Below are 72,089 nucleotides of genomic sequence, written 5' to 3' on the forward strand. Positions count from 1 at the left end.
GAAGGGTGAGAGATGGAGGAGGAACTGACTAGTGTCACGAAGAGTTTTAGGAGTTTGTTACATCGCAGTAAAAGACCTGGGGCATAATTACTCAAGGCAGCTGGTTATTCCACACGCAGTTTGGATTTTTCCTTGTTCTTTCTACTTCGTCATCCCGTGCTCTTTTATGTTCATGTTTTAGTACTGCCTGGTACCCAGGTCTCTTGCTATGATCTGACTTTACTGTTTCAGACATTAGTTCAACTCACTCTTATCAAAACCAAACCTACTCTGTGCCCAAGTCTCTCAGGACTGATACTAACTTTGTTCTTTGATCATGAGTAAACACTTTCCCTTTTCATCAGAAAATTTGCACTTTAACCAAAAGGTTAAAGCGCACATGTTAGTCTTGACTCTCATTGTCTTTGGTTTCAAAGTCACAGTCATCGACAGCCAACATAACAACTGATCAAGGGAGGGATGCTTCAACGGGTAGGAAGACATGGGGACAGTTCCTGGATAGATGAGTGCCATTTTTCACAATATATTTTAAAAGTACTGCTTGTTTCTTAATTCCCATATAGGTACAAGTCGGAAAAATTCTGCTGTATCTCCTTACTATTAACTAAGATCACTCCAATTTCATCTACTGAGCAGAGACAAATTTTTCGTAGTGAGGAATGTCAATACTTATTGACAGAGATAACTATTATCAGAAAGGAATCAGGGATCAAATTTTTACCTCAAAAAATATTTTCTTGATACTCATCAATCATAAAGTTGCTGTTGGAACATTTTATGAACTTTCCAATTGTTGAACTATTTTAATATGTATATTAATATTTATTAATATTATATTAATTAATTAATATGTACATCACTTATTTATTACTTATATACATATAAATGTATTATATACATATTAATGTTATTAATATGTATAATAATATTTAATATAATATTAATATGTATATGTACATTTTCCATTTTGTCCCTACATGTCATATTTGAAGAAGTTATTTCTTTTTTTTTCTTTTTAAAGACTGGCACCTGGGCTAACAACTGTTGCCAATCTTTTTCTTTTTTTTTCTGCTTTATTTCCCCAAACCCCTCCTGTACATAGTTGTATATCTTAGTTGCAGGTCCTTCTAGTTGTGGCATGTGGGACACCGCCTCAACGTGGCCTGACAAGTTGTGTCACGTCCATGCCCAGGATCCGAACCCCGGGCCGCCGCTGTGAAGCGCGCGAACTTAACCACTCGGCCACGGAGCCAACACAGAAGAAGTTATTTCTAAAACTGCTATTTAAGTATGCCTGGGAACTGGTTCGTAAAATGTGCTCTGCTCCTTAATAAACCATGGAGCAAGAGGGTTTTTGTTTGTTTGTTATCATATTATCTCATCAGAAGAAAATATTTTTTGCTCTTTTCAGCTGTAGGCGTAAACACGCAGACACCTATATCTACAATCTGATGTTAACTCTTCTCCAGATCATAATGCCATTGACTTTGGAAGAGCCCTTCCTCTATTGTTATAAGATTTTCCTGGCCATCTGAAGCAGGGACCCTTTCTTTGTGATCAAATTGGGGCTTAGTTAAAGATCTCAAATGCCTTTCTGTTGAAATTAGTGAAATTTAACTAGACTCCTACTGAGAGAAGTCCCACAGTAAACAAGATACCAACCAAACACAACATCTAAACCAGAACATTTAATTATGTTTAAATGCTAGTTTTTGAACTTAATTGACAAGCAGTCTATTTTTCTGTCAAATACCTAATAACATTCCAATGACTAATTTTCCAAAGAATGCAGGCACTTTAGGAAACATTGGCATAATGTTTATATAGCACACTCAGGCAACGGTCACTCAAAGAAGAATCCACAACCCAAAGATCAGGGCAGAGAAAGTAGAAGTTTTTCTTCCGTAGGGTAGTTGAATTATCTGTTTATAATGAAGCAAGAAAAAAATCATGTAAATAAAATTGTCCTTAAGTACAAACTAAGCATTGTTGGCATTTAAATAACCATAAACACACTATTTTTTATTTTCTATTTTGGGGTAGCCATGTTGAATTAGCCTACGTTATAACATTTAATGCAAACTCATTCTAATGATACTCTAATGGTTTGAAAATTTTTATTTGCCCTCCCTTAAGAATATTATACTCCCAAAGAACAACATAAACAGCCGAGATGCTATATTATTGTGTTTTATTGATTTCTACTGTATTTTTTTTCCCAGCAGCATGAGTATATTTAAATAATTGAAAAATTCAGGATTTACTTTAATTCACTTGGCACCAAAAACATTTCCCAGTTTATTGCAATATGAAAGAAGACTATAAGACCAGTAGACTTTCTGCAATACTGTCAAATGCCTATGGATTGAAAAGGAAGCTGACTCCATGAGCTAATTAAATAAAATGGACTAGTGGACACTCTGTAATTCTAAGCTAAGAAGATTTCAATGAATTGTAAGGGTGTATATACAAGTAAAACAGGAAAAAGTGTTTAAGAATCTGAAGTCTGCTTTCCTCCAATGTGTTGTGCTCCTATTTGCTCCTGAAAATAAATGATAACATTTCACATGTTCCTACCACACAGAAAGTACTTAATAAATATTAAATATTACCTTTATCATTATTATCAGACATTGTTGCACTTTTTGTAACAAGAGATGGAATCTCGATGATTAAAGAAAAATTGAATGTAACTTTGATCTGAATGTTAAACTGATGGAACCTCGTAGCTCTCCTGTGGGTGCCACATAACATTAATTAAATTAAATTTGTTTAGCACTGGTCCTGTGCTTTGGGAAAGTAGCTGCCATTGGTCTCTTCTGTGTTTCTTAAGATCTTTTAACATGTTGCCCAGAACTGACCTGTTAATGTACAAAACTTGTTCTCTGTGTATAAAAACCTTGCTCAGAATACCCAGGAATGTTGCACACCAATTACACATGACATGAATCCTTTGCTTACAGCTTCATCCTATCATTTCATATGTGATTACTTCACATCCATGAACCTTAGTTTACTTTTGATAAAGTAAACTAGCAATCAATATTGATACAAAATAGTCTCACAACGTAATGACTGTTTGTTATGAAAGTCAATCAAGGGAACAGGAACTTAGAAGGTACCCCCTGAGTGACAAGGCATTCTGACAGAGGATATTTCAGTATTTAAAAATCCGTCTCTGCCTCATTCAGGAAGCTGATCTCTCTGCTGAAGGTGTTGCTGAAATATCAAGTGAAAAACTGTGCAAAGGAGGGATGGCGCCTCCCGATAGTACGAAGTTCAGAGACACAGGATCAGACATCTGTGGTGAAATGACCGAAATGTGTTCTCTACCACTCTGTCTTATATAAATGTCCCCCCTCCGAAACCATTTTACAACTAAGAATGAAATTGCTCATAGATTCTTCTAGAATATCTGAACCTAACTTTTTGAAAAAAATCTCATGAAAGGAAATGGGAAAACAGCATTCCAATATCAATATATGAGCCCTAAGAGGACAATTCAGATATAAGAAATATTGTGTGGGAGAGTTAAATAGCCTTATTTTTTTTTATTAAAAACTGCTTGAATTCAGAAACAGATACTAAGATAAACAAGGTAGATTAAGAAGAACATTAACTTTTATATTAAAAAAAATAAAGCAAAGAACCCAAATCAGGATTATTTTACTATGTCCAATATTTTGTCATTTGCACTGTTCTTCATAACATAAAAAGTTTAAAACGAATTATTTTCTGGGATTGTAATAAATTCTTCTGCAATATGTTTAATGTTTGCTATAGACTACTCTGAAAAAAAATGAATCTCACCAAAATCTCAAGTCAGGATAAAAATGGACTGCTTAAAAAAATTACCTCTGGGGAAGTGTAAGAGGTAATTTATTTTATAAATGATAGGAAGACACGAGGTCTGGATGATTTTTTTTTTTCACTGAGTGAAATAGCTTTTTTACATATATTTGTGAAAATTCCTAGGCAGCTTCGGGGAGAAATATTCCCCTTCTATTGAAGTAAGAATATAGAGTAATGGCATGCTCTTTTATTAAACTAGTTTTCACACATTTTTTTCCCACATTTCCCCCACTCCATCACTAACTCACACAAATGTCTCGGTTAAAAGTCTTATCTTTGTACGTAAGATTTATCGAACAAAGAGAGAACCATGAATATAAGTATGATCGTCAACATGCTCAGAGGCTAGAAGAATTCAGAGTGAGATTTTTCTGAAGTTCTAAAAAAGCTATAGGTTAAATCAAAACGGGATATCTTGAGCTGAATCCAGTGGCCCTTTTGGGAAACATAACTTTAGCACCGGCCCCCCTAAATTTGACCTTATCTGTTAACCCCTCGAATCTCTTTTCCTCTTTTCTTCTCCAAGAACAACTGTTAGAGCTGGTTTTCTCTGCAAAAGGGATCTATGCTGTTCACTCCCTTTTTTTAATGAAGCTTTGGAAAACATCCTTCCTATTCAGCTCGCTGGTTAAACACGTACTCGAGGCCAAAGCACCTGCCGACAGATTTCTCTGATTCACATTATAGAATTCGAAACAATTCTGCAGCCTTCCTGCTTGTCCTTAAATTCGTGTTCCAGGTTATTTGCTCTGACTCTGTTCTCTCAGCATGCTTAATAGGACGCGCACAGATGCTGTCAAGGCCTTATTTAATCCTTTGCTGTGCAATTCCAAAAAAATAAAAAGTAGTGTAAACAACTTGCAAACAAATTAAATTTGCCCTCCTGTTTGTGAAGGCCCTGAAGATTCTGAGGTGGAAAGTTGGAGCAAAATGGAGTGCCTTGATTTTTATGTCATCTGTTATAAGCTATTAGAGGCAGGTAAGTTAGGGCTCTCCATATTCTAGTCTTTGCAGAACTGGTAGGAGAAAATTCTATTTCTGATTCAGGATCCATTTTCTCCATTCCTTTGCCACTTGACTTCTCCAAGCACTTCTGGAGAAGAGAAATGAATAAGAAATGCTGGCAGTCTGATCCCTTATATGTGGCCCTGAGTCATTTTCTGAGCATGAGCTGCTGTTCGTTCATTCCTCAGAGAAGCGGCCAGTGAGGTATGGAACGGCTCGCTCTTCTTGTCAGGAAGATGGCTTTCTTGCACTATCATCCCTGACAAAAATAGGCACCTCTAGCTGATTCTAATCACAGAAAAGTTGAAAAAAACAGAAACACCTATATATCCTTGACCTAGATTTACCTATTAACATTTTGCCAATTTGTTCTCTCTCTATATAAGTATAATGTAATAAATATATTTACACACACAATTTTTTCTGAATTATCTGAACAAGTTATGAACACCGTGAACTTCACTTACCCAAGGACACTTCAGTATGTGTCACCTAAAAACACGGACATTCTTACATATAAGCACACGCTCTTGCATCCCCCAAATTTTAAATAGACACAATAATATTATTTAATATACACATTCCATATTCAAATTTCCCCAGCTGTCCCCGTTTTTTTTCTGATTCAGGATCCATTCAAGGATTATGGACCGCATTTGATTGCCATATTTTCATCTCCCAACTTTTGTGAAGCTGAAAATTTTCAAGAATCTTGGCAAGTTGGCAGGTAAAACAACTTACAATCTGTCCAATTCCTTCCTCAGGATTAAATATTTTAAAAATTTAATATTTAATATTTTTAAGATTAAATATTTTTCCACGAATACTGCATAAATAATGTTGTGTATTTCCCATTACAGCATCTTAGGGAGCACATGCTGCCAGTGATCCCATTATTGACGATGCTCACTTTGGTCACTTGGTTGAGGCCATGTCTACCAGACCTTTCCACTGTAAAAGAATCTTTCTTTGTAATTAGTAGGTGATCTGTGGGGTGATACTATGAGACCATGAGAATATTGTTTCCTAGCAAAAATGTGCTCAATGGTTTTACTATCCACTGATGATTGCCTTAATTGTTAAGATAGTTATTTTCCAATTCTGCCATTTCTCCTACATTCATAAGCTGATACTCTTCTGTAAAAAAATTCTTTTCCTTCTCTTTTCTTCTCCTTTTTCTTGAGAAGCACTATGGATGCAGGAATCTTTCTTTATTCAACAGATTATAACATTGAGTGTATATAAAATATTTATGACTACGTAATAAAATGATTTTTATATATTAAAATCATCAATTCTGAAACCCACGGTTGGGTTCTTTTTTTATTCTTTTAAAATCAGTGGTAACAACTGACACAGAACTCCTGAAATATTTATTTCATTCTTGCTTAGTTGCAAGGTTTGCAAAACAGACACAAAGAGAAATGGGGTCTTTGTTTCTTGGAACTCAATATACTAATCAGATGGCCAGTTGGTTGTGGGAATTTTCACTTATGGAGAAAACAGAACTAAGCAGAGAATTTGGCAATTTGGACCATGAAAGTTCCCTGCATTTTCAGGAAAACAAAAGTCTTCCATATTGAGAAGTTAAGTTCTCTGGGAAGATAAAAATAACAAACTGATTAACTGAAATGAAGACAGAAAAAAAATCCAAAGAATCAGCCAACACACTAATAAAAGAAACCCAGAAGCAATCAAAATACATAATTTGACTTGTATAGGCTTATAAGAGTGCTGATGGTGAGCGGTGCATTTTTAATAAGAAAACCAGATGTGACATACATATTATCCAAGTCCTTCTTTTCTTTCTTGGCCTGCTGCAGTTGCTTAGTTCCAAAACCAAACGGCTATATCAAGATGGCAGTCTTCTTCCACACAATTTTAGGTAGCTCCTGCAGGAGTGAGAAAGCAAAAGGCATAGTTTTTCTTAATTATAGAATTTAGAATTTTTTCACAGAAAAGTTCGTCTCTTTTTACAGTCCAAATCATTTCCAAAAGAATATTTATCTTTTGAAAACATTACAAAAGTTCAAAAGTAATGTCCTTAGTTGTTTTTTGCCTCCACTTTCATTTACTAGAAACTGTGCTATCATTTTCTTACTGTGAAATTGTATATGAACCACATTATAAAAACTTGTTGTAAAAAGTAATGACAAAAAAAAACAAAAGAAAGAAAAAAGGAAAGAAGAAAAGAAAGGATAGAAGAAAGGAAGGAAAAAAAAGAATAAAAAAAACATTTTCTGCCTTAAGGTATCTACAAAGTCAAGTTAAAATGACAAAATCAAGCAACTTAGTGTGGGGTTCCATCACTGCAGTGGGATGCAATGCAGGTGTATTTTCAGAGATAGAATCTGAGTTCCCTGGGTGTGTGATTGCTTCCACACTGGGGAGATGGTATAAATGGTTTATGAAACTTGCAGAGAGGGAAGGGGTCAAAGTAAGCAAGAAAGCTTAAGTATGTAAAGCGCAGGCAGAGATGGAAGAGTTCTAGAGTCATAAATGAGTAGAGTTGAGAGAACAAACTGAGATGAGGAGCTATGAAAGAAAAGAAGGGGACGTGATTCTGAATCACTAGGAATTGAAAGAACAATTCGAAGCAATAATAACGAAAGATATAATTTATTGGGTCCTCGCCGTCTGCCAGAATTTCACGTAGTTCTCTCAGTTAATCCTCACAGCAGTTCTGCAAAATAGGTTTTATCATCTCCATTTTACAAATTAGGAAACTGAGGTGCATAGAGATTCTCTTATTTGTAAGTTTCCAGATGAGGAGTCTGTGGCTCATGGAAAATACTTCTCCCACTGAGGAACATTCCTCTGGCGAATGATGGAGCTGGGGGTCTGATTCTGGCACATCCCCTTGTCCAGGCCCAGCTGCATCAACCGAGCTGACAGTATGGGTGCATGGCTGATTAGTGAGGTTCAACCTAGAGATGAGGCTAAGAAGGAGGAATTTCACAGTGTCCACAATCAAGCTGCACAGAGAGCCGGACAAGCATTGCTTGGCTACTAGTGTATTTAGCTGGCTTCCTGAGAGAAAGCAGGTCACTATGTCCAAAATGAGGCCCCAACACACAATCTTTAAAAATTGCTTAATATAGGGATACTACCTTATAAATACGTAAAATGACGCAATGTAAGGCAGTTCAAATTTAATGAACACAAATCATGTAGGATCAGGTCCTCTTTTGAAAGATGCTTTGACATTACACATTCTGATTACCAGTTCCTTTCCTAGGCTATAACTGCAGTGTCCTTGTTTAAACAAATAGCAATGAATGCCATGCATTCAAGGAAATGTTTGCAGTGAATTAGGGTTTAGGATTGTTCTTTGCATTGGTCCCATTCCAGGAAGCAACTAACTCGTTTCATTATGGAACCGTCCTAAAAGGATAAATCAGGGTGACCCACTTGGAGGCTTTCTAAAACAATGGCTACATCTGCATTTCTAAAAAGAAAACAACTCGGAACATCCCAAATCAGAACCATGCCCAGAAACAAAAATATCCGCCTCAGAGAAAAGGGTGAGTCCTGGGGGGCATTTTAGTAGTCTGTCACGTCAAGCTGATGACAACTGGTTTTAACTGACACTCCCACCCAAGCCATATCATTCATTACCTTGTCAGAATAAATCTACCTGCTGGGTCACAGGTTCGATTAAGACGCGCTTTACCTTGTTGTAATAGTATCTTAATCTGAATTTGTGTACACTCCTTCATATGAAATGGATGCTTTCAGATTACATATTGCTGGGACGGGCTGTCCTTATTGTAAACAGAAGTCTTAAGGAACTTAGGCTAGCATTAGGATTTATCTTTTTTCCTGCAGAGATGTCTACAAACGAATCCCAGGGGGGTTAGTATTATGGCCCATCAGAGAGATAAGTTACTTGGGAGCCCTGGCACAGCGATTCTTGTTTTTGTCATACTCTAGATTTTTAAAAATTTAATTATTTTTTCCCCTTCGGCTTTTTAAGACTTCAGGACGTGTCATGTCAAGGCTTCAGTATGCTTTGCTCCACATGGCAAGAAAAGTGTTTACTGAGTTTGAGTTGTTTGTGCCCATAAAATGCAGTGGAAATGTGAACTCTGTCTCATTTCCAGAGCATGGCTACCAACTGGCCTCTACAGGAGCCCATGTGGTTGGAAACAAACACTGAAGTTATTTGGACTTGAAAGCTCCTGGAAACGGTTTTAACTACTCCAGAGGGTGAGTGGTTTGTTTGGCAGATAAGGCCACTGGATAAGAGGCTCTCTGATGAAACTCTGTCTGCACCAAGAGGTGGGAAGAGAACTCACAGTTAGCGAGGGCGCAGCCTCTGCCAGGCACTGACCATAATGGTTATTAAAGACAACTACCACCCTCTGACACACGCTGGGTGCCGCGTGCTTTACAGTCATTGAATATATTCCTGCTACTGCGGCAGGGCCAATTCATCCCATTGTTTCCAGGGAGGTAACTGAAGCTAAGAGGGTTAGGTAAGTTATCTAAGACCACAATCCTGGTAAATTGGAAAAGGCTTTCAAATCCAGTTCTATCTAAATGTAAATGTCCTTTGAAATATACTAAGCTGCCACCTGATTGAGTCTTTTTTTATGATCCTTCTGTACTCAGAAGGGAGCTGAGGAGGGGAAGGTGAGGCTAGTGGAGATAAGAGCTTTTGAGACCTAAGTGGCTTACAGCAGCAGTACATGGAGTTGTCACAGAAGCCCTCTGCAACAGGGGGCTGGCTTGGACATTTTCCTGGAGGCAATAAGTCATCACAGGCATGTTTTAAGCCGGCCTGGTCAGACGCAGAATGGAAATGGATCTGAGTATGAATGAACTGGGCACTTTGTGACCAGTTGGTCAAACAGAACGAGAGCCCCAGTAAAAAAGTCCTAGTAGAGGTGGCAGGAGGGCAGAATTGAGAAACATTTGACATGAAGTTGGATGGTGGCACAGCACCTAAACTATGAACCCTGCCTTAACCTGTGAATATTCTGGTCAAATGTTTGCATAAAAAAGGAACTAGTTACAAGAAGGGAAGGGGGGAGGGAGGAGGGCCAAAGGGGTGATTAGGCACGTGTGTGTGATGATGGATTGTAATTAGTCTTTGGGTGGTGAACACGATGTAATCTACACAGAAATTGAAATATAACGATGTACACCTGAAACCTATATAATGTTATAAACCAATGTCACCACAATTAAAAAATAAATTAGTTTTAAAAAAAAGGACCCAGAGAAAATTTAGTCTTTTAGTTTGAGATTTTCATAAGGATGCTAGTTCTTATATTTTAGACGGAATCATTCTTCAACAAATGACATAGGCCTGAAAGCTACTTTTCAAATTAGTGGGAACCTTTTTGGAATAAAAGTTAACTGTCTCCAGCCAGTCAACAAGAATAGCCTATTTATCTCATAAAGAATGATGGACCGATGGTTCCACCTTGGAGCAAATGAGAACAATTTGAACAACCAAGGCTTTCATTCAAAGTCATACTTATTTTAGGATTCATGATTCTTTAGACATCTTGTGAACTTTATTTCCCTCATTTTACTAAGCATCATGATTGAGCACCAATATAGAGAATTTTTCTATATTGATTTGTTGGTTTATATTGTGAAAGTTCCATATGAAAATGCTTTACCATCACTTATCACAATAAATATTGGGTTTATTAACTTAGAAAGATACTATTTTGGTTAAAACTGTGACACATACTAATCATTTCAAGTTACAAAGCAACAGCCAAAAAAAATGAATAAACTTCAGATGAGTATACAAATAATTTTCCTAAGTGGAACATAAATTTTTTGATTCAAAAATACTTTTTGAGCACTTGCTATATGTCAAACCCAACACAAGGTACTGGGAACCCAGCAGTAAACAAACCCTCATGGAGATGCCTGCTAGAGTGGGAGACAGATGGTGAAGACATAAAAAAACAACTCTAATTGTAGGCTCTGAAGAAAAATAGACTAGAATAAGGGGATAGAGGCTGATGCTAGTCACTATTTTAGTTGGATTTGTTGAGAGAGGATTCTTTAAAGAAGACACCTAAATGAAGTAAGGGTACCAGCTTTGCAGGCATCTGGGGAAGGGGAATTCCAGGAGATGAAGAATAAGTGCAAAGGCCCTGGGGTAAGTGTGATTTTCTAGGAAATGACATGAGGAAGGAGAAGAGTGGTAGAAAATAAGGGCAGAGGGTACTCAAGAGATGGATATCGCAAGAGTAAAGCTTTAGATCTTGTTCTTGATGGGGTGGGCAGCTGTAGATGCGTTTTGAGCTAGGGAGTGACATGATCCAAATTATGTTTCAGAAGCATTCCTTTGGCTGCTCTGTAGACAATAGATATTAGTGACACCACAGTTGGTACATCCATTGGGAGACTATCGCAGTGGTATGGGGGAAAGGCAGTGGGGCAGTGATAGGAGTGGTAAAAAGTGATCAGATTGTGATGCATTCTGAGAGTGGACCTGAGATAAAAGCTTTTTCCTCCCATAACTTTTATGAATGCCTTCATGTCAAAGGAGAAGAAAATAGAAAGGAGAGAAAGAAAACATCGCCTAGAAGGCTAAAAGTTATTTACTTTTCAAGCAGTAATTCTTTTCTTATAGGACAATACCTTGTAATGAGGAAAATCAAATTAATTTTTGACATTTCTGTGAGGTCAACACTCCACTGATTACATCTGGGACTAATGTGATACACTTATTTTTTAATCTAAAAAAATTTACTTGAATAAGAGTTAATAACGGTAACTCTAAATTACATGCATTGAGCACTTACTGTGAATTGGGTTGCATGTTAATAGCTTTCCAGATTTTATTCTCTCTTCACAATAACCCAAAGAGATGGCTACTATTATTTCTAATATATCCATATTATAGATGAATAAACTGAGGCCCAAAGAGGTTAAATATTTGCCAAGACCACGCAGCTAAGAAAGACATAGCCAGGAATCGAAGCCAGGTTTGCTTGCCACCAAATCCAGCTCTGAACAATTAAGCTATTGTGTACAGAAATGTACTAAAACACACAACAAAAACAACAAGAAAATCCTGATCTGGTCAGGTATTCCAGAGGACATTGTTAACTGACAGACACAATTTTCTTTTGACCATTTGATAGCATGTAAACACAATCATCTTTGGTTTTACTGAATTGTACTCATTAGGTATAATAGAGGCTATTGATTTTCCATAGGAAAGAAGTTAACTCCTAAGATGTGAAGAATGCTGAATTTTTCCCACTTGATTATGATCAGCATTCTATGGATTTGATTTTTCTTCATTAATAAAATAATAATAAAGTGAGTGGTGAATGAACCTTTGAAATGCATTGGCTTCTTTTGTTAAACACACATAGGAAGAGAGAAGCTATCTTTTGAACTTTTACAGCTGGCGACAGGAAGCAAAAATGATATACCTTGCTCAAGCATCATTCAAAACTTTCTTAAAATTGAGTTTTCCATTAGTCTCTTTCAAATGAAATTCCAGGGAAATGCATTAAATGAAGAGTTTAATTTGTTGTTAAGGGCACTAGATAGTTCTTGTATTCAGTTTTAATAATTTTAAAAAACCCTGTAATTAGAGAGGGCCCATTCTCCAAGGGAAGTTAACAAGGTAAGGGCAATAGATTAAAGAGGTTGGCACATTAGTACTCCGTTCCCTCCCTGCCAGGTAGACACTTGGCAGTGTCTGCTCTCCCAGCCCTCCCGTAGTCACAGCTCTCTCTGAGCTTAGGGAACTCTGCTCCCTTTCCTTGTTCTTCATACTAAAGAATGGTGAAGATTTATCACTCTTGCTAGTAGTTGGACATGTTATTATTCTTGCTGGTTTCCTTAAAGCTGCCTCCACCAGTGATGAAGGAAATTGTACCTTCATTAAACTCCCTTTAATTCAGCCATCTGAGTGAGCTATTTCTTTCCTGACTCGTATGCTTGTCTACTGACTCATATGTCAGCCTTGTCTCCCATAAACCCAACCCGATGTTGTCAAGGTTTAGCCACATCTACTTTGCACTGTCCTTTGAGTGCATCATCCCTTCCATTACCTTGTGTATCCATGTGTGCTCTTTCTTCATCCCAGATTGCTGTTTACTCCTGTTTCTACCAGTTAAGCTCCTAGTCATCCTATAAGAGTTATTCAAATATCATTATCTCTATAAAACCTTTCAGAATCCCTCACAATCAAACAATTGTTATTCTCTCAGAGGATGTTGTTTATATTTCTATCACAATGTTCCACAAACTTCAGCCGTTCCAATGCCACTTTCACAATTTTTATATGTTCTTCTTCGACCATGTATGGATTCGTCAGCACAAACCACTTTGTGCTGCAGTAACAAAAATGTGAGAGCTCAGTGGTTTAATAAAACCAGACTTTATTTTTGCTCAACAAAGTTTTTTATGGATCCTGACAGCTCTGCAGGGAAGAACAGAAGGCAGAGGGAAGAGAATGCGGGAGGGTCTCACCTTGGCAATTAGATGCATCACGTGGGGCATGCCACCAGGTCACTTTTACTCACAACCCATACACCGGAATTAGTTCCATGACCCTGCCTTACTGTATGCAGTAGAGAAGTGAAGTCCTCCCAGGTGGCAGGAAGGAGAAGAGACCTGGATAGAAGTGAGCATAGGAATCTCTACTACTTATCTTCACTAGACTTTGCAAAGCCTTTTTTTTTTCATGAAATCAACTCACTACTTTTTTGACTTAAATAAATGTAGTTAGAAAGGAAACTGTGCATCTGTTCATGAAAAGCTTCCATTATATCATACACTAATTCTATTTCTTTTTAACCATAGTGAAGTAAAACATAATAATTCTAAGACTAATAGTGTACATATATGACTTAAACAACCTCTCATGTACCATCCTGTGGGAAGCCCAGTCCTAATGGTAAAATAGCTAATATCACTGAGCACCCGGCCCATGTCAGCAAGTGTTCTAAGCATTTCACATGTATTGATCCATTTGATTCTCCTAACAACCCTCAAGTAGTAGGTGTTCTTTATGATCCCCATTATACAGACAAAGCATGAGAGGCCCAGTAATTTTCCCAAGGTCACCTTGGTAGAATTGGCAGAGCCTAACGTAAAGCCTGGCAATCTGGTTCCAGGGAATTCATTTCCACTTAGTCTCCATAATTTGTGTGGGCAACAGTGGGGCAGTTGCCCTCTTTGTCTTCCCATCACTGACTACACTCCCTGGTTTGTACTATGAGCTAAATTCATTTTTGCTTGTTTTCTGAGTGGATCAAGAATTTGAATGTTAAGATAGTGGTACAGCAAAAGCACTGGTTATTTTTTGAAAAGGGCGAGGAGGCACTGTATGTAATCTTCAAAATTTTTAAGTAAAAATACAAGATTACTTAAATCCCAAAATGGTCCTCCTTTCAGGGCACTATGTCATCGAAAGAGCTTGTTCATGTCTATCAACATACGTCTTAGCGAACCAGCTCTAGCTGCCATGTGGCCTGACACTAGTCCTCACATTCTCAGCATCCCAGGTCATAATGCCCCCTGCCCAGGAGGGGACTTAGGCCTGTGACATTCACTGCTGTTGCCGTTGACATTTTCATTCCACAGCTGTGAGCCTTAGCTGCTTCTTAAGAAAGTTACATAGACTCTGTCAAACACGACAAGTAGTATAAGAAGACCATGCTACTGGGGCTGGCCCCGTGGCCGAGTGGTTAAGTTTGTGCGTTCTGCTGCAGGCAGCCCAGTGTTTTGTTGGTTTGAATCCTGGGCGCGGACATGGCACTGCTCATCAAACCACGCTGAGGCGGCATCCCACATTCCACAACTAGAACGACCCACAACGAAGAATATACAACTATGTACCGGCGGACTTTGGGAAGAAAAAGAAAAAAAATAAAATCTTTAAAAAAAAAAAGAAGACCATGCTACTACTTGCTTTGTCTGGGCAATGCCAATGGCTAATCTGATGATCTTTGTAGTTTGTACAAATGGAGAATAAACAGAAGCAAATATTTGATCTGTTAGCTTTTTATTAGTCTGATGAGGGCAGGAATTAAGTTATTTGACACCAATGTGGGTTTTCTCCTCTTGAGTTGACAAAGAAAAATATCTTTAATAGACTTTTGGAGGACGAGAGGTCAAGTTGGGGAATAAAAGGCATTTAATAATATGCTAGGAGCCTTAACTGTTATCTCAGATAATCTCTTCAGCTACTCTGAGAAACAGATCGTATTACACCTATTTTAACAAAGAGGAAATTGAGTCTCAGAGAGGTTAAGTGACTTGTTCAAAGTCACACAGCTACCAAGATCAGAGTTCAGTTTTATAGATTTTCTACTCTCATCTAGTTTCTGAAGAAAATACACTACTGTTTTGGTTTTTACTGCAAGCAGCAAGGAGGAACTAAAAAAAGTAAAAATAAGATTAAATAAAACAAAGGGAAAGTGACAAAGTTTCTAACTTCAAAAGTTCTCACCAAAAGTGATTTCACTAGCAGTGAACTATAAATATTGTCTTGATTTCTTCCTAATTCTACCATCATGTCTTCTATTTAAGAGCCCTGGAAGACCTCTCTATTTACTTATTATTTTTTTATTTTTTTATTTTTTATTTTTGCTGAGGAGAATTGGCCCTAAGCTAACATCTGTGTCAATCTTCCTCCATTTTGTATGCAGGACACAGCAACATCACGGCTTGATGAGTGGTGAGTAGGTCCATACCTAGAATCCAAACCTGTAGCAGCCAAAGCGGAGTGCATGAACTTAACCACTATACCACCAGCTGGCCCCCTCACTACGTACTTTTAATACAAGGCCAAAGTCATCTACTGTATTCCCTTGAAGTCGTTTTTCTTTTTTTTCTTCACTTAAGAATTTTAGAGAAAGGCAAAGGACATGAAGAAATAATAATAAAAATAATGGATACCATTTATTAAGTGCTTACTATGTGCCACAGAATTGGTCGTTTAAGTCTGTAGTTAGATAAATAAAACTTATTGACATTTCAAATAAAAGTTATCTCCCTGCTCCTCCCCCACCAAAAAAGGGTATCATGAAGCATTTCATCTGAAAAAACTAGGATAATGCAGAGAAATGAGATGGAAAGTAGGCAGGAATGTCGCCCATTGCTTGGACTGGCAGCCATAAGAAAGAATATTATTCGATGGCTGTTGTAGAGCTGGGAGCTATGGATGATTTATCTTGACTACAGGATAAGGGGAGAAGTGAGGTAGGAATGGGACATAAAGAGGACCTGGGGTTTTAATCAGAAAGGGGTCAGCTGGAGGGATAACGGGAAGGAAACTCCAAGATCTAAAATGTGTATGTTAAGGAATTCTCTAAATTGAGTAACGTTTAAAAGAGTCTCAGGGTAGCCATGAGCAAGTGAGTGACACAAAATAAACCTTTGTTTTATCTTAGATAGTAGGATTTGATTCTGCATACATTTTTACCACTTCTGATAAGAAAGATTATGTTTTTGTGTAAGCATGCCATAAAGAATTTAAAATGCTCAGTTTTTAACAAGATGCTCAAAAGCTGAAAGCTAGAATTTTAATGGGTGTTTTGCAAGTAATATACTGCAACCGCATACCAGAGGGTTGAAGATTGCACATGAAAAGAACAAGTTCATGGGTGGGAAGCTCAGGAAGCTTGTCTTCAGAAAAACTAGCCAGTGATTGACAACAGGGCACATTCTTTAGCAGACTTAGAATGTTTTAATAAATTAAAGAATAGAGAGCCAGTTGCATGGTTGAGTGATTAAGTTCACATGCTTTGTCTCGGCGGCCCGGGGCTTTGCCAGTTCAGATCGTGGGTGCGGACCTAGCCCTGCTCATCAGGCCATGCTGAGGTGCTGTCCCACATTGCACAGCCAGAAGGACCTACAACTAGAATGTATAACTATGTACTGGGGGGCTTTGAGGAGAAGAAGAAAAAAATAATAAAAAGAAGATTGGCAACAGATGTTAGCTCAGGTGCCAATCTCTAAAAAAATAAATAAATTTAAGAATTGAAAGCCTCAAGTTACAAAATCATGTTCAGTAAAATTAAATCCTTTGAGAACTAAGTTATGTTGTGACTCACATAGCACTAAGAAAACAGTTTTCTTGGGGGATCAGTCTGGTGTGGGAGATGGCCGTTCATTTAAAGTATTTGATAAAGCTCATCTTTAAGCCCTACATTAAAACCTCTTGGAATAACGTAATTAAAATTGTGTTTAAAATCATTGAAACTACTTGCAAAGTATACAATAACTGATATGGCATTTCTCAGGTTAAAAAAAATGGCTAAAATGAAAGACTTTTAAAATTAAAACAAAAACACAAAGAAAACATTAAAGCTCAGAGAATTTCCAAATCAAAAACATTATCACAATTATCTACACACAAAAAAGTCCAGAAGTATTTTGAAGGGACAAAGTGTAGTCATGGGAAGCCAGCCAAATCAAATTCCTGGAGAGAGCTGGAGACCCTCTGCTCTGGGGACTTTATTCCAGGTTCAAAAAGTGTTGGAAGTATGGTTGTTTCCTAGCAGTAGATGGTATGAAGGAATTAAGTGTTGTAAAGCAGCTATTTATGATAGATGGCACTAAAATTTTGTTCTTTCATAATTTATTCATGGTACCTGGATGGGAAATCACTGCTTCAACAGAGAAACTCCATTCTCCAGAATTTTGGGATCTACTCAAGAAATCAGAATTCCGTCCTGTGGATCTTTAGAAGGAAGCCAATGCATGGAACTTATCACAGGGCTGGAAGAGTTTGCAAATATGGATCACTGAGGCCATCTGAGATGAGCAAAAAGAGGAAGCAGCTGTGAGGGGACTAAAGGTCCCAGGAGGCTATGGTATAACCAAAGCCAGAAGTCAGGCTGCCTGGTCCAAGCTAGGACCTTGAAGGATAAGTCACCACAGCTAGAGATGCTGCGTAATGAGGAAAAAGGGTGACAATGTCCTTTTTTTGCCCCTCCTTCAACTCTCTTGTCTCCCACCAGTGATTTCCTTTGACAAAACCCAACCAAAATCAGTTGTGAAGGGAGCCAGGGAAATACAGTTTTTAAAGGTCAGATCCTGTGACAGAAAACAAGTCAAAGAAAGGCAAATGGGCTATGCCAGACATATCCTCTTCTCCAAAGTGTGTTTTCATTGCTGCCTATATTCTGACTATCCCCAAAATGTTTTTTTGGCTTTTTGATGAGAAAGATTTGTTTTTTTTGGTGAGCTAACATCTGTGCCAATCTTCCTCTATTTTGTATGTGGGACACCACCACAGCATGGCTTGATGAATGGTGCATAGGTACACACCCAGGATCCAAACCCGCAAACCCCAGGCCGCCAAAGTGGAGCACATGAACTTCACCACCACGCTACTGGGCTGACACCCCCAAAAGGTTTTTTAAACCAAAATTTTGGTGACAGTGGCTTTATGTTGAGACGACCTCAATATTGACATGCATAAAACATGGGATTTCTACTGGAAAATGCCAAAACTCAAATGGGAACCATAAAATACCTTCAAAATTTTCTCTCACTAAACGTGGAGGAAATCAAGTAATATTCTAATGAAAAAGACTTGCTGAGGATTAGGGCTGAATGGAGAAGATTAATAGCATTTACGTTCCCAAGGATTTTGGGGGCTTTTCTCTTCCATTGTTTTCTGGGAGCTGGAGTGGATGTGTGAAAAGGAGACTCTTGTAATATGCTTTTAAAAACTCACCATTGTTTTAAAAGAACGAGCCCTTACAATAAGTCAGGCACATAACACAAGTTTGTAAACATAAGTTCATTTACTATCTACACTAAATTTGGTGAAAAATCATTCACAGGCAACTTTACAGATGGTAAAACTGAGTCGTAGAGCTCTAAGCATCTCACCCAAGGTCATACATTGGTAAATACTAATGCCAGAGCACAAATCCAAGTCACAAACACTCTACAAAGTCTATATGCTCAACGCTTAGCTCTAGCACTAATGTATACGCAAAAAATTGGTAAAGTATTATTGGATAAAAATGATTTTTAAAAAGTGGATGTAACCTGTGTGAACAGAGGTTCATGCATATTTTTCACACTCTACAACAGTCTCGGGTTCCTTATCTTTTCATGAAGACATTGCCTTTTCTAGTCACAGACGTAGGAGTTTGTTGGAGGACCCTCCAATTTTACATTTAAGATTATATAGAAAAATCATTTTTTACTCTTAGCAACTAGAACTATGTTGAAAATAGCCAACAGTCTTCTTGCTTGGATCCATATTACCCATTTGAGACCCTAGGTGTGCAAATCAATGGTAGTATTTGAGTACATGCAATTAGATTGTGTCCATAGCTTTCACAGAAAAAAAAAAGTGCCTTCTTATTTAATACTTAATGAAGGCTAGTACAGTATAGGCTCTATAGATTTAGTAAAAATAACTACTTCACTAAAAAAACAATTTGCCTAACAACTAGAAAAAAAATGAAGCATTATTTTTTTCATACACTGTATTTATTTAAACAACATTCTCAAATACTTCGGGGAAATGGGTCTGAATATTGTAAGTTCTAAAGGTAAAACTATATTTCCCAATGGTTGTGTTTCTTCAAGTAGTTCCTTTCTTTTTAGTGATGGTCTTCAATTGAGTATATTGCAAAATACTTTAATGCCCCAAATGATATCCATACTAAAAATGATATATAAAGCCGACTTCCTGTCTCTGTTAAAATTTCCCTTAACAACCAAGTATTTGAAATGTCTGAAAAACTGACTCTTCTCTGGCTGTTCAGTTTCTATTATCATCTTTCCTTTATTCTCTAACAAGTTTTCCATTATGTTTGTAACATTCTCCACTGTGACATAATAATAGAAAAACAATCCCTCTTTCATTTTGTTCTTCCCGCCTTTCTTACCATGGTTTTATGATCACATAATAATTTTAGCCATCATTGACTCATGTTTTCAATGTACAAGCTGATCTTTCGCTTACTCTTTCCCTAGGGTTGTTCTATATCAGACATCTAAATACTTTTAAAACAAGCCTAATAAATCCTTAAAGAAATCAAATTGGAACCAAAGGAGACAAATCACTAGGAAAATTATGTAGGTGTGGTTTGTGTCTAACCTACAGTCATTATGTTAAATCACGGTGTCTGGGGCAGCTGGTTGAATTTATGTATTAAACATAAATTTTCTAAGTGACACTTTTTCTAATACACTGTGATTTTACTTTTCTGAACTTCAAGTCTTATTTCATTAGGGTGACTCAAATAACTACACTAGAAACTCACAAAAATTTTCATCAAATTTAAGGTTTATGGAACATGTCACCTAAAAGACGTAAAAGCTGTATTGTTCTCATTTCTTTTTTTGTGCGTGCTATTTAAACTCAAAAGACTTATACGTGATAGAAACGGAGAGTAAAGGACTGAATGTGAACATATTAGAAATCCAAATATGAACAAAAATTACTTTGTATTCCACTCAAATGACTAGATCATTTTTTATTAAACTATTGAGTGAGATCAATTTATTTCAGGATGTGAACAATCTTTCTGTGAATATAGAATATATATTTTCTCTTTGAATTAATGGTAATTCAGAGGTTAGATTACCTGTGTTATTTTCCATATAGTACTTTGGCAAGTGATTGAAATTCAATAGGAAAATGCGATATTGAAGTTGGGAAGCAAGGTAATGTAGATGAGTGGGGTGGGAGCTGTGGGAAGCATGGAAATATGTGAAACAGAATGGTCGTTGTTATTACCATTGGTCTTATTATTTTACATATTATTATTATGCTTTTTGTTATTCCAACTGCCTTCTAAGGATGATGCTTTAAATGAAGGACACATTAAGCTAAGCACCTTAATATGTTTGGCTCTGCAATCCTAAAGCTAGGAGATAGAAGATATAAATTTGTCTGCCTAGTACAGGAAAAAAGAGGTAAAGAGAAGAAGAGAATGACCTACTTAGGGTAAAATGTGATTGCTTCTTATGACTCCAAATCTGCTGTAAATTCTACTAAACTTATGAAAAGCTTCATAGGAGCGAACATTGCAGAAACTTCGGAAAGAGCTGAGTTTTGTGTCTGGGCTGGATGTAGGATATAGAGGCAGAGGGAGCCATGAAAATGTAATCCCCTAGAAATGAGAAGAATCATGAGAAGTGTCATGGAATATCAAGGCTTTAAAAATCAAATCTTATCTAGAGTCCTTAAAAGAAGGGGACCATAGCTAATATCTTGGTAGTTTCCCAGAGGTCTGGAACATCGCCTTGTCAGCATAGCATCTTTTGTGCCTCCTGCATAGTAAGTATTGAACATGTATTTGTTAAATGAATATTTCTCTTTCAGCTCAAACTCGATACTGACAGTAATAAATTTCAAAAGTAACCAGTAACCATTTCTTACTTTCCCTTCTCTTCATTTCTATACTTGTCAATCTTTGGCATTTCTTTTCTTGTCTTAAGCATGTAAAGACATCAGGTTAAATTATCTGGATGAAAAATAAAAAGTTTAGTCGACCGTAGATTTACTATATTATAAATTAAAATAATAAGAATGCAGTGGTTCGAAAAGTATAATGTAGTTATTGTCATGAATCAATCTTCTACATAGTTCTGTATACAATGAAACCAATTTTTAATAATTTGCCTCTCAGTGCTTTTCCAGTCCTTTTCTCCTCTCCTGACGTCAATACTGAAAGGATCAGTCAGGCTATTCAAATCAGTGGAGATTTAAAGCAATGTAGAAGAAACCATGAAAAGGAAACTAAAAACTCCACACCCGCCCACCTGTGTTTCAGCTGCAAAGCTTCCAAGAAGAAAATCAACAGAGAAAAAGAGACCAAAGAGAAATGGAAAAAAAACAAAGGCTATTGAATTGTTCCTTGCATCAGAAATGGAATATTCCCTCAACTCTTTGTCAAAGTTCTGCTGCAAAATCATATTGTTCCCTGGTGCTGTCTGCTTTAATGAATCAGACTGCATAATCCTAAATGAAACCACACTGGGAAAAATCAAAGATTTAAAAACTTGATCATCTCGCTAGAAAACCACTGACTATCAAGATCGAGCCAGTGGTAACTTCCACCAAGATAAAGATTGTTTTACACATCATCTCTGTCAAATCAGTGGACTTTCTAGTCTGTTAGACCATACACCTCTTCAAAATGAATTATGATGAAACAAGACCAAGAGAAAGAATATTAACGTTTCAGCAATGCAATTTCTTCGTCCAGATGGGAAACCACTTGAGCTTAAAATGTAATGAATAAGGAAAAAAAGATGTAAAACTGTGCATTTTATTCAATTCATAACCCAAATTTCCTGATGTGTGCTTCTTTAGAATGATTCCACGTCTCAGGGTTTGCTTGAAAGATATATTAGTAGAATTATGTGCATGTCCATTAATCCATATGCAAATATACAAGTGGAAGAACTATGTGAAATTATTTCTTAAATCCTCTATGTGAAGAAACAGAATGTGCACTGTGCTCTTATTTGTCCTATGGAACAAAGCCTCTCCAACTCAGCTGATTATCCAGCTTGTCCTTCAAGTTCTTCAAGGATGTTGATTTCACAATTTCTTGATCACTTATCCAATGTTCATTTTGCCTTGCTGTCTAGAATCCTTTCCTTATACATTTTAAGTGATCATAGTTTAGATTGGGCTATTACCCTGAACCCATTCCTTAGGTGGCTGGCAGCCCAGAAGAATCCATTCCTAGATTTATAAATTACCTGCTCATATCCATATCTGTTTTTTCCAAGTTAACATTAACTTAAAAAAATTTTTTTTGGAGATAATGAGATCATTTTAGACTTACAAAAGGTTGCCAAAATAGTATGAAAAGTTCCCATATATCCTTCCACCCAGCTACCCCTTGTGTTAATATCTTCTATAACCATAAAATATTAATAAGAACTGAGAAATTAACCTTGATCAACTATAGTAACTAAAGTACAGAATTTATTTGGATTTCACCAGTTTTTCCACTCATTTTTTTTTCTATTCTAGAGTCCAATTCAAGATTCCACATACATTTAATTGTCATGTCTGCTTATGCACCTCCATTCTGTGACATAATTTTAGTCCTGTCTTTCATAATCTTGACACATTTGATGGGTGTTGGTTGGGTATTTGGCAGAATGCCCCTCAGCTTGGGTTGGTCTGGGTTGGTTTGTCTGATTACATTGCACTTACATTCAGGGCATCCTATCAGAGGGTACAGGAAGTTCCTATCTGTAACTGATGATGTTAACCTTGATCACTTTAAAGCGCTTTCATCCACAATTCCCTACTGTAAAGTTACCATTTCCCCTTTTCCATTACTCAGTGCTTTGGGGTAGATAATTTGAGACTCTGCAAATGTCCAGTTTCTGCCTAAATTTTAGCTCACTAATTTTAGCATTCATCAATGGACCTTGCCTGCAGCAATTATTATTGGGGCATTTTAATAGTGATTTTCTATTTCCCTCATTCTTTCCATCTCATTAATTCAAATTCTTCTGAAAGAAAGTATAGCCCTTTCTTCTTTCTTTCTTTCTTTATTTCAGTATGGACTCTGTTTTATTCTTTGTTATAAACTAATATTATCTTAATTTATGCTTTTGTTAAAATTGTTCTTTTTCTATTGGAAGCTCTCTCAGGTTGGCTTCTGTGCCCTTTTGACATGCTTCCATCCTTTTGTTCCTTCCTTCCTTGCTCTCCTTCCCTTCCATTACCTTTCACTTCCTTCTTCTCCTCTCCGCTACCTTACCCGACTCCCTTCCTTCCTTCTTTCCTTAGTTTTTTCTTTTTTCTTTTTGTATTTCCAAATTTTATGGCACCAGGCTTACTTTATTTTCCCTAACCCAAGTCTGAAATGAAGCAGTTTTCTAAGGAGCCCTGATTCCTTTTATTGGAGAATGTTATTTGCAAACCAAGAGTTGGATATTACGTATAGCTCACTATTCCTGAGGTGTCATTATTTCCAGTCCCTCTCAGTGGAGAGAGCTAGGATAATATATATTATTACTATTATTAACCCAAACTATTAAAACAAATCTGTGACTCCATATTGCTACCTCCAATTCCAATCCAGAAACACAGGGATCATTGGAACCTTGATCCTTTCTTTATGTAACTCTGTCGGAGGAAGTCATCGAGAGGATGTGACTACTGGTTGACCCTCAAGCTGGACCTGGAGGTTCCTTACCCGCCTCTCTCCTGTCCTCTGAATGTATATTCTGCCCATTAGGAGCCACTTTAAGGATACAGCCTGGAAAGAGCAACACATTCTTGAGACCATCTGGACTGTATACTGACTGACACCTGTTTAGGCCTCTATATAAACTCTTAAGATCCTAGTGGGTGGGTGCAGAGGTCTACTTGCTTTGAGGCCACCCAAGACAAGCCTCTTATGTAAGTTCTCTTGCTTATTAAAACTGCCACCTACCAATCTGGAATAGTCCACCTCTTTTCTTCAGTCTCTTCTTGCCCTCGGGTACAGAGGTCAGTTTCAGATTCTACCCAGGAAGCTCCTGAGTTTGGGAACTGACAAACTTCACTCTCCAAGAGCGAGTAATCTGGTTTTTATTATCAAGAATATATTTACTACTCATTAAACCCTAGCAGACATATAAAATAATTTCAGAATTGCTAGTCCATATCTCTATGAGGAACAAATTTACCAACTATAGTATAGAATTTTGTACGGTCCTTTCGGTCTTCAGCCTTATATTACCTAATCAAAATGCTCTTTTCCAAAGTAACTTTGGTCAGCCTTATTCTTCCTCATCTTCAGCACAGTTACGAATTCATTTTTAATACAGTTAGGTTCATTTGTCAGAGTCTGTGTTCATCTTTCTGCCTATACCTATAAATTAACCTATATATGGCTAGTTTTTGTATTCACATAAAGTAGAATTCCTTCTTTGTAGGAGAGAATTACATGGTTCTATGGGCATAATTTTGTCCCGGCCAAATTTACATGTTGCAATCCTAACACACAGTACCTCAGAATGTGACTGTATTTGGAGGAGGGACATTTTAAGTTAAAATGAGGTCATTAGAGTGGGGCCTAATCCAATATGACTGGCAACCTTATAAGAAGAGGAAGTTAGAACACACAGAGAGACACCAGGGGTGTGTTCACACAGGGGAAAGACCATGCAAGGACACAGGAAGAAGGCTACCATCTGTGAGCCAAGGAGAGAAGCCTCAGAAGAAAGCAACCCTGCAAACACCTTGATCTTGGACTTCTAGCCTCCAGAACCAGGAGAAATACATTTCTGTTGTTAAAACCACCCATCCTGTGGTATTCTGTTATGGCATCCGGATACGTATGTGTTTTGACAAATGCATAGAGTAATGTAGCCAATACCACAATTCCACAAAAAACAGTTCCACGACCTCAAATTTCCCTCATGCTGACTCTTTATAGTTAAATTCTCCCTGTACCTCCAAACCTGGCAACAACCAATCTGTTTTCCATGCCCATAATGTCTCTTGTTCCAAAGTGTCATATAAGTGGAATCACATATTATATAGCCTTCTGCGTCTGGCTTCTTTCACCTATCAAAATACATTTAACATTCATCCACGTTCTCATACAATTCAATAGTTTCTCCCTTTTTATTGCTGAGTAGTGCTCCATTTTACAAATGTACTATCTTTTTTTTTTTTTTTAATCCATTCACTAGTTGAAGGACATCTTGACTATTTGGACTATAAATGAAGCCACTATACACATTCACATATGAATTTTTGGGTGAACATGTCTTCATTGCCCTTAAGTAGAAACCTAGCAGTGGAATTGCTGGGTTATATGGTATATGAATATCTAACTTTAAAAAAAAATGCCAAATTATTTTGTAAAGTGCCTGTGCTGTTTTGTATTCACACCAGTAATGTGTGAACACACCACTTGCTCCACGTCCCTGTCAGCACTTATTGTTGACAGGTTGTTTTATTTCCTTTTCTTTTTGCCATTCTATTAGAGTTATTTGTAATATTCTTTAATATCCCTTTAATAACTGAGTTGATGTCCCCTCTTTTGGTCCTGATATTCGTGATTTGTGTCTTGTCCCTTTTTTCTTGGTCAGTCTGGCTGAAGGTTTTTAAATTTTATTGATTGTTTCAAAGAATCAGCTTCTGGTTTCACTCATTTTTTTACTATTATTAGTCTGTTTTAATTTCATTGATTTCTGCTCTTATCTATATCACTTCCTTCTGCTTGCTTTGGGTTTAGTTTGCTCTTCTTTTTCAAAAGTCTTAAGGTGGAAGCTTACATTAATGATTTGAGATCTTTCTTCTCTAATATAAGTGGTTAATGTAAATTTCCTTCTAAGCACTGTTTTAGCTACACCCTACAAATGACAGTTTGTGCTTTCATTTTCATTTAGTTCAATATATATGTATTTTAAATTAATACTTTTTTTCTTTCTTTTCCCGAAGATTGGTACCAGAGCGAACATCTGTTGCCAATCTTCTGGGTTTTCTTTTCTTATTCTCCCCAAAGCCCCCCAGTACATAGTTGTATATTCTAGTTGTAGGTCTTTCTGGTTGTGCTATGTGGGATGCCGCCTCAGCATGGCCTGATGAGTGGTGCCATGTCTGTGCCCAGGATCCGACCCAGTGAAACCCTGGGCGGCTCAAGTGGAGTGCACAAACTTAACCACTCGGCCACGGGGCCGGCCCCTAGTTCAATATATATTTTTAATTTCCTTTGAGACCTCTTTGACTCATGAGTTATTTAAAAGTGTGCTGTTTAATTTCCAAATATTTTGGGATTTACCAAGTATCTTTCTGTCTAGTTAAAGTTCATTATGATCCAAAAACATATGTCTTAAGTTTTCTCTTCTTTACTTTTTTGATGTTTATTTGATGGCCCAGAAAATACCCTCTCTTGGTAAATGTTCCATTTGTAACAGAGAAGAATCTGAATGATGCTTTTCTTGGGTGCAGTGTTCTATAAACATCAGTTAGGTTTGGTTGGTTTGTAGTTTTATCCAGGTCTTCGAGACTCCTATTGATTTATTGTCCACTTGTTCTATTGATTACCAAGATGAGAGAGTCGAAATCTCCATGTATTATTGTGGAGTTCTCTATTTCTCCTTTCAGTTCTATGAATTTTTGCCTCATGTATTTGATGTTCTGTTTTTTCTGCGTATACATTGAAGATGTTATGTATTATTGGAGAATTGACCTGTTTTCATTATGTAACATCTACCCTTATCTGTGATAACATTCCTTCTTCTAAAGACTACACTGTCTCATATTAACATATCTACTCCAACTTTCTTTTGTTTATTGTTTTTATGGTATATCTTTCTTCATCCTTTTAATTCAGTCTGTCTATGTCTTTATACTTTAGTAGGTCTCTTGTAGACAAAATGTAGTTGGCTGTTGTTTTCCCATCCACTCTGACAATCTCTGTCTTTCAATTGATGTTTTTAGGCTATTTATGTTTTGTGTGATTATAGACATGCTTGGAATTTGTTTCATCCATTCATTGTTTTTGCCCTACTTTTTGGGCAATTGACTTTTTGGTCAATTGAGCATGTTTTTATGATTCCATTTTTTCCCTTCTATGAACTCACTATTTAAATCTAAAAGAGATTTTAAAATACTAAAATTTATTTAATTTTAAAATAGTAAAAATTATTTCAGTGGTTTTCCTAGGATTTATTATCAATACCTTTAATAAATCAGAATCTAACTTTGAATAATATTATATTGCTTTATGTACAATGTATGACCTATGACAAAATATTTCTAATTCTTCTCTCCAATTCTTTGTGTATTATTGTCATACAATTAAAACTGTGTATGCATAAATCAAATTGTTTTGGTGCTATTTTTGCTTTAGATAGTCACTTAGATATCTTTTATAGCAATTAAAATTAAAAAAAATAAATTCTATTTTACCTTCATTTATTTCTCTTCTAGCATTCTCTGTTTCATCATTTAGATCTGAGTTTAAGTCTGATATAATTTTCTTTCAGCCTACAAAAGTTCCTTCCACATTTTCTGGAGGGTAGGTCTGCTTGCAATGAATTTCCTTGGATTTTGTTTGCCTGAGAAAATATTTATTTGTCCTTCCTTTTCGAAAGATAATTTTTTCCAGATATGAAATTCTGATTTGATAGTTTATTTTTTCTTTCAACACTTTAAGTTCATCATTCAACTGTCTTCTGACCTGGTCTGCCCTAATTCTTATCTCTCCACATGTTTTGTTTCTTTTTGCTGTCCGCCTTCAAGATTTTCTCTTTGCTTTTTGTTCTTAACAGTTTGCACATGATTTGCCTGGGGATTTTTTTTTCTTCTTGTTATTTTTGGATGTGTGAGTTTGTTGTCTGTAATTAATTTTTGGAAATTCTCTGATATTATTTCTTTCTATATTTCTTCTGCTTCATTCTCTTTCCCTTCTTCTGAGATTCCAGTTACATATATGTTAGAACATTTGATGTGGTGAAACTGCCTTTAGATGTTCTGGGGGTTTTTTTCTCTTCCTCCCACTTGTTTTTCCTTTTTCATTTCACTTTGAGTCATTTCTATGGACCAATCTTCAAGTTCACTTTTTTCTTTCCTTAGATTGTCCTGAATCTAAAATGAATCTATAGAAGGCATTCTTCATTAGTTACTATATTTTTTCCTTTGTTTTCCTTTTTAACATTGCCATTTCATTCATTTTTATAGTTTTCATTTCTCTGCTGAAATTATCCACCTTGTTGTCCACCTGTTACATTAGAGACTTCTTTAACCTTTTATTCATAGCTATTTTAAATCCCCTGCCAGATATTTCTAATGAACGTGTCATATCTAAATTTGATTCTGATCTGCTTTGTTTCTTGGGTGTGTGCTTTTTTCTTGTCTTTTTGTATACTTGTAATTGTTTGTTGAACGTTGTTCATCTTGTAAAGGACATTAGAGAATTAGGTGGATAGATATTATTCCTGAAAATGGGGACACTTTTGCTTGTTCAAAGTCTTTAGTGTATGAGTTGGGTTAATCTGTTGTCACTAGAGTTACTCTCATTGCACCTCAGACTTCAAATTCCTGTAGTGATGTTATAGTTTACGGTGAGGGTTGTTTGCCGCATAATGTCTATACCGGCTCCTGCTTTACGTCTTCCCTTTGCGTGCTTTTGTTGCTCTCCTTTTCCTCTCCCAGTAGTGCTCTGCAGTTACTTGATATTCTAAGTTGGTTAGTTTGGTGTTACAGAGTAGAGATGGGGAAAGAAGGAAACAGTCTCTGTTTTTCTGATTAAATTTCAGCCTTAGTCGGGCACCGTGTCTCAGTTTCAAGTTATAGTCTTCTCAGTGTTTGTCCCCCAGATCCACATAGTTCTGAGCTCAGCATTTATTCCTGTCCCTCCAGGTGGTTTTCTCTGTTCCCTTTCCCATCTGGACTGGGTTTTTACCAGTTCCCCAAGGGTGAGGTTTTTCATTACTCTTCTACCTGAAGAGTATGCATTTTATTTCATAAGTGAGATAGGAAAGAAGAGTTTGATGGAGTTTCTTGTTTTCCCTGCATGACAGCTGTTCTCCTGCCCCACTTCTACACCACAATAAAAACTTTTTTAGTTCTTGCTTGATATTTACTGTGAGCATCCTGTGGGATCATGGAGAAAGAGCCTCCAAGAAGATATGACTACCTATTTCAGAAGCACCCACAGGTTTCACACTGTTTAGTCAGCGCACATTCAGCCTCTATCAAATATTCAATTGTATCTGTTCCAGAAGAATATGCACAAGGGCTTGTCTTTGCTCAGATTTTGTTCTAGTTGCTGGTTTGCCACCTCAGGTCTCTGATGGGATCAAAAAGAGTGGTGGATTTGAAGTTAATCTGGCTCTAACTCATTGTAAATTTGGAAGTGACACTGTTCCAGTTTATTACATCCTGGAACAGAAGTGCTCTTTTCATTAAGTGATCACACGTTAATACACTTCTTCTAATTAATTTTTCTTAAATTAGAAAAATCACTTTCATTTACTTTGAAATTAAAAATGTACATATTGACATTTGAAAAAAGGAAAGAAAAACAATTTCAGATGCTAAAGCTCAGTAATTCTGCACATGTGAGAGAAAAGAATCAATTTATTTTGGATTAATCTGGGCTTAACTGTCATTTAAGAATAAGGAAGAGTGAGGGGAATGCTTGTAATGCAGAACTGGAGCTGAGAATGAGATAGGCTGATTTTATATCTTTTTTTTAATTTTAATTTTTAATTTTTATTTATTCATTTTTTGAGGACGATTAGCCCTGAGCTAACATCTGCTGCCAGTCCTCCTCTTTTTGCTGAGGACGACTGGCCCTGAGCTCACATCCATGCCCATCATCCTCTACTTTATATGCGGGACGCCCACCACAGCGTGGCTTACCAAACAGTGCCATGTCCGCACCTGGGATCTGAATTGGTGAACCCCAGCCTGCCGATGTGCGCACTTAACTGCTGCACCACCGGGTTGGCCCCAAGATAGGCTGAGTTTAGAATGAGGGTGAGAGGGTACTACTCCATCACATGAGACTAACACTGAACTCCTATAGCTTCTCAGTCTCCACTATGTTGTCCTTAGTAACATACAATGGCTGGGGATAGGTAAGAAATTCTATTATTCCCAAATATCTCCTCTTTTCTCTCATGAGAGTAAACATTTTCCAGACCATGTATTCATTTATTTTTTCAAATAACACTTGTTTTCTATCTAATAGCATGCACTATGTTTAGTGTTGGGAACACATAGAGAATAGAACTTCTTAAACAGCTCAGAGAATTGTATTAAAGGGAACACAAGTGTCAGTTATGGGACAAATAATATAAGAGAGTGTGAACAACAAGATTTAATATGGCAAAGAGAAGTGACAAAGAGAGTGGATGCTGGAGTTAGCTCAGTAGGTTTGATTTTTGACTCTATCACTTACTAATTGTATGCCCTTGAGCAAGTTAATCAACCTCCTCATTGTCCTCCTTCTAAATGGAAATAATAGTAGCATCACCTCACAGAGATTTTGTGAAAACTCAATGTGATAATATTAGATTGAGTCATATAAATTGTCAAGAATCCAGTTTTTGATCTACAAAAATGGCAATTTCATGTGGTTCAACCTCATGCATTGTAGATACTCAGAATAATGCTAAAAGGTGATGTAGTATGTTTAATCATGTCCTCCCCAAGTATACATACACTCAAGTCCTGACCCCTGGTACCTAAGGATGAGAAATTATTTGGAAATAGGGTCTTTGCAAATGTAATCAAGTTCAGACGGGGTTATACTGGATTAGCATGGTCCCTAAATGCAATGATTGGTATCTTTATAAGAGAAAGAAGAGGGAGATATGGTGCTGAGATGCAGAGGAGACACACAGGGAGGCAGTCCATGTGAAAATGGAGGCAGAGATTGAAGTGACGCATCTAAAGTCTAGAAACACCAACGATTCCCGCAACCACAGAAGCTACAAAGAAGCAAGGAAGGATTCTTCTCTCAAACTTCAGAGGGAGTATGGCCCTGCTGACATCTTATTTCAAACTCCTAGATTTCAGGAGTATGAGAGAATAAATTTCTGTTGTTTTAAGCCATCAAATTTGAGATAATTTGTTACAACAGCCCTAGGAAACTAACACAGGTAGCAATTGCTCAGTAAATGTTATCCATAGTTAATCTTTGAAAAAGAGAGATGAACGAATTCATTTTGTGAGAGGAGGAGTTGGTAAAGAAAGGTTTCAGTTGTGATCATTCAGGAAGAAGAAAGAAAGGGTGTTCCAGATGAGTAAATGCCATAAACAAATGTCTCAAGAAATAAATGTCTACTTCTATAAATTTGATCGAAATGTGCAAGAGGAATAGAGGAAGGTGATTCTAGATACAAATGGTCTTTGACGGACTTCTTATCCTATGCTAGAAATATAGTCTCTGTGCTATTGGCAATAAAGTTTCAGACTCAATTTTTAAATACGAGAGTTATGTGATCTAACTAATATTTTATAAGTATAACTCTGACAGCAGGGTATGCATTAGATGGGGGAGGGGGGGGCTTCAGAAAGTTATTGAAATTGTCATGGCTTAAGATCATGCAATCCCAGAAGGAGAAGAGCCAAAGAAGAAAATAGAAGAACTATTTCAGGTGTAGAATTTATATAATTACAGGCTATTTGGAGTGAATTAGAGGAATAACACTATGATTATTTCCAGATTTCTGGTTTAGGTTATGGGTAGATTGAAGTAACATTTACAAAGAGATTCAATTCAAGAGAAAGAATTTCTTTATTGCAAATTAGAGAAAAATTGAAGTTGAGGAAAATGTTGAGGTGAAAATGTCTATAGTATTTGGATATGTGTATCTGAATATTTGGGGAGAAGTCTTTATTGGAGTTATAGACTTTAGAGTTATTAGGGTTTAGATAGGAGTTGAAGAATTGACTGTAGATGTGCTGACCTTAGGTGATTGTACAGAAGGAAAAAAAAGAAGGTTGAGCAGAAAAAGAGGGAATCTGTCATAAAGACTGAAAAGCAGAAATAAAAAGTCATAGCCTGGGAATGGGAAGATAATGGAATGGTAAAACCCAAAGGAGAAATTTCAAGGAGAGGATTACGTGAAATTGTACAAAGTGGTTGTATAAGTCAGGGTGAGCTGAATTCTGCTGTGATAACAAACAAATCCAGACTCTTAATGGCTTAACACAGCAAAGATTGGTTTCTTCTTCATGTACAAGGCAGATCACTGGGGGGATAGAGATCATCAAAGTCCCTCAGGGACTAGACTTATGAAGGCTCCACCTTGACACACATTTCAATGATCACTAAAGCAAGAGAAAGGGAACATGGTGAATCACTCATTGGCTCTTAAAACTTCCACATATACTGACATGTTACTTCCACTTCACATTTCATTGACCAATCAAGTCACACCTCAGTGTCTAACACAGCAATGCCAAACTTACCAAAAGGATGGCAAAGGATAATTTTACCATGTGCTAAGAAGAAGAAACAGAATATTCGTGAAAAAGTCCTAAGGAAGAGGATCTGATGAAAGGAAAAAAGATTTGTAAGTTATTCTAGGAAATAAGAGACATTGGTCATGGGATACAAGCAAATAAATTGCCGAATGAGATGGAAGAGTTCAATGAGATGGAGAATATCCATTTCTAATGGACCCGGGCAACATATTTACATGATTTTCTCAGCTATTTTCAGTGGCTCTGTCAGAGGAAGAAACGAAATGGGAAGTTGGACTGACACAGGTTTGTAATTAGTCCGGAAGAAGGTCCGTCAGTGAGGGAAGTAGGTCAGCCTGTGACAGAATAGTTAACAGGAATGACTACAAGTTTTAGTTTGGTTGGAGAAAAAAATATGGACATCATGGGACAGATAAACTTGTAAAATAGGGAGAAGCCAAGGAAACAGCGATCATCATGACAGTGGTGTGTTTGAGAGACTGGGAGGGATCAAGAAAGATACAAAACTTTTCGTAGTTTTGTTAGTTTGAGAGGTGGGCTACTGAAGGACTCTGCCAAAGATGAATGAAGGAATTAAATTAACTTAAAGGAATTAAAGGAAATAAAAAAATAGCTGGCTAGTTTCCCAGGATTTCTTGACATCATTTGAGAATCTCCCTCTTTCTCAGACCTTGGATTTAATTTCCTTTTAGGGTTGTGTAGGCAACTATATCATTAAACTTCAGTGAAAATCAGTGTACCTTAATGAGCAGAGTTCAACCATCGGAACAGTGCTATCTAAGTTTGAATCTTGCTCTATCATTTACTACTGAATTAGCTTGGACAAGTTATTTTACCTCTCTGACCTCTGGTATAAGACCTCTCATATTCCTCATATATAACTGGTGATTCATTCAATAAATGTATATTAATTATCCACTCAATAATGTGTATTATAGAATGCCCGCTGTGTGCCAGACATTCTACTTAGCCTGGAATATAGTGAGCTTGTAAATATCAACTTTGCCTTTAATCATTGACAGCCCAGCTGAAAAACGGAACCCTTAGATCTCTGATCATATCCACTGTGGCACATTGTCCTTCTTTTTTGCTTGCAGAATCCCTATCACTATAAGAAGCACTGAGCCCAGATACAAAAGCTCAATTATGATTGGTTTCAATCAATATTGGCAATTTAGTTTCTCTTTGTCAGTGTTTGGTTAGAGATGAGTACGTGGCCTAGCTCAGGCCAATTAGAGGTAATAGGTATCAGGGAGAGGGCTCCTAGGAAAAGTTTTTCTGATTAAAAGAAAAAGCCAATGAGAATTGGCCTTCTTTTCTCTTCCTATCCCCTTTCTCCTTTGCTGAGGTTCTGCACACAAAAGAACATGATGTTAAAGCTACTTCCACCATTTTGAAACCATGAGGGAAAAGCCAAAAAGAGTACAGATTTACCTTTCTGATATCCTTGAGTGCTTGGACTAAACATGTGCATCCAGATTTCATGCAAGGTGAAATAATTAAGTACCTTTGGTATTTACATCATTACAAGTTATGTATTCCGATACAGACAGTCAAATACACGTGAAATGATTCACTCAGTGAGACTTAATAACTCCTTCTTCGGTATTCCTTCAATGTCTTACAATTTATTTAGCCCTTTCTTAACTTGCCTTTAGCGTCATATGTGTGTATGTGTGTGTGTCCTTTGCTAGCTAGACTGTAAACCATTTATTTTTTGCTTTTCCACAACAAAAGTGGTTTTTCTCTTAATCAGGAGTCTCTCCCACCTCATAAAACAGGATTTTTTTCATCTACCCAGATCGACAACTCCAAACAGCAGAATCATCTAGATTATTCAGTTTCCCTCCCATCCACATCCAATCCACTTGCAAGACCTGTCAACTGTATCTCTAAAATGAATCTAAAATCTACTTCCATTGTCACTCAGCTCAAACCATCATCACCTCTGGCCTTGGTATAGGCATTTGACTTCAAATGACTGTGAGGTCTCTACTATCCTGTCTGAATTCTTCTCAACAAGGTAGTCAGAATGACTTTTGAAATTGTACAATAAATTGTATATCCCCCTCCTCCTAAAATCTCCTTGATAGATTCCCATTGTGTTTAAAATAAAATGCTAAATCCTTGCCTGGGGCACAGGGCTCTAATATTCTGCTCCATGATGCTCTCTCATTGGCCACATTCCTTATCCTCTAGCCGCACAGCCTCGTTTTTGTTCTCTAAACCACAGGGCTTTTTCCTGTCACGGTGAGTTTGAACTTGCTCTTCCTTCCGTCTGAACTGCTTTCCCCAATGGCTCCTCACTCAAATACCTGTCCCCTCATTACAGAGATCTCAACTCAAGAGGCATCTTTTCAGAAAGGTATTCCTTGATCAGCCCATATATAATAAGAATTCCCCCATTCCTGTTCTCGCTCACCAACACCTTACCTTCTTTATTTCCTTTCTAGCTCTAGATGCTGACAATCTAATATTAACGTGTTTCCTTGTGCTTTTTTCTATGTTGGTCATTTATCTGTCTCACCCAAATAGAGTGTAAGCTTCATGAGACCAGAGACTTTTCGTGTGTGGTTCATAATACTGGATCCCAGCATTTAAAAGAGTGCATAATAGCTGCTTACTAAATACTAGTTGCATTAATAAAACTTTATATACTCTTTCTCCTCCTTAGCTACTCCAGTGCTTAACATAGAGGCATATTTCATGGCTACTCAATAAATATTTATTTGTTCAAGATATATGTATTGAACATTTTATACGTAAAGCTTTGCATAAGGCACTGAGGATATGCTGGTGAAGAAGAAGGAGGATTAAAATCTTGTTTTACTTCCAATTGTGCTGCAGAATATTCAGGAAAACTCTTTGTCTATCCTCCGTGAGCTGAAGGACCTTGGTTTCGGCTGATTTCCAAGGTGTGAATGTAGTTCAAACCCAGAACAGCCTTATTTTTTATGCTTAAAATGCATTTCCTTTTTTTCAATGTCAAATGAATCACTACATTTTCAACACTTGATGAGCCTTAGTATCGTGAAATATTCTGCAATTAACAAAAATATTTAGACAACATTCATTTGTAGAATCATAATATAAAGTATTCTCTGTTTTAAAATGAAATATTGCCTAAGGCTAGTTCTTACTAGGAGTTCTGTGCTTCCACATTGCATATGCGTTGATGGTTTGTCTGAACTCGACAACAATTTTTAATTTTTCCTTGGCAATGCGAGTGTTTCTCTTACGTTCATGAGTCTCAATGATCTTTTCCAGTTGCTGCTCTCAAGTCTGTAGCCTCTCATCTCTTTTTGACACTGCTTTTTGCTACAACTCCTGTTAACTCCTTGCTGCCAAGAGAGTTAGTTCTTTCTTTCAACTGCTCTCTTCCAATTAAGATCACTTTGTTTAGGGGATGGCCTGGTGACATAGTGTAAGTTCACCTGCTCCACTTTGGCAGCCCGGGGTTCTCAGGTTCGGATCCCCATTGAGGACATACACACCACTCATCAAGCCATGCTGTGGTGGAGGCAGATTGGAAGAAAAAAACAAAAAGATCACTTGATTCAGAGAAAAGCAGGGCTGAATATGGAACCAGCAACAGGACTGATTTGCCTTCAAATAATCCAGTGATTGAGACGTGACTATAAATAACAGACGAGAACCCAAAGAACATACAAAACAGGGAAGCAATCTCATTTTATTATTCTTATCCCTGAGATACAGTATTATCTACAGATCAGTATATAGAAAAACGCTGACTATATGGAATCAAAAGTTTTAGCTGTAAGTCAATTCATAGGATTCTTGAAGAACCAATTTAAGATGATTTATATTGAAGGGTGGAGAGATACTTGGGATATGCATAAATAAAATAAATAAACATAATTATTTATAATATGAAAAACAAAAAGATAGCATATTTATAGAGATGCGTAATGAAAGAGTGGAGGAAATATCATGTAAATAATTATTACAGCTCTCCAAGAAAGAATCAAAGCAGATACCACGGACACTAGTTGTTTTGAAGATTTGCAAATAATGGGAGAGAAAACTGGAAATCTACAGAGCTAGGCATAAGATAGAGGAGTCTCAGAGGCAAGAGTAAGTTTTATAGACAGTGATTAAAAGAGCTTTGGAAAACAGGAGGGGAGCTATCTAGAGTTTGACCAATGCCGAAGGTCAGGTAAGGGAGTTTGACAGTGGCACTCAGGATAAACAAGTTTCAGATAGTCGCAGATTGTGGTTATTCGGAAAGAATAAAGCAGTCACACATCTTTCAAACTAAATAACCTAAAGTTTTGAAGGAAAAGTAACAGAGTAGGATGTTGTCTTTGGATTCAGTCTGGAGTTTTATTAGTAAACTCCTACTCATCCTTTAAAATCTAGGTCAAATGTGTCAAGTCTCCTTTGAAACTTTATGTGAAAGATTAGACTGTTGCTCCTGAATCTTTAATCAAACATTCATTACAGAATTTGGATCCTCAGATTCCCCATGTGACTTAGCAGTACTTCCCACTAGTGTATTCCCGCTAGTGGCATATATTTCCTTGCCCCATCAGTGTTGAGCTTGGCCGTTAACCTTCAGTCAGTGGAATGTTAGTGGGTGGATGGGATGCGTGCAAGTCTCTTTAAACATGCTGCTGCAATTTGGCTTGGCCTTTTGCATGGCTGTGATTTGCCATGAGAAGACCGTACCTCAGTCATCACTCCCTTTCCGTCAGCTCTAAGAATGAAGACACATGGGGCAACACTGATCCTAACAGGAAGCTTGGAGTCCAGCCTGACCCAGACGTTGCATGCCAAGATCAGTTGATGACTTGCAGAACTATGAGCATGAAAGGTAATGTTTGCTGTTGTAAGCCACCGAAAATTTGAAATTGCTTGTTACACTGAAAGTTGATTACTTCACCCTTTTCAACACACTTACATACAGAATTTCTTGTTTGAATCTATATCTATTATAGTATCTCTCAACTGATGAACTCGTTTTTTCAAACATCTATCTCTCCTAAAAATGTAAGTAACTTTACTGTAAGGTCATATCTTATTGGTGTTTTTATTTCACTGCCCTCAAACTAACTGGCCCAAAACAGACAATTGTGTTTTTGTAATAGAGCTTCTTTCTACATGTGAAAAATAAAGGAAAGGTTATCCACCATATTTGCAAGAGGAATCCAGCCTGAGATATCTGGAAGCATCCATCTCTTATTCGTGGCATATTGTTTTATTTCAGGCTTTTTAAAATCTCCATTTTAAAGACAGAGAAAAAAACACATGGAAAGGAATTAAATAAACTATGTGGTATTGCAAAAAAATATTTGCATGGCATTCATAAAGTTAGTACTGTCAGTTTAAATGCTAAATCAATCCTAACTCATTCTCATTTATTGGAGCCTATTAAAAAGCTAACGATTACTCTATTCTCACTCTATTTTTGCATAACATATTTTTATGATGCTGAGTAAATTCTATTTAGACATTAGTTTTTGCTCATATGTACTATTTTTGAATCAATAAAAAGCAGTGAAACCAGTTCCCAACTCAGAAGCTTAAATTACCCACACAACCGAATAGCTATGGATGTAAATACATGTTAGGATGAAAATGTGGAATTTGTCTGTACCACTTAGGAAACGAATTTAATAGTGAGTCTTGAAAGTACAGTTAAAAAATATAATAGAATTTGATTTATAACAAAGTGAATAAACTGAAAATCACAAACTCCTAAGCCCCAAATTGTCAAGTAGAGTAATTTCCAGCTTTAAATAACTTGAGCTCTTAGGCTATCAGATATGAGTCCTGGTTAGTTCGCATTGTAAGACAATATTTTTTTTACATAGGACAGTGCAAATACACTATCCAATGAGGTGCCCTTACTTTTTGTCAGATGGTAGCAGACACTGTGCTAGACTGCCCAGATATCCCCTTTAGAACTGCAAGACTGTAACTTCCTCTGGGAGTTGTCCTCAACTAAAGAGGACTTCCTCGTTCAAGATCACGTTACAGCTGTGGCAGTCTGCATCCAACGACTGGCTGATGCTGGCATGTAAAACTGGACCCATGGCTCCAAACTGAGATAACTTAAAGGGCCATCTCAGCTTTAGAGCTTCCAGTGGAGTCAGATAGGGACCTCCATTGAGATTTCATCAGAGCTCAACTTTTCTCTCTGTCCAGAAGGGCTGTCTTCACTATCTCATAGTTGCTGGTCCCACGAACACTTCCTAATAAACTTCCTTCACGCTAATCTCTAGTGTGTGACGTCTATATCAGTGTCTCTTTCCCGGGAACCTGGACTACAACACAAACCAAGTCTAAAAAATGCAACTCAGCAACATTAATGGAGTTGAATTGAATCTACCTTAGTTGAACGAGGAGTTAGGAGAAACAGAAAGATAAAGTGGTGAAGTCTTGCCCTCCAGGAGCTCATAGTCCTAAAATGAAGAAAAGGATATGTAGACCCATACCTATCATACAATGAGGAAAGAGCTAGAAGAGAGTAACTGATCACGACTTCATTTTTTCATTGTGACCTGTGGAGGCACTATTGACTGCCCTGTGTATTCCCTGTACCCCTTACAGCTAGTTAAAGCTATATTACAAGTTCTGGCTAATGGAGTGAAAGCAGAAATGACATGTTGCAGGTCCAGGCAGAAGCATTTTTGCACTGGAGGTCCATTCCCCACCTCTCTCTTTCCCTGTTATGGCAAACTGGAAGCCTTGAGTTGAGATTTTGGCATAATGAGCTAGAAGTAGTCTGATCATTGGAGTCACCAGATCTGCTTCACATTGGCCTTTGCATAGAAGGGAAAAAATCCTCTGATGTGTGAAGGCTCCAAAGCAGGGCATTTGATAGTGTAACGTAACGTAACCCATTCTGAATAGCATATGGCTGTTTATTGATACCAATTTGGTGAGGAAGGTAAGAATTAGAAGATTGTTTCCCAGATTTCTGATATTTAAACTGAGCACTGAGTGACTGGTAATTGGTTCCTACCTGGAGAAGAGAATTAATCTTTTTTAGGAAGAGGAAATAGACCAAAAGCCTAATTAGACCTGGTGGGTCAGGAAATAATAAGTTGTTATGGGTATTCAGAGTTTGAACTCTTAACCCAGGCTGGAGGGCTTCCGTCTTTCAAAACTGTGAAAATATATGCAGTTTTTGTGTGTAGGCACACTTTTCTGAGAAGGGTGTCTGCAAGAATGTTTACAGTACGGTTTGGGTGAGATGCAAATGTGGGAGAGAATAATGGCTAGAAATGAGGCCAGAGAGCTGGAATTCATAAGGGAATTCACAAGTCCATTAAAGAAATTTGGATTTATTTTAACTTAGGCAGTTTATTAAACTGAAGGTAGTACTATGCAATTTTTTCTTGCCCAGTTCATTTTCTTAATTTATTTATCAGTCCAAAGTAGGAAAAGTATCTCCTATGACTCTTAGGATAAAGTCTAACCTCTTTAACTTGGACCTGAGGCTCTCTAGAATCTGGGTCTTGCTAACTTCTGCAATTACAGTAGTTGTTGTCTGAGCCTTGAAGAGGGACTGTGTGAATCCAAATCCTTTCTCTACCAATAGTTAGCTGTGTGTCACTGTTGTCATGTGTAAAGTAAGGATAACGACACTACTTATTTGGAAAGTTTGTAGGGAAGATTAAATGAATAAATATATGTAAACTATTCAAATTTTTTAAAGTACCTGGCACATGGTATAAGCTCAAAATGCTGAGCGTTTTGTGTGCTGATCCCTCAGCCTTCCCACCCCACCATCCAGTCTCGTGATAACACCTGTTCATCCTTCAATTTGTAGAGTAGATGTTACTTTTTCCTGAGAAGGATACAGTGGTCCTCCAAAACTCAGCTAGGTGAATACGCATGTCCTTTTACAATACCTTGGACTTTTGCATAGACTATCCTAGAATTTAATCCTGTGTTTACATCTGTATATCTGCACATGGACTTCTGACTACATTGCGAGAAATGGGGAGTTATCAAAGAATTTTTAGTAGAGAAATGACATGATATAAATGTGTCTAAAGAGTCACTCTGGCTGCTGTGTTGACAATAAATTCCATAAAAGTCCCTTGTACTGGTATGACCTGTTAGAAAGCATGGCAGATGTGTATGTGAGAGATGGTGGAGGCGTGGACTGGGGTAGCAGCAGTGTAATTGTGATCTATGGTGGGCTTCTGGCTATATTTTGAAAGTAAAGCCACAGTTTTCTGATGGATTGGATGTGATATGGGAGAGAAACAGAAGAGTCAAAAATGATTCCAATTTTTTGTCCTGCACACCTGGAAGGATAGAGTTGCCATCTACTGAGAAAAGGAAGATGGCGGTGGAACAGCTTTTAGAGAAAAAAACCCAACAAGCTCAGTTATGGACTGTTGGATTTGGGACACTTATTAGACAGTGAATGGAAGGTAATGGGTAGTCACTTGGATAGGCAAGAACAGATTTCAATAGAGAAGCAGCTCAAAGATATAAATTTGGGGGTCATCACCGTATAGAAGATCTCTAAAGCTTTAAGACAAGATGAGAGTATCAGGGAGGTGAGTGTAGGAGAGGAGAGGAGCAATACCCAAGCCATGTCTATCTCTGATATCTAAGTGGTCAGAGTGCCAGAGAATGATCTAGACTGTAATAGAGTAATAAGCAAGGGTGAAAAAACTGAGAGCATATGATGGTCTGAAAATAGAATAAAAATAGAATTTTGAAGAAGAGATTTTTTTATTTCCTTTTTTAAGATGGGAGAATAGGGAATAGCCCAGTAGAGAGCAAAGATAAATGATGTCAGAAATGAAAGTGAGACTTGCTTACAGTGCTTCCAATGAGCAGGCAAAAATGGGTGAGAGCCGACACACAAGAGGAATGACTGGATTTAGACAGAAGTATGGATAGTTCATACTATCCATAACACAGAAAGTGCTGACACAGGAAGGTGCTAACACAGGAAGGTGAAATCCAGGGAAATAAGGCACATACGTGGGAAATGTGATGGAGGAATTTGTGAAAGCTCCCTTCCTTACTTCTTTCAGTCATCAGCTGAACCTCAGTCTCCCATATGTAAAACTAAGATACTAGCTTTACCATATTTCTGTGATTCTGTGAGTAGCAATTTCAAAAACACACACTCAAAAAGATTCAAGAGCTGACTATCAACACTGCATCTTTGATTAGCAGGAGAGAGCTTATATAGCAGAGTTATTACTATTACTATATTCTCAGAAAATGAAAAATATCCCATGTTTTATTATGTTTTGCTAGTGTGACTTCCCCACATTTTCTGGCACCTTCATGATTTCTATAGGAACAAGTGCAGAAACTGTCTTGGAGATTGACATAGCCCATCTGCCTTAAAATAACTTATTTTATACAACGCTATATTTTCTCCTAACGTCCTCTTACACTGAAGCAGATGAAAAAGTTGGTATTATTGAGAAATGATCTTTTGAAGTATTTACCTATGTAGGATCTTAAGCAGCTTTCTTTAAACAAAATTAGTCTGAGGTAGGAAGTTGGTTAGTTCAAGTTTTCTCCCTAAAGTAGGATCATTAGTGCTTCACTAACGATGCACACCTATTTTACGTTTAACAGGGAGCTAAAACGTTAATTTATAGTAACACAAGAAAATAAAACAGAATACAACTTCTGCTCCAAGAGGATATGCTTTCCATTTCAAAATGCTGGTTTTCCAGATGGAGGTTCCCATTAGGGATTGAAGCAATATAGAGATGCTTATAAGGGATTTTCAAAAATTATTACACAGGTAAAGTGTCTGAGAAAAAAAATGCTGCTTTAAAATGTAATGGGTTTCTGTTGTTTAAATTTTGATATTCAGTGTTTTTAATCTTTCAGGTAAAAGAGTCTCAGGACTTCTATGCAGATGAACTGTCTACATTTCAATCTAAAGTAATGGTGTGAGAAATTTCATTCCATTACTTCCAGCTCCAATATGTTCATAGTGTCCATGTTAACACCTACCAACAAAACAAGAAAAGAACAAAGGCTTCTAATTTGTGTAATGGGTGAATGAGATGGCAGCTTTCACCTCATGGATGAACACATTAAGTTATTAAAAATTTTTTAGAAACCTAAAACATACGGCATGTCAATATCACATGGCGCTCTCAAGCATCTACTGAAGAGAAGCAAATCCTCTTCATTATACAAGTGTCTTGTCAAAATGCAGTTACTAAAAAACTCATCCATGTTGCATATTTGCCATATAAATACGTCACATATTTCTATGTTACTGAGTCCGAGGATCTTTTCGTACAAATGCAAGAAAACAGAAGCACAGTAAAGTTGAAATTTCTAACCTTTCCAAACCAATTTGTTTTACTTCTATAAATAATATCAGTTGAATCTGTTCAATGCTACAGTTGAATCTGTTAACTGCTACAATGAGGTGTGAAAAGAGCCCAGTAGATCAAATGCCTGCAATTGGGTAGAGTAGTGTATATGGATTCATAAGGTGTAATCTGCTAAGATGTTTTAATAAGTAAGTATTAGTAGACTTTTCAGTTACTTCAAAGCTTAACACTCAATGTGTATTCTGGCAGATAAATTAAAAATAGATAGAAGACTGCCCATATTATCTCCTGGTCTCACTGTGTATTTTTTTCCATGAAAATTAGTCAGCTATTTGAATTCATAGTATATTTGTCTTTGTTCCTTTATATCAAAAGTATGTTCTTCTTCCTAACTTGGAAATTGAACCATGCATTGTAAATTATTTAAACAAGAAGATTCAAAATTTGTTGCAGATAATTTCAGCTACCACCTAAAACATGCAAGTATATCTGAATACAACAACGACAAAAAAGATGCTTGCTAGAAAGCATATTTATTTCAGCGACCTTCATTCTAGCCAGATAATGTTTCCAAATATTTTCTCTTTTTGATAAATTTAATGGACATGACAAATATTTTTCACACCATACTTAATAAATTGTATCTTTATGAACACACACATAAAGATATAAACAGGAAAGTTCTGTTTAAGTCCATAGGCTTAAATTGCATGGTTAAATTAGGTTCCTTTGGGCATGCCTATCTAAAACCAATACTGTCCCTTAAGTCCCTTAAAGCAGCATTTGCTTTACTTGGAAATAGGCAATCTTGTAAGTTGCTGGCAGTGGTGTTTCCATATGTTGTCAAAACATCTGTATATAAGCGAAAAAATTTAGTGAATATGTCAAGCTATTTCTACACTTGACATATAATCTCTATTTCATTTTCAGATTCATTTATTTCTTTAACCATTATTGAGTGATTATCATTCTATACGATTGGAGATAGAAAGTAGAATAAAATAAAGTCTGGCCTCATGGAGTTTACATAAAAGAAGACTGGAGAAAGATAACACAAAGTTTAAATATCAAAGTTACTTATGATTGTAATTGACATTACTGAAAATACTAAGTTAATGTATAAATGGTAAGGAAGAGCAACTAGCAAAATCACAAATCATCCTTTTGTGTACGCTAACACAGAAAACTAACGATTTGTTTGATCAGGACATTGCACTTTTTTAGTACATGGGACTATTTGCTGAGTCAGGCTTCTTTTAAAAATATGATATATAAAAGTATTTTTAAAACTAAAATATGCAAAGAACTCTTACAACAATAAGTAAACATACAGCCCAGAGTAAAAAAATGGCAAAATATTTGAACAGACATTTCAGCAAAGAAGATACATAGATGGCAAATAAGCATACGAGAAGATGTTCAGTATTATTTGTCATTAGAAATGCAAATTCAAACAGCAAAGAGGTACCACTACACAGCTATTAGAATGGCAAAAATCTAAGACAAGTGAATATACCAATTGCTGGGGAGGAAATAGAGCAACAGAAACTTTCATTCATTGCCTTTGGGAACTCAAAATGATACAGCCACTTTGGAAGACAGGCGTTATCTTACAAAGCTGAACGCAGTCTTACTGAACGATCTGGCAGTCGCAATTCTAGGTATTATCCAAGTGATTTGAAAACTTATATCCACATAAAAACCTGCATGTGAATGTTTAGAGCAGCTTTATTCACAATCACCCAAAACTGGGAACATCCAAGATGTCCTCGCACAGGTGAATGGATAAACAAACTTGAATATCCTGACAATGGAATATTTTTTCTCTGATAAAAAAGGAGTGAGCTATCAAGTCATTCAAAAATATGCATCAATCTTAAGCGTACTTTGCTAAGTGAAAGAAGCCAGTCTGAAAAGGCTTCATATGAGTCTATATGACATTCTGGAAAGGGCAAAATGAGAGATACGATGAAAAGATCAGTGGTTGCAAGGCATTTGGCAAGTGGGGAGAGAGTTGAACAGGTAAGGCACAAGGGATTTTTTTAAGGCAATAAAATCAATTAGTATGACACTATATCCACAGAACTTTACAGCAAAAAGAGTGAATCTTATTGTAGGCAAATTAAAATATGTAATTTAGGAAGTTGGGGGGAAATTAAAAAATAGAATGCAGAATGTGACAAAATAACCTAACTATTACAGACAAATGTATGAGATCTCTTTGAAGAGGGTGATGGAGAAAGGTCCTGATCTAGGTAACTTTAGAAATGAGTGGAGTAAGACAAAAGGCAAAAGGAACTGTGTCTAATCACTCCTCTCTAGTTGGTAAAGTTGTGGCCCATTGGGGTCTAGGTTAAAAATTCTGAAAACACTACACATGTATATTCGAATTGAACCATTAAGTAAATGAATAGCAGTTGCTGGGAGCCAGGTTTTTCACTGTTGGGGTGGGAAGTCAGGGGAGAAGGCTAGAAGATTCCTTTCAGTAATGGCTTAGAGTTGGAGACATCAGTGTGACATATGTTTAATAAATATGTATAGATACAAATGGCTACATATAGAATATTTATAGATGTATTTACATACACAGGTTACTATACATCCATATATTTTGTTGCTCTGTCAGCTGAGAGGGCCTTGTACCAAGAATATCTCAGTAGCAAGGAGCACATCCATCGCTCAGACCTTGGTTTCAACCACAATTCTCATATAAAGGAACCAGGGATCCTTGGAGAAATAGCTGCTTCTAGGACTGAGACACGAAATAGTCAAGATAAACCTGGAGTATTTGTATGACCAGAAACTAAGGAAGAGCTCCAAAAAAAAATTAAATTGATAGAGCTATGTCAGAGGGACATAGGAGCCTTCTGAAAGAGTTCCCAATGTCCAAAGCTGGAAAAATTTGAACAATGATATTGGATTATAACTCAAAGTATAAAATAAATAACCATGAGTCTATAATGATATGTCATTAAATACATAAATGAGAGGAATAATAGACAAATATCTTTTATAGAATAATTCCAAATAATTTATGTAGATACCCCACCCTTAAGAAGGTGGAATATGACTTGTCACTCCTTAAGTGTGGACTGTACATAGTGACTTCCTTCCAAAGAATAAAATATGGAAAGGAGGAAAAAGAATAACTTTAAAATGAAGAAATCTGACAATTAGTATCTCAGCCAGATGATAAGATTAACACCAACAGTGATGTCAGGTTGACATATGTACCTTTGATGTGATATGATAAGAATGCCACTTCAACACTTCAACTCTATGGTTTTCCTCCCCAAATCTCATATCTCCAATCTGATCATAAGGACAACATCTGACCAATTCCAATAGGGGGGTCCTCTACAAAATACCTGACCAGTGCTCCTTAAAACTGTCAAGGTCATCAAAAACAAAGGAAGTCTGAGTAACTGTCATAGCCAACAGGACCCTAAGGATACAGGACGAACAAATGTGAGTAATATTCTGGCTAGGATCCTGGGACAGAAAAAGGACATTCAGTAAAAACTAAGGAAATCAGAGTAAAGTATGGTCTTCAGCTAATAATAATGAAAAAATATTTTTTCCACTTTTCTTTCAGCAGATTCCTCTCTACCCTTCCCACTCTCATTGCTCATGTTTAGGGAACACAAATAGCTGTACAAGCACAGATAGCACAACTCCCAGGGAACTGAAATTTCTCAAGAAAGTGATTACTCTTCCGAGGATGAAATCTTAGTAAAATAAGCTTTCCTATCTTTTCAAATGGTACGTACTCAACCTGTTTTAATCTTTTCTTGATGACTCAGGGTCTTTAGGAATAACAATTGTTGGATGATTTACAGGGATTTTTTTAGGACTCGTTATCCAAATACTTCCAAGACAGAGGCAGCATCCATTTTTACAAAAGCATTTACACATAAGAAATGTGCTATTCTCTTCCGTAAGCACTGAATTTGATGTGTCATTGGCTCACCACGGTCTCTCTTGTACTTGGTTTCATATTAGAATTCCTTCTTACTCTTTGTCTGGCTCCATGTGTAACTGTCTGGCCTGATGTGAGAATTCCTACAGTGCTGCATCTTACAACAGCTCTTCACCTCTACGTGTTGCAACCATGGTAGGGGACAAGTATGTTTGACCTCCCATGATGGGAGCCTTGGTAACTTCTGATCCCCATTTGTCATGGGAAGGGCATTATTGATGCCTTTGGACTGGCTGCTTTTTCTTTCTGGAAGGATCTCCCTTAAAATAACTGTATGGCATGGTCCCTGCTCAAACACTGCTTATGAAAAAGGCATTTCTTGATGACTTTAGGTAAAATAACATCCCCTAATGACTGTGTAACCCTTTTCCCTGATTTATTTTTATAGCACTTATTACCAACAGATTGACATGTTTCTTTGTTTATTGTTTGTCTTCCTGATTTGAATGATATTCTACAAAGGCAGGCTCTAGGCCTTTCTTGTTCCCTGCTCTAAAGCCCATGCTTACAACAGTGCCCAGTCAGTGAATATTGGTTCAGTAAGTGAAGATTGAATTTTCTAGAGTTAGGGTGTTCCTGTATGCTTTTGAAAAATTTTTGGGAGTCTCTTTGCTTTGTCTACTCAACTTCCTCTACTCTCACAGTAGGTGCAAGTATTGATGAACTAGACTTAAATAAACCCGCGATTAGGGTCTGTAATGACCGCAGATAAGAAAGTATCTGAACTGCGTGTATGGACTTTATGACATCAATGTTGGCCACTCAAATGCCTGAAAAATTTCTTGGCTGCATTCTGGAGGTTTTACGTGAAGTTGCCAAATTGTTATGCTATGAATAGAAGAATAGTTAACTGTTACTTTAATTTGATCCCGAGCAAAACATGCGCAGTACAGGAAGTATCGTTGGAGGAAAGAAATACACTACATTCCAAACCCAAATATATACTATTTTAAAAAATGTGTTCTTTAAAAAAAAATCACGTATCTGTGTTTCTCTTCTTTAGAGAAAGTAATCAAGAAAGGATTAGATTAATATTGACAAATGTCACCAATTTTATTTCCCCAAAACATTTTCAAATATGAGTAATATACTCATATCCACAGGACCCACGAGATAACAGATTTTTCTTGAGGCCACATTGTCCCTACAAAACTAATTTTGACAGGCTAAACTGTCACTCAATTTACAGTAGTACAAAATGCATTTTCCTTTTGCAATAAGCAATTTTTTCATTAATAGCTGAGACTGAACCTTTGTAAAGTTCCTTTATCTTTTTATACAGCACTGTGCAGCTCAAGGTAGTGTCACAAGGTCAGAATGAATGTAAAACCCATCTTTATTCAAAATACATTAACAAAGACAGGAGGAACATTCTGTGCATAGCCCAACAATGAAACACACCAAAATGTCAGAACTGCTTTAATTATGTGAGAGTACCAATTGTTCTTAACACAAATCAAATGTGTAACAAAAGAAATAAAATTACTTTTAGCTTCTTCACACATCTACTTATCTCACAAAATTTAAATCTTCAGGGGACTTGAACTTCCAGTTTTATTTCCCTCTTTTCCTTGGCACTCTAGATGTTTTTCTCACATCTTTCCCTTTGGAAGGGCCCTCATTTGGCCATTCTCATGAACGGTACTCCATTCTCATGAAAGTGGGTCATATAAACACAGAATATTTCCTCAACTGAATGCCTTCCAGTTCTGTTGTTTCTTTCTATTTATAATGGAAAAATAACAATAAAAAAGTCCAATGTGCTTTGGCAGCATCCTCTTTTACTTTAGCTACTCAGTCCCTACTGTGGGGATGAAGCGACCCAAGACAGCAGTGTGCCTATTGATTAATTACTTATAGGAGTCATCTTCACATATTCAAATTCAGAACTTGGGTCTGATGAAGTCAAAGAATGTTTATTAGCACATTGACATTAATTCCAGCTCATGCACCTAGGAAAGTAGAAAATGATAAGTGGTCCTATAGAAATATACATCAGCACAAAAATATGAAATGCACACAACTAAGATTAATATATGAAATGGAATAACCCTAAGAGAATTCACTGTTTTTTAGGATCTGTTGCCCACTGTCACAGAAGTGCTTTACTGTCCACACAAATTTGTGTTCTGCTACCATATTATTGAGAGGCAGCCGCGCAGAAAGGAACTATAATTTGTAGCCCTCCCCCGCCTCGTGCGTCTAGGAGAGGTCATGTCACTATTTCTCAACAAATGAGTGTGTGCAAAAGTAATATGGATCTCTTCCAGGTCACCAGTTTTAAGAAGCAAGTCGACCTTCCATTCTCTGGCTGTTTATGAAAGATGGTAAGGTCCTAAGGGATAATGGAATAATAATACAGATGGTCCTGGAACCCCCCAACCACTGTGTGAAGAACTAACAGCCAACCAGGAACACCTTCAGTAGATCATTACTTGAAGAAAAAATACACTTCTACTACTTTAAGCTACTGTAATTTGAGGGTTTGTTACTTACAGTTGCTAGTGCTAACCTGATACATGTTCCTTTCCGTATAGCTTAGGATTTCATCCCTGGTTCAAATCTCACCCTTTCTGTTACACTGTGTTCAAATCTCAGTTCTTCAAAGAATGACCTGACAATTCCAAACTCTACTGATTTTCCTTCCCCTGATTTCCCATGTATTGTTTACACTATATACCAAGGTTCCCAAATCTGGAAAGATACTGAAATCACCTTGGGGCATTTCTAGAAAAACATTGAAGCCTCACTAGATCTTATGATTTAATTCTCTGATGGTGCCACCTGGGAATATGTATTTTTTAAAGTTCTCCAGATGATGCTGATATACACCCAGATTTGGAAACTTCTGGGATATATGAAGTTCAGTTTTTCATATTTCATTGTTTCTGTTCTTCTCAACATTTCTTGGGAGACTCAAGAATTTTGGATGAATAAATCTCCATTCTTATCCACCCTAGTGCACAGGTACAAAGAATTGCCCATGTGTGAAGCACCTCTGTCTCAAATCAATTTGGAAAACTCTTAAGGATGACCACCTGCCTCTGCAATGCGTCTTTCATAAGGTCCCCAGAGGCTAATTTCACACATTCCTCATTTTAAGTCAATCAAATCATCTTATATATACCCTCAAATTTGGTGATAAATAGCAAAGATCCAAAAAATTTTACTAGTTAGAAGATGGATTGAACTTACTCTTAGGCTTCCATGTTTGTCTTCTTCTAGTATGTAATAATCTCCTTAAAGACAGGACTCCATCTTAAACTTTCTCCTTTAATTTGTGTCTTCCCAGATTTCTTGAGTTTACGGGGACTAAAGGAGCCATGTTACTCCTCTCCTCTCCTCATGTTTTAATGTAAAGAGTCCAGCTTCACACAAAATCTCATCCATTAATTTCTGGAAGTCCCTAGAGGTGTTTGCCATGTTATTGTGTTTTGTGTTTCCTTGAGAACTTGAAGCACCGATGTACTTAACAGTTGAAGGAAAAATGTCCTCTTGGGCAGCAGAGTGCCTTTATTTTTCACTCTAGTATTTTATAGAGACCATCATGGAAACAACTTTTCCTCTTTCTATAAGTTAAGGCTAGAGCTCCTAGTGGTAAGCTAGAAGACCACCATCTGAGAGACACCTTACAGAGCTCCCTATTTCTCTCCCCACAGGCAATGAACTCCCTCCTTCTAGATCTTTTTACTCCTACTGTCAAAACCACATATGCAAACAAACTCCTCTCTGGCTGCTTAACTACAGAAAGAGATATAAGAGACACTAATGTTGCACAGACAGAATGTTAACAAATAGTTAAATTAAGTTTACATTTATATTGTTAATCTCAGTAATTTTAGTATTAGTATATTAGTATTATGTCTTTTCAGTTATTCACATCATGAACTTTTTTTTTAATTACACGTTTTACAGTAAAAATATAGGCTTCTTTAATATGTCTGCTAGATATCTATAATATAGATGAGTCTAATTTTACAAATTATTATATTCCTCTATTAAATGTGAATAGAATTCTATTCACAAATCTAATCTTTGAATTTCTCTAATGGCCATAAACCATATACGGCATATGTGTATACTCAGGAATAGTCATAACAAAGTTACATTTATTTTTTATTACCTTCAAGTGGGCTATTCCTTTAAAGTTATCCTGAAAATATTAATAGCTTGATATTTTAATATTAAAGCTTCAGTTTTTCTTTGCTGTATGTCCACATGAGTTTCATTCCTAACTGAATTTCTCTGGCCTGTTTCATGTGTTCACTAGCCTTATGTTCATTTTCATCAGTGTCATAAGGCTTGAGACAGTCAAAGTTGCAAGTTAGTTTAAATTTATTTAAACTAAACTGAAATTTAGTTTAAAATTAGATTAGTTGATTTCTTCTTCTTAGTTCCAAGTTCTCTCAAAGTCAAATAAAAGTAAAGTTGGCTCCCTTCTCTAAGTTAACATGCCTGCCAGAGATTTAATAATTGTTTTTCAAATAACTCCTCTTTTAGGAAAAAGATTCCCATTTCACCTGGTAATAACAAGCCAACAGAAATCACAGTTTTTGCTCAAGATCATGAAAGAAGAGGCTAATTTCTGGTCTTCTGTTTACTAGTTCCTTGTCATACCATTTTAGAAGGCTATGTTACATATGTGTTGATATAAATATCCCAATTATTTGCATTTATTCAATTAGGAAATGGACCTTAGTTGAATGAAGGAGACTCTCCTCGTCAGAAACACCATCTTACCAAATATCATTCAAATACTATTGGTTACTCCTTATAATATGGCACTTATTGATACGTGGCTAAACACTTCTGTCTTCTCACCTCTTATATTTCCTATGATTCCTGGTGTCAGAATTAATGTTAATAAAAGATGTACAGCACCTGTCACGTTGTCAGGCTACAAGATTCTCAATACATAATAGCTATTATCTCCTGTCTTCACATTCCAAGAAGGTAATTACACAATTTTATAACTAAAACATCCAGATTTTATAACTAAAGTTCAGATCCATTAAAATAGACATTATTTATGCAACTGCACCTGTTGAAGGAAAGACTTTTTATCACATTTTCTACCAGCTCACTTAATTCTTGCTCAGCAGTTTACTGCTTTCTTAGTCCTTCATCCAACAGTAGAATAGAGAAATCTTCCATACTATGTTAAACCTGTGGAGAGCTTTCCTTTGTGGGTTAAGAACATCTTGACATAGTGGCTATTTTTAATTGCTCATGTTGGTTGGATCTGCTCTGGAACATATTAAAAATATAGTTCTGAAGAGAAAACAAGAGAAGTTATATTTCATGATGCTAGTAAAGTTTTGGTGGTAGCCATACATGTTAGTGGAAGCAAAAAATAATTAAAATTTTCCTTCAAAATAGAGAGACTTGTCCCAAGCATGCTGCAGTAACTGTGCATAAAACCAAAGAATGAGTTTCTTGTCAGAAACTTTATGAATACTTTCAAATAGAGAGAGAAAAATATAAAGCTGTGAATGGATGTTATTACGAGTCCCATGCATATCATTGGGTCACCACGAGAATAAAGGAGTAGGGAGAAAAGTTATAAAGTTTCAGCTCCTTGTAGGGCCTGCCCAAAGACTGTTGTGAAACTCACATGAGTCAACGCATGTGAAAGTTCTTTACAAACTGTAAAGTGCTTTCCATATGATTAATTGCTCATAGAATAAAGGGAGTTGACATATGGATAAAAAGACTTTGGTGACCTTAAAAATCTACATAACTTTTAAGGAACATATAAAACTCTTTGACTAATGATTCTAAACAAAAGTCTCAAGTCTCATTCAGAATTTTTAAATCAGTTTCAATCCCAAACAGTAATTTCAAATAAACTATCCCTCTTTCATCTGTGATGAACATACTCACATGCAGATGTACACACAAAGCCATTATCATTTTTTATGCAGCCCTTTGGAGCAGGGTCAATAACTACCTTCCTATGTCTTACACCTCTCTTTAAAATCCTGCTGTCAGCCAACTGTTGCTATAATCAAAGCAATGGGACAGTTCGAGTGTTTGCAACAGCACCGCATTTTGTTATGCAATTGAAAGATAAATCTGTCTTTATCTTTCCAACTATCCAGCTTTATTTCTGCCAAAGAGTGGTAAGAGTGAAAAGGAAAATATTTGTGGGAAAATGGGTGAAAAATAATGAGAAATGTAGCAGATACAGATGGTATTGCTCAAGCGGGAGATTTCCTAATTTGGAAATTTTATTAAAATAGATTGGCTGGCCACTTAAGTGACACCTTGCACAGTGGTGGTTCCATAGGTTAAGGCTGACCTCAGCTTTGCAGTCCCAGCAATGTGATTTTGTCGTTGCCACTCTCAGGAATAGGCTTCTGGGAATTGATTCGTGCTAAGCACAGCCATCAGGTTCTGCCCAGAATGTCACTGGATTTTTCACAAAGAGAAGTACGAGCGTTCAGGTTTGCTCAGCAGTTATGTTAGCTGTTCAATATATTGCTCCCCTCTGGAAGCAGTTCTGCAAGAAGAGTTAAAATATACCAGAAGTCTATTTGGTGAGCATGGGAAAGGAACAATTGAAGTGTGGTTCAGTCCAATTCTGGCTTCTACTATATTCCCGATATTGCTGAGCACTGGGCGTACAAAGATGAATAAGACAAGACCGTACACTCAGAAGATCAATGAAGTGGGAAACATAAACACGTTACTTTATATCAGCCAGGGTTCTTAGCTGTAAGTGACTGAAACCAACTGTAACTTTTTCATGCAGAATAGTTTATTAAAACTATAGTGGATTGCTCAAGGAATTGCTAGAAAATGATGTTAGGGCCATATAAAAAGGAATATTGCCCCAAATCACTCAGGAGAATCAGTTTGTTGAGGACACGATTGCCACTCTCTCCAGCCAGAAAACACTACTCTTGCCCTCCCCAGACCCACACGCATAGTACCCTGCCGCTGCCCCACTGTCACCACTCCTCTGGCATTGTGACCTCAGGGTTTGAGATGCTTTCTAACAGCAATGCTGAGACAGTTCCTCCCAGTCCTTGCAACTATTGGATTGGTGCAATTGGTGGAACCTAGATCATGTGCTTGCACATTACCTCCAAGGGAACTTTAAACTTCTACAGGACATTCGGCACTGATTCCTGCAATATGTATATATTTCCTAAGCAGAAGAAGGAAGTCGAACTCTGTGTAACCATCAATAATGACCAATGTCTTCTCCAATTTTATCATAGTAAGTGAAGTCTAACAGTAGAAGCATGCTTTGGCTGCTATGTGAAGACAGAAGATACTCATCAGTGAATTGGCAAGATTATTTTCATAGTTATGGCTAAAAGTTATGATAATCCTATATATCCATCTCTATTAAAGTCAAGATGAAGAGGCAACAGCAAGAACTGACATTAATCTAATGCACATGTAGTTCAGGATATCTTTCTATTTTGCAGATGTAGATACCAAACTTTGGTCAGATTAAGCAATTGTGCTCAGATTCCCAACTGATAAGCAACAGAAAAAGGTGCCAAGCTGGATATGTCTGATTGCAACAAATCTGCTTTTTATAGCATATCAAATGCCTTCTTCTCTGGACAGTGTTGAAAATCCCCTGACAAAATCTTCTAATTCTTCTTTTCTGGGCATCATGTAGATAACCCTTTATTGATAGCACATTCTTTATTCAGACACACAAATACTAACTAGGTGGATGCGTACTTTCAAAGTCTATCACATTTTGGTCAGAGACACAGCCCTTGGGTGCTTCCCAATGCTCCTCTGACCCACGTTTAGAAAGCTTATCAGAGGGCAGATATAACTCTAACACATGGCTAACCTTTTCCATTACTTATTGATTCATATTAGTTTTTGTTCCAGAAAATAAATTTATTTCTAATTCCTACAAATTCCTACAGTCGTACTTCACTGCAAACTCCTATATTCAGTAAATATCCTGTGTATACACTTGAGACCTGCACATTTGCATAAATGTCAACAAAACTATGTTCCAGAATAAAAGCATGTCAACTCTGCCAACAGCCAACAACCAATTACCAGTCTGTTCCTTCCTTCATCTTTCTTCTGTACCAGAGGTGGCTGATCCACTATGAACCACATTTCCCAGGCTCCCTTTTCCAGTAGCTTCTTGTAGGTTCTGATAATGGTAGACACTGACAGGAATTTGGAATGCAGGAAAATGGAAGGAGGCAGAAAATCCCTTCTCTGACTCTTGTGGATTTGCATCTTGGTGATCCCGGTTTCTACTAAGACGCGGATAACACCTCTCTTCTCTTTATTGCCCCAACTCAAGGAATTTTAGTGGTTTTCAGATGTCTTTAATCTCTGGACTGCCTCATTGTCCCCTGTTTGCACTACTGGTCCTCCATTATCTTTGTAACTAATCTCCATATTATATTCTCCTGATTCAGCTACTTGGGATGAGTCTTGTTTTCCTGACTGATCTCTGATTGATACTTCTTTCCATAGTGTTTAAATTGCCAGTGAAAGGAAATATATGAATGTTGAAATAAACAGAAAAAATAAAACGATGATGAAATAACAAACATTGAAAGTGTATATATGAAAAAAAGGACAGTTATAAGTGACAGAATGAATCACTTAAGTCTTGGAAGTCCTGTGCCCGTGCAACTGACAATAATAGGTTAAAACTGAAAAAAAAATAATAGAAACTGGAAGAAGACCTGTTTGATATGCTAAAGATCAGCATCAATTAATTCAGGAGGCATATAGGAATTTGAGAACAGAAAGCCTGAAAGAGGAAGAAGTCCTTCTGGCCAGCCTACCATCAGGAGCCCTGTTCTGTTCCTCAGGCTCAAGGCCCATGCAAACCTGCAATCATCAAAATGAGTGGCAAAGCAGTAAGAGAGGATCTGCAATTTACTTGAGACCTCCCTAGACACTTCCAGAGGCCATCAAAGGGGGAGAAGTCACCTGCCTCAATAGATGTGCGATATAGAATAATCTGGGTCGGGAATGATGCCTAATAATCTGTATATCAGCAAGGTAGAGAGGGGTGTCCTTAGTTTTAAAGATTCGATGGAAAAATTCATCTTCAAATTTTATGGAAATGCCTCCAGGGATTGACTGTAAGATTGAACGCCTCTTGGTGAGTTTGGTCTTGAAAAGAAAAGCACTCACCCGGTGCTGCAGTGGTTAAGTTCGCATGTTCTGCTTCGGAGGCCCGGGGTTTGCCGGTTCGGATCCCGGGTGCCGACATGGCACAGCTTGTCAAGCCATGCTGTGGCAGGCGTCCCACATATGAAGTAGAGGAAGATGGGCACGGATGTTAGCTCAGGGCCAGTCTTCCTCAGCAAAAAGAGGAGGATTAGCAGCAGATGTTAGCTCAGGGCTAATCTTCCTCAAAAATAAAAAAAGAAAGAAAGAAAGAAAAAAAAGAAAAGCACTCATAGAAAAATACTCTTAAAATACTTTACTCTTCTTCTACAGGAAAGTCACAATGATGAGATAGCCAAAAATAAAAAATCAAATAAAACTTCACCTTAAATTTTTTTTTTTTTGAGGAAGATTAGCCCTGAGCTAACTACTGCCAATCCTCCTCTTTTTGCTGAGGAAGACTGGCCCTGAGCTAACATTGTGCCCATCATCCTCTATTTTATATGTGAGATGCCTACCACAGCATGGTGTGCCAAGCAGTGCCATGTCCACACCCGGGATCCGAACTGGTGAAGCCCAGGCTGCCGAGAAACGGAATGTGCGAACTTAACTGCTGCGCCACCGCGCCAGCCCCCACTAAAATTTTTAGCCTTACAAAAACAGCAAATTATTGCCATTCTATGGCTTAAATTTCATGTTAATTACTATTTAAGAGCAATTTGGGAGCTCTACAACATGAGAAAATTTGAGAAATGTCGTGAATGCCATTGGCCAGTTACTCAGCATCCACCTCTAGTTGCAACTCTGTCATTCCCTCCTCATACCTATAAGTGGAATAATACCCTTGAGGTAATAGTTTAAAAAACAAACAAAATCCAGTCACATAAAAGGTAAGATTTTAGTTAGACTTTTAAAAGTTACAAGCAGTGTGATGATACACACAGGACCCATGTGGTGTCTCCAGCTGTGATTTAGGAGAAAGCCAAGAACCTCTAAAGGGTTCTAGAATACGAGGATTCAAGAATGTATTGGGGGAAAAAACATTCAAAAGCTGGATTTGAATGTTTCCTTCACCAACATTAGAGGCTTGAAGAAATTTCTTTTGATGCAATTGGGAAAAATAATAGCATTGGAAATGAATTCTAGATATTAAAAAAATCTACATAGTGAAATTGTTTATTTATTTATTTATTGGTGAGGAAGATTGGCCCTGAGATAACATCTGTGCCAATCTTCCTCTATTTTGTATGTGGGACACTGCCACAGCATGGCTTGATGAGCAGTCTGTAGGTCCACGCCAGTCATCAGAACCCATGAACTCTGGGCTGCCGAAGCAGAGTGCACAAACTTAACAACTCTGCCACCAGGCAGCCCCTGAATTTTTTTACTATACAGAGATGGCTTCTTAATTCCAAGATACTTACCTTATTCATTTGACTTATTTAACTCATTTTTTTCCCTTTAGCCAGACAAAGGCATTTTCTTAAAAACTGTACAATAAAAAATGATTGTTCAGCTTCACTTGGCTCTAAATTACAAACTTACAAAATTAATGTAACAGAAATTTGCCATAGGCCGGTAGAAAAGATTTTCAAAACAAAAAGGTTATTTTTCATTTCTTTACTAAAAACTTGGCTATCCAACAATGTGCAGTTTTAAGACATACTTCCGGTTCAAATAGCACAATGTAGTGAAATGCAGTATCTCTTGACTTCATAAAGTGCATCAGAGCATTATACACGGTGAGTGTGATGGAAGAGGATAATTGCCTTTGGGATTGCAACTATTTTGACGCTACCAACGTGAGGCCAGAACGCTGCTGTTAACAGCCACATACTGTGGCTATTGTTAGAAATTCTGACTGTCTGCATTTAGCAACTGGGAATATGAAAACAAACACCGTTCCAACTAAAACAATAGTCAAAGTTACCTTTTCAATTGAATTGTTTGCGATAATGAAATTATAGTACATACCATTTGGTGTATTTGCAATCATTTCAGCTTGCATTTTTCTCATGGAGCCACTTTACACATCTTAAATAGAAATCTCTCTCTTTCTTTTTTTTTAAATCTGAGTACTTGGCAGTCTTCACAGTTCCCTGAGCGCTTTCATTTATCTTGAAGGCCGTATCTATAACTGACATAAGAAATAGGAGAATATCGCTAAGAGGACCAGAAGGCGGAGGAATCTCACTGGCCTGTGGATTCAAGTGCAGGCCCCTCTCCAGTGTGATGTTCTGGAGAGACCATTGGTTACACCTGACTGGAGCACTCTGGACGATTGTCAAAATTCACAGTGATATCGTTATGTTTCCAGGCCAACCTTTCACAAAGACTTGGGTGGCGAGCTTAGCAGCAAACCCGGCTTAGCTTTGCTGGCACTTGCTATTTTGAGAAAATACTCAAAGGTCCTTCCTGTCATAAAACACTGGATAGAGGAAAGCGAGGAAAAGTCCAACTTTAATTTCATGAATTTGCACTTGCAAAAACACATATCTTCACCAAAATTAAGAAGACTTGAGAATTTGGCTCCAAGCAAAATTCCACTCCTGGGACAGTGGGATTGAATGCAGATTTCTGCTGTGGGCAAAACCTCACTATTATTTCTAGACAATGGGGCTTTCTGTCGTGAAAATGGTGGCACTCTGCACATAGAATGGCCACCAGCCAGTTCCCAGTTTTCTCCAGTGGATTTGCCAGGTTGGCTAAGGGAGAGAATATTTTCACACGGACTGGTAATACGTCTAACGAAACTTGAGGGAAATTAATCCAGTTAACTTTTTTTTAAAAGTGAGGGTCTAAAAGCCTGGAGAAAATATATTAAAGTGCAGTCAAGGGATACAATAGAGACCCAACTTTTCTTTACCATCTGGAGAGAAACTACCCCCCAAGTAAGTTCTGCACTTGTTTAATTTCCTCAGTATGATATAGATCAGTGCTTCTCACACTTTAGTGTCCATATGAATCACCTGAGGGTCTTATTCAACTGCAGTTTCGAATTCTGGGGTCTGGCATAAGACGTGAGATTCTACGTTTTAAAAAGCCCCACATGATGTTGATGCTGCTGCTCTGCCCACCACAGTTTAGATAGCAAGGATTTGGTAATCGTATGATAATTCACCTGAGGGATTGCTTCACAAATGTTCAATACACTTAGTTGGTTAAAGAGAACAATTGACTCAAGAGTAATATAAATGAAAAAGGTACCTACGTGTCATGGAACACCACTCAGTAATAAAAAGGAATGAACTACTGAAACATACAAGTTGGGTGTTGGATGCATACAAGTTGGATCTCTAGGGAATTATGCTGAGTGAAAAAAAACCCAATCCTAAAGTGTTTTACTATCATTCCATTTATGTAGCATTTTGAAATAAGAAAATTTTAGAAATGGAGTACAAATTAGTGGTTGTCAGGGATTAAGGACAAGGGCGGAGGGGTGGGAGGAAGGTGGGCATGATTATATGCAGGTACTGAACTAGATGCCAAAGGTATACAGATGAGCAGGAAGATCAGTCTAATATAACGTCCAGTCTTACAGATGACAAAAATACAGTTCAGACTGTTGCTTCTGTTAAACAATGAAATTCTTTCTGAGTAATACCCAGTTAACTTTACTTCCAATTCACTCTTCTTTCTACCAGTTAAAACAATTCCTATGATTGGGGTTTATTGCAATGCAAGGAATTTTCAAATTTCAAATTTTACAAAATTTATTTAAGATGGACCAAAATGTACTCATCTGAAATGTACTCATCAACCCTTCAAATTTAGCAAATATTTTAAATTTATAAAGGTATATCTTAATCAAGAAATAATGAGGCTCATAATCTCATAGGAACTCCTCCTTAGAGGATTATGTCAAGTAGAAGTCACTGTCTCCTATCTTGCAAGGGAGTGTTGTGATAAATTTCCTATCGTAAATCCATCTCCAAACTGTCACAAGGGTGAAAATGGCAGACAGTATTGGTCACCTGCACCAGAGATATTTTTCTTCTTCCTTCTAGCAGCACCTCAATCTGTTCTGGCAGCAAAATGTCCATCTTCAGAAGATTAATCAGCACAAAGCAGTCTGTCCTGGAGAGCTTCCATTTACCTATCCAAACCTATTCTCCCTACTTCCTCACACCATTCTCTAGCCCACAAGGTTGACCTTTATGGACAATATCAATGGACTTCTCTGTCTTCTGGGTTTGAGTTGGACTCAGCCAATGAGCTAGCTGGTGGTCAGCAAAAGGGAAACAAGGAAGGCTAGAGTATTTCCTTTTCCAATTCCTTCTTTGTGGAGTCATTGTGCACTGGCTACTATGTATCATGTGACCAAAGGCCATAACTGCCATCAATTGATCCTCTCCACACAACTCTATGTCTCCAGTTTCAATAACGACTTCCTCCATTTGTCCCTTCAGGGCGAGGTGATATTGTAACCCCCTGCTTTTAACAGCCCCCAGTGAATGCACTATCCCTATGGCTTCTCTACTCTTCAATTATCTCTTTGTAAATAGTTCTTTTGCTAAATTCTCTTTAAATTACTCGTTTTGAGTGTGTCACTTTTTTCTAACTGAAACATAGGGGTTTTTCTGTTTGCTTTTCCTTGCCAGATATTCATTTTCTTAGCCTCTCTTTCAGTTGAGAGTGGGCACGTGAACTTATTCTCTCCAAGGAAATATAAGGAGACATCATTTAAGGAGATTGGGTAATGGCTTTCCTCCCTGATAAAAGACACAGCAGCTTGGGTCTAGCACCTTGACCCTTTCCTTCCCTTATCAATTTCAATGTTTGGGGTAAATACATGATACATGGAGTGACTAACCTTTGACCATGAAACATCAACCTGAGGATAAAAGCCAGTACCCAGAGGAAAGGGAACAGGAGAAGGAAGCCAAGAGCCTGGCTTTGATGACTTGGCTTTGAAAACAGTGCTGCCTTCTCCTGACTGCATTTAGACTTCTTGGTAGGGGTGCAATATATGCCCTTAAGCTTTAAACTTCTATTAATCAGGTTTTCTTTATCTGCAACCAAATCATTCCTAACTGATGGAGTAACATATTTTTATTGTAAATATGACCTCGCCGTTTTCCTGCTTAATATATTCCAGTGGCTCATCATTGTCTACAGAATAACCTTCCAGCACAGTATGAAACATCCTCATGCTTTTACTGCTTGTCAGCTTCTCCACTTTGGCATGTCCCACCTTACATGTTCCACTGCTATTCCAGTCTCCTGTGGTTCCTCACAGCATGGCATTTCTAGCCTCTGTGTCTTTGTGTTGAGTGCTCTTCCAGGAACATCTTTCTTATCTTCTTTCTCTACCTATTTCTTACTCATCTTTCAAGTATATAGCAGGCAGAAGAGGTCAGCATTTTTTAATACAGAGAACAAAAATCTAGTCTGGAATATTCAAGAAGTGGGATTGGGCCAGCCCTGGTGGCCTAGTGGTTAAGTTCAGCAGGCTCTGCTTTAGCAGCCTGGGTTCGGTCCCCAGCATGGACCTACGCCACTCGTCTGTCATTGGCCATGCTGTAGCAGCGGCTCACATATAAAAAGAGGAAGAGTGGCAGTGGATGTTAGCTCAGGGAAAATTTTTCTTAGCAAAAAAATAAAAAACATAAAAACCAGAAGTGGGGTTAATGAAACTGACTTTGGGTAGTTCACGGAAAGCTGTGATACTAGGCTTAGAAAATGAGCAGGACGAAGAGAAACTAATAGCTAGAAACAAAAAAAAATTCAGGTGAAAACGTGAGTCCAGTGAGCCCTGCTGCAGCCTGTCCGAGGAATGGATACTTAGCTTACACCACAACCAACCGTGGACAATGGAAACTCAGTGTTGTGTCGCTGCCCTCTAACACCCAGAGGAAGACGTCATGGTCCGTACTGCTTTGCCTCACCAACTTCCAGTTCTAAATGTAGGGAAGGTGCATCCAGTTGGCTGAGCCTAGTTCAAGTGCTAATTCCCTAAATGACAAAGTATCTAGTAACTACACTTGCTTTGGAGGGAGGCCTCAAATTAAAACTACGTACCAAGAAATTCACCCACTACAAGAAGAGGGCTCAGATGCTGGGTTACCAAAAAGCATTAAACACATCCAGTATAAATTCAATAAAACGTGCTACGTGCCACAGTAGATGTATAAATGGACTCAATTGGAATACAGAATAAGTAATTACATCCAGACCAGTGCTATACAATAGAAATAAATAGTGAGCAATATATGTAATTTTCTATTTCTAGTAGCTACATTAAAAAAGTACACAGAAACAGTTAAAATTAATTTTAATAATATATTAATCTAATACCTTCCAAGTATTATTTCAACATTCAATCACTATAAAATGATTAATGGGATATTTTTACATTAATTTTCAGTATTAAGTCTTTGGAATTTGGTATGTATTTTGCTCTTTCAGTGCATCCCAATGTGGCTATTAGCCACATTTCAAGTCCTCAATAACCACACGTGACTAGTTTCTATCATATGGAATAGCGCAGATCTAGATAAACACGGCAATTAAGAGGGGAACAGCGACACGGATCATCTGCCCAGTAAGTAACTGTGAATCATTTATATTTGACTTCAGAATGCCAGGCAGACCTTGCTAAGTATTGTTTTGCCCTGGTTTTGAAAGCCATCTAATATGATGCATTTAGGACTCTGCTCTGAGCTTTGAGAGAGAAAGAAGACACAGAAGGTCAGGGTAACTGAGTTGGGAAGAAGAGCAGGGTTTTTGGTAGCTTTATCATTTAAATTGTTGAGTTTCAACTGTGTGACAACTGACCAGTGTAGTCAGAATTCTAAATGTAAGTTTTGATGGTGTTTGTTTACATGTAGGTTAAGACCATGGGAGTAGATGAGATCTACTAAGGAGAGAGTGACACGAAACAAGAAGGTCAATGATGAGCCCCTAGGGAACATCAACATTTAAGATTAGAGAACAAGAGGACTGAGAATAGTGTTCACAATGGCAAAAGAACCGGGAATAACTAGCTTCTCAGAAGCCAAGAGTCTCAATTGCAAAATTATTTCCTTTTTGGAAAGCTGACTGGATTTGGAGTCATTTCCCAATTTATGCTCATAGGTCCCATTGAAAATTCACCATTTTTAAAAAAATTTTAATGGGGTACTTACAATAACCTATTTGTTCCTGGTCAGTTTCCTTTCCTGTTTCACAACAGAATCTCTTCTGAACCTTTATCTCTGTCCTTTAGCCTCCTACCTACTTCTTCCCTCCTGCCCTATCACTAGCTCATCTTGCCTCCCACGTCAAAGAAAAGATAGAAACCTTCAGCCTGAAACCTCGCTCCTTCCTCAACACCTTCCCACACACAAATTATTTCAATGCATATTCATCCTTCCTTTGTTGGAGCTGGGGAGTGCCTAATAAATAACACCACTGTTCTCCCACTGCCCAGACCCCACCACAGTTTGGAGCTAATTGAGACGTGGATACAAAAGTCAGGCAGAAGGCAAAAATCATCTCCGTTAGTGTTTAAACTGTTAGGGGATGTGACTTAGGACTGTGGCCAATTGAGCTTGAAGTCCCCATCTAACTATCATTTTCTTTTTCATTGGTAGTCAGGTTTCTAGAAACCATCTCTATTTCTTCAGTCCCCATACACTTCTCAATTCAAGGCAATGTAGCTTCTGATCCAATTATTCTGGTGACACTCTTCTTACACATGTTCCTAATTTCCTTCCCTTGCTCAACCCCAGGGAGACTTGCCAGTCCTTATCTCAATTGACCATTGAAGGCTTTACACCACTGGCCACTCCCTCCTTTGTGCAACTCCCTTCTAGTTTTTTCTTTAAACTCTTTTCACTGCTTTTTCTCAGCTTCCTCAGTCTCCTCTTTCTCTAGCTATCTGCTAAATATTTACATTTCTTGGGGATTCGTCTTCTGCTCTCTTCTCTTCTATTTTATTCACTTCTTCCTCAACATACTCTCCTTCAGTCATCACATCTAATCTTGAGACTTCAGTCGCTATTTACGTGTTAGATGGCCCCCAGCCCTCAGTACTGCCTGATCTGAATACATTCTTCAGAGTGACCTTTCTGCAAACCAGTTGTGATCACGCTTAAAATTTTTCTCCAGCTCCTGCTACAAACACTTATATCCTACTTCTCATGTGTTCTTGTGGCATAAGGTAAACTAACATAACACTTTTGGCTAATCTCTACCCCCTCTCTTACTTATTACTAAGAGAGGAGGAGTGATTCATTCATCTCTCCGCTCAATTTTGACAAAGGAACTGGTCTTGAAATAGTCAGCACCTTCTGAATCCTTGCCTGACTTTGGGGAGGGTGTATTTTGAGCTGCTCTCCTGCCATGGGGGTTGGGCACTGCCTCTCTGGGAAAGTCTGCAGCTTTGGAGAAAGTTTGGTTCAGGAGAGTAGTATAAGACCAGAAATCTAAGTCATGTTCAGTGGACTGCCTTTTGTCCATAACAAAGATAACAATTTCATTGCCTTTTTCCTGACTCTCGACTCTTGAAAGATTGATTACTTTGACAGGGAATCCACATCTCTAGCTATAGGAAACAAAAACAAATGGAGAACACGAGGGAAATTCTTATCTCCCACTACTCAGGTTTTCAAGTTGAGAAACTTCCTTTACACATTACTTCCAATCTTTCTCCACATCCTTATTCTCTGGAGAAAGGATATTGACTCACTTATCTATCTATTAGGCAAGTTTGGGAGGACAGACTGGTCATAGATGGCATCACCCCTTCTGGGCCTTTCGCATCCACCTACCTGCAGAAAAGGAACATTCTGGTCTGCTGTCCGCCATGCAGAAAGAGGCCAGTCCCTGTGGAAGTTGACACTTGGGGTGTATATTTCCCTCAGTAGAGTGTTAGTAAATGCATGTAGCCACACATGTAACCTTCTTTGTAGTGTTTCTCAATAAGAAAACTGATATTTTGATATTTACTAATTCCTATATCTCTCTCTCAAGTGCTTCCAATTCAACCAGGAAAGCAATGTTACTTACTGGATCCTTTTGAATACTGAAAGTTCCCATACATTTACATTTCTTAACATGAAGTATGAGCCCATCTTCTCTTCTCCCCATCATCTAGGACATAGGCTAATCTACAATGCAACAAACCCTTATTGAGTACCCATTAATTTACCGCTATGCCTTGTTTTGGAGATAGAAAATAAATGAGACATGATACTTACATTCCAGGAGTTCATGGCTCAGCAGTGTAAGTTTGTATTTCTGATTATGGGTTTGGAGTGTAGTTCCATAGTGCATTTCTTTAAAAGAAGACTGAAACTATAAAAGCAGGGCTCAGTTAATTTTGATCATTGCCATGGCACCTAACTTGATAACAGGGCAAGTGCTGGGGGTGAGCTCCAGAGTCATATGGCCAAGAAGAAGGGGATAAATGAGACAGAGAAAATGAGGATAACATCTTTTTCGTAGAGCAAGTCATAATCTACGTAACATCAGAAATAAGATGATAAAAATGCACAGCAAGTTGCAAGTGAGTGCCAATGAGAAGAATATAGACTCTCATATTCAGTAAAGGCTCTTAATATAATCAAGAGAACCCTAGCAAGCTGTGCTCATCTTATAGACGGACAGGATATTGCATTCATTTAGATAGAGTTAATTCTTTTAATTCTCTTTGTACCTCATTTTCACAAATCCTAATTTCACTCATATAAGAAAAATAATCAAAACAGGTGATATGATTTTTTATGTTTTAAATTTTAAAAGTCCCATCTGTCACTAATTACACATTTATTTCATTATGCAGCACTATGAAAATAACTATTTGAGGTTTTTTTGTTGACAATTTAGAGTTTAAAGTAAATACTAATTATTTTTGTTATAACTGTGTATTAAATTAAATAATTCACTGCTAGACATTTTTTGGGCTTCAAATAATTTTATTAGAACCACATAAGAGAACAATTATATAATTAGTGACACATCTGCCAATCTTATAAGTCCATCTTATAAAATTTGAAGAGATCTTTTTCCTTTTCATTTCTCCCTTTTTAGAAGCAGAGACAGATACTTATGTGCACATTCCAGTATTTCACAGTGATGTATGTGGCCTGTCCAGCCAGCTGGTCTGTTCAGTCACTCTCAGGGTAGCAATGATTCTAAGCAATTAACTAACTCTCACAACTATCATGGCCTTGAGTTGAAAAAAATATATCTAGATAACTGCATTGATCTCTGCTTTAAGTAAATTCTTTTAGAAATTAAAATGTCTTCTCCAAACTCCAACCAGAAGTTGCTGTGAGTTCCATTTGGAACTCATGCTAATAATAATATTTTCTGGAATAATAACAACAGGTTTGGATTTAATTAAATATGTTGCTCACTGAAGCATCTGTTTTAAACATTAATGAATGGCAGCTCCTATGGGATATCCAAATGGAAGTGTTTTCACTCTGTAACACTATCCTAAAGTGTGTTTTGGAATTTTGAAATAATTAGTTGGTCTTTATTTTGAGAGACTTATCCAGGATAAAAAAGCAATCCTTTCCTCAAATCATATTGATAGATGGAAACCATTTAGGGAGAGACAATCAATCATAAAAGCAGTCTCTGAAAAGCTGTTATGCAACACAGTATTAAGAGTCAAGTTTTTCTTCATGTTCACACATAACTCCCATTATCATTCATGAGAGTTAGTCTCTTATCAAGAAAAGAACACATCCCTTCCCAATTAGGCTAAACTGCTTTGGGCAGAAAGCCATTAAAAACAGCAGACATGGAGCTCCAAAGACTACAACTAACCTTGCAAGAATTGGAAGCCATCTTTGAAATAAACATTATTAACTTGGTTTGATTGGAAACATTATGTGACTAGAGAATTTCTGAATTCATGGCTCATTCATCACTCAGAGGAAATCATGAGAGTAAGAGTTGTGTGTAAAATGGCACTATTCTTATAAGGCTTTATTAAAAAAATTTGCTAGACTGAAGTTTCATAAAGACAGTGATTAAGTATTTCTTATCAATCAGTGTACCCACCTGACACAGACCAGTACCAGACATAAGAGGTACACACAGATATTTGTTGAATTAATGATTGAATAAGACTAACATATTCTTTTCAACTCAGCAAGAATTTGTTGAGACCTACTTGGTGCTAGATCCCATTAGGGACTATGCATACAAAGATTATATTTATAGTATAAAAAATACAAAAAATTATATTTATAATATAAAGATTACATTTATCATTATACGTAATATGGAGAGAGAGGGAGGGACTCTTCTTCAAAGGATTCACAATCTCTCAGTTGACACTAACATACAACTAATTATCTGTTGTAGTGTTGCCAATGCAATGATAAAGGAATGCATAGCGTGCTACGGGAGCAAAGAATTTATGTGAGGTTGTGGGAGGTATGGTACATGACATCTTAAACAATTTGATCTGCAAAGAAATGCTAAGGTTTTGCTAAAATTTATATCATTCAGACAATTTGAATTAACCTATAAAGTGTTCTTAAGTATGACCATCGGAATCAGCACCCTGGTTTTGAAAAACATATTTTCAAAAGAATGAATGAAGCCTTTACCTACAAAATTGCCCCCAAAAACTATTAGATTATTATGAACTCTCTGGGGACACGATAGGTTGATATTTGGAGATACAATAAAGAATGATTATGCTATAGTGCGCATGTGCTAAACTGAGGAAAGCCACGATGGCTATATATGGTTTTCTTTAGTTTGACTTGGGAAATGTTCATGAGTGATAGCATCTTCTTCTCACAGAAAAGACAACAATGCATCATATTTGATCTCAGAACTTTCAAAACATTGGATGCTGGCTTGGCGCTCACAGTTTCAGTCAATGGCAAATTCACCCATTCTGGACTCTGGCAAATAGATGTTTAACAAGATTCCATGCATTGAACTCTGACAGATTTTCACAGGAGAAAGTCAGGAGATTGCTTCTAAACCAATCCAAGCACCTCATACTCTGCTAAATTTGCTGTGGTAAAGTAGCCCAGAGGGTTCATTGAAGGAAAGACTCATGTGTATATAACCTCACTTTCATTGTCCATAAAATGAGAGAGTTGGGTTCGATGATCTGTAAGGTCACTAGGTCTTTATTGCTTCCTTTTCCTTTCTCCCAAATTTTGAGTGGTCAACAAGTTAGGTTCATTGAGTATTCCTCCCATATGTCTCCACAATCCTTTCTTTTCCTTTTCTTCCTATCATCCTGAACACTGAAGAGTTCCTTGAGGTCAGATACTATGTCCTATTAATCTTTGCATCTCTGTGTCTGGTAACAGATTCCAGCACATTATCATTGTTCAATGAATATTGATTGAATCAGGGAATAAACTGGGTAATCTCTATATAACAAAAACATTGCGTGAGTTTCTTTGAGTGATTCCAAAGCAATATAAGACATCATTTCCCATCTCCAAGGATTATCTGCTCTACTCAGTAGACAAGGTCTTTTCACACGTAGCAGTAAAGAATATAAATATTTTCATTTAATCCTCACAAGAACTATGATGTCATAAAAATAATAACAACAGCATCTGACATTTATTGAAGGCTTTTTATGTGCCCAGCATCTTAATTGGATTATTTCATTTAATCCTCACAACAACTATGATATAGATACTAAAGCTATCTCCATTCTATAAATGCAGAACTATGGACTTAGAGTAGTTAAGCAACTTGCCCTAAGTCTCATAGGTGAGCCAAGATTTGAATACAGGGTGTTTGATTCCAGAACCCAGATTTTTAACCTCTGTAATAGAAAAAGAGAGTCTATTTTGCTGTAAGTATTAAGCAAACACACACACACAGTCCCTATTGGGTAAGCTCCCTCATTGGCCATGTTTTGTAACTCATAGCCTTTCCCTATCTGCCAAGGTTATTGCACCAGTGATAGATGGCTGATCCAAAAGCAGCCAATACAATCTGGCCACCATCTACTGAAATTGCCTGGTACCAGAGCTCTGATTTCTGTGGTCAATGATGATTGATTAAATCAATAAAATTCTCTCATTTGGTGATAGTCAAATGGACAGAGATAGAGCTATTGGTAGCGAAGGGAAAAATTTGAAAACACACTGAGGAAAGCAGACAGCAAATGCCTATAGCCAACACAATCAGTGAGTAAGTAGGAGAAAGGGTGAGGTAGCCAGTTGGCAGTGGGATTAGAATTGGAAAGTCATAGAGAAAAGCAGAAACACAGAAAGGCTGACTCTTATTATTGATAAACTACAAGAGTAAGTGTCAACAAAATCCTCCTCTAATAAAAGCTATAGATAAACTGAACCTAGAGCAACCTGGATCTCAAAGTATCTTTTAGTCGCTGAAGAAATTCTTCCACATTCAAGCCCCAGGGAGATTGGTCTTCCTGTGAGGCTCGGCCATAGCACTGTTGTTGGCTTTGTATCACGCTTGGATGTATGGCTTAGATATCTGCAATCTTATTATTACCCGTATTCATTTCCTATTGCTACTGTAACGAACTACCATCATCTTGGTGGCTTAAAGCAACACAAATTTATTATTGTACTGTTCTGGAGGCCAGAAGACCAAAATGGGCCTCAGTGGAGTACAATCAAGGTGTCAGCATGGCTGTGGTCCTTCTGCAGGCCGTAGGGAAGATTCGTTTCCTTGATTTTCCCAGTTTCTAGAAGTAGCTCATATTCCTTGGCTCATGGCCTCTTCCTAATTCTTCAAAGCCAGCAGTGTAGCATCTTCAAATCTCTCTGACTCTAACACTGACTCTTCTGCCTCTGTCTTTCACTTACAAGGAGGCTTGTGATTACGTCGAGCCCATGCAGAAAATCCAGAACAGTCTCCCTATCTCAAGGTCAACTGATTAGCAACCTTACCCCTTTGAAATCTCCTTAAACTCCTCGAATTAAGGAGACAGACTTAATTTCCCTTTGTCCCACGATAGCACATATTCACAATTTCTGCTGTTTAGGATGTGAACATCCTAGGGGGATGACTGTTGTACCTACATACCATCTATATTCTTAGAATGATCTTCATATTACTTGAGAAAACTTGAGTGAGTCTCTGCTTTTTGCAACCACAAGATGATATTTTGCCAGTTTGAGTAGGGCTCCTATAGCAACTGACAAAAGTCTTGACTTACAGGGTTCCAATTCCACATAATTACTCACATTATTCTCCTACGTGGTTTACCTATTCCCCTCTCACTCTCCTAATCCTCTGTTGTGAAAATCCAAGTCACTGAGGGCAAATACTATTATACCAGGCAGCATGAAATGGGTGGTAAATGAGATTGGCGATAGAAGCGGTGTGCTATGGAAGCACAGAACTGTTTATATAGGATGGTCTTGGAAGGGTTCATAAAGGAGGAGGTGAGATTTAAGCTAGACGATGCTAGTCAGTCATCCATTTGAAGAAGACCCATAGCAGAGAGATGGTTAATGGTAGACCCAGGAATTGTACCCAGGTCTTCTGATTTCTTCATAAGTGTTTCTGTATCTATGATGGTTTGGGTATACCAAATGGTGTCAGTGCTTATTTGTTGAATGAGCAGAGTGAATAAAAGAACTGACGAATTAAATAAATGGATGAGTGAATGCATAGAATACGATGGAAGTCTCAAAGTAGATGTAAAATACGGATTAAAAGCAGATCCACTCCAGTAAAAAGTGAGTGAGAACTCTGGATTTGCAGATAACATTCTGCTATGAAATAAGTTTTCTAAATGTGGGTATTTTAATTAATCTCTTGCGCCTCATCTTTTATCTATAAAATGGCAATAATAATTATTGTCTACTTATTTATAGCATTATTTCAAGTAGAAAATAAAATACTATATGAAAGTACTGGATGGATAGATAGGTAGGTAAGTAGGTAAATAGAAAGATTATAAATAGATGGAAAAATAGATGATAGATTTTAGAATGTTTCATCATAATTATTAACATTAATAATATTTTATATTTACTTTGTTCTTTATGGCATTAAAAGAACTTCTACATGTATTCCTTAACATGAATTCATGAAAGATAAATAAAAGCAAATGTGGACACTAAGAAATGTGAAAATAAAGTTAATGACTCTCATGGAATTGAAGCAAATTCACCAAGACTAGTGAGGTATGTTCAAGAGGTAATTCTAAGTCCTTTCCTTAAGAAATTTACCATTTGTTATTAACTGAGATTTTTATAGGATTTAGTATTTTCCATTAATATTTATTATTGTTAATATTATTATGCCTACTCTAATATCACAGTAAATACTAATAGTAGCATTTACTAAGCACTTTCTAAATGCCAGGAACAATGCTAATCATCGTATGTTAATTAATTCACATAATCTCTCTCTCTCTCTTTTTTTTTTTTGGTGAGGGAGATTGGCCCTGAGCTAACATCTGTTGCCAATCTTCCCTTTTTTGCTTGAGGGGGATTGTCACTAAGCTAACATCTGTGCCAATTTTCCTATATTTTGTATATGGGACACTGCCACAGCATGGCTTGACGAGTGGTGCACAGGTCCACACCCGAGATCCAAACCTGCGAACCCTGGGTCACCAAAGCAGAGTGCTTGAACTGAACCACTATGCAACCAGGCCAGCCCCTAATTCGCACAATCTTTACAATAATTCTGTGAGGTATAGGATATTACTACCATTTTATAGATGATCTAGTAAGTGGTCAAAATGAGTTATGAATGAAAGACTCTCTAACTCCAGTGTCCATGCTCCCAATCACATTCCTATTGAGATATAAAAATAAATATTGTCATCATCATCATAATTGTCACAAAAATAAGAATTAATTATAATTACATTGCATTCACTGTACACATCCTCTCTCTCATCCTCACAGGTACCTACAAGAGAGGTTCTCATGCCTGTTTTACTAACAACTTAGTAGAAGTTCAAAGACATGAAGTTGATTGTCCAAAGACTCACAGCCAACGATTAATAGACGCAGGGGCAAACTCAGGT

The 72,089-nt window shown here is 37.3% G+C and overlaps 1 long non-coding RNA gene across 1 annotated transcript; it reads right to left on the reverse strand.

Moving 5' to 3' along the window:
- Window positions 1-1,674: 1,674 nt before the first annotated feature.
- Window positions 1,675-58,697, reverse strand: LOC139085109 (uncharacterized). The gene is made up of 3 exons (XR_011543156.1): window positions 58,121-58,697; window positions 6,640-6,749; window positions 1,675-1,922 (listed from the first exon to the last, which is right to left on the reverse strand). It is a non-coding gene; the product is annotated as an uncharacterized lncRNA (long non-coding RNA).
- Window positions 58,698-72,089: the final 13,392 nt, after the last annotated feature.

Source organism: Equus przewalskii, chromosome 8 (assembly GCF_037783145.1).
Source record: "Equus przewalskii isolate Varuska chromosome 8, EquPr2, whole genome shotgun sequence".
Classification (NCBI taxonomy): domain Eukaryota; kingdom Metazoa; phylum Chordata; class Mammalia; order Perissodactyla; family Equidae; genus Equus; species Equus przewalskii.